This window comes from Oryza glaberrima, chromosome 8 (assembly GCF_000147395.1).
Source record: "Oryza glaberrima chromosome 8, OglaRS2, whole genome shotgun sequence".
In the NCBI taxonomy this organism is placed as follows: domain Eukaryota; kingdom Viridiplantae; phylum Streptophyta; class Magnoliopsida; order Poales; family Poaceae; genus Oryza; species Oryza glaberrima.
The window spans coordinates 2,663,520-2,733,176 of NC_068333.1; the positions used below are offsets into that span (position 1 = coordinate 2,663,520).

The window sequence follows — 69,657 nt, forward strand, 5'->3', positions numbered from 1 at the left end:
ATACTTTCAAGCTACACAAAATAAACTAGATAAATACTTATCTTAGCTAACTTAATATAGAGTAAAAACATGAGGGTGTAGTGGTGGTAGTGTTTGGATAGGGGGGTGTTGGCACCCTTTGGCACCCCCCTTACCTTCGCCACTGCGCCCAAGTCTCCACCACTGCGCAGCCGACCAGGCGGGAAGGCGAGAAGCGAGGCGAGATGGGTGGAGCAGATGACGGGGAGGAGGAAAGGGTGGGGCGACGGAGGCCTGGGGCGGAGATGTTGACGGCTATGGCGAGGCTGGGTGACGACTGTGCTGCCGCGTCGGATGGGGAGATGGCGGCGGTGGCTGCTCGAGGCGAGGGGATTTGCGCGACGCTTGACGCTTCTACTCGCGGGCGGCGTGATGGTGGCGACGCCGCGACGATGGGGAGAGGTGGATGGGAGGTGGTGGTGGCGGTGAGGTAGCTGCTCGGAACTCAGGAGGTGTCGTCACTGGCATTTCTCGGGGCAGTGTTGCTTGATGATGTCTTTGGCCAGCCAAACCAGCTGGCTAGATTTGGCTAGCCCACCTGGTCATTTGGCCAGCGAGATGGCGTAGCCATCCAAATGGAGAGTTTGTTGCACCTCATTTTCTTGCTATGTTTGCTATTTTTTAACTTAGAGAGTGGGATGGCTGACCGGTTGGAGATGCTCTTAGATGCCTAAAATCTTTTTAAAGACATGTTGAGATTTGGCTTGGAAAGTTATATCATAAATTTATTGGAATTTACAAATTTATTCTAATATAAAATTAAAGATCAATATTTCACAAGTTCAATAAAACTTTATCCTAAACATTAAATATCTATGACCAAAGAGCATATATACTCCCTTTAAATGAACTAAACAACATCATACACAAATTAAATGTAAAGAGGGAGCAGTATTTTTCATGGATGCATATGAGCATATCCAAAACGGTCGTTGTATATATCCGGCCCTTATTTAGGATAGAACATGTGTGCTAGGTAGCACACGGTAATCGAATTTTAATTTGTCGTTCTCATAACGTCAGCTGGTAGCAGCAATACTCGTTCGTCCGTTCTTGGTTGTACAAAACTAATTGCGCTACTCCCTCCGTTTTGTAATAGGTAACAACGTTAATGTTTTATCATATATTTAACGATCGTCTTATTAAAAACATTATCTAATTATAATTTATATTTTAAGTCATTTTGTCCTTAAAAGTATTATGAGCATGATTTATATCTTATACATTCACATAAAAATTATAAATAAGACGAATGATAAAATATATGTTCAAAAATTAACAACGTTATCTATTAAAAAAATGAAGGGGGTAAACTTTGCCTTGTACAAGGGACCAAGAAAGAGACGACGCCGTTGACACGCTAGCTAGCTCACTGCATTAATCACACACACAAAACAACAAATCAAATGGGACTAGGAGGAGACCAAACCAATCAGTAACATGGCTATATATATAGAGAGAGAGACACACACACACCCATCCTGATCCAGCTCGTTCTAACCGATCGATTCATCATCAACAATTCACAAGAACTCCATCACTTACAGTGCAAATCAAGCTGATTTCATCAGACAAATTTCACTAATAACTAGCTTAGCTGCCGTAGAGCCGTGTGCGATCAAGATCGTACCATCCATGGCGTTCTACAAGTACGGCTTCGCCTTCTTGGCCGGCACCGGCTTCGGCGCCGCGCTCACCAGCCTCCGCCGCGACGGCGACAGCTGCTGCCCCATGCGCCGCCGCGGCCGCCGCTGTCGCCGCCGCCACCACGACGACGACGACCAGCTGGTCGACGGCGACGGCGAGGCTGCAGGGGAAGAGCGAGACATGAAGGAGAGCAAGAGGGCGACGACGACGACGAATCCGAAGGCCAAGAAAGGCAGCAACAAGGAGAAGAAGGCAGCTGCTAGTGTTGCTAGGGAGGAGGAGGATGACGATGATGAATAGGATTAATTTGAGTTGATTATTAATTAAGTTCAGTTTGAGTTCAGCTATTATATATTTTTAGGTGCTTGATTCCGTTGCTGTGCCAGTTTAATTGTGCTTGTTTAGCTCTGTACTCGTTATCCTGTTGTGTGTATTGACAAAAATAAGAGAATATACATATATACCTCTCTGTTGTTAAAAAATAAGTACCTTTGTTTGACGGTTTTTATTTTTTACCTAGAGCTTTGCGTTGTGAACGGGAGTCGTCAGCCATCTCGATATTGAGGAACTCACAACTAAGATAATAATAAAACTAGCTAGTGGAATAAATTTAGGCTAACTCGGGATAAACTCCCATTTTGTGACCGGAATGGAAAATTTTCTGGATAAATCTACAAACGAATTACGCTTAGCAAAACGATAAAGATTGAACAAACTAAGGCAAGATAGAGATATATAATATGAAAAGATGACACAATTAGCTAATTGTGTGTTGGATTGTTGGTTGTTGTCAATAAAACCTACCATATTTGTTATAAAGATATCGGTCTTATAATATGAGAGTTTCTCCATGTCTATTATAGAGATCAATTAATACTTGATAAATCTCAACACAAGCAACAAAATATGAGAAATATCTCAATTAGGCTCGGAATCAGAGTTTACTGATCAGACTCGCCATCACGGCCTGGTTGGACTGCTAGATTTCAGTTAGACCGGCCCATATAATGGTTAGATCGGCCTCATCTATATAGAAGTATTGGGCTTTTTAAATATAATTTGGTCTTGCTATAACTGCCCAACTATAAAATTTGGTTGTCAACATACAATTCCTTTTCTTCTTTTTTTTCTTTTACAAATTAGGAATTAAAAAGCACCTACACACCGGTATTAAGGGCAATAAACCATTATCAACCATAAAAAACCCTTGTGAGCATCTCAAAAAACCGGATATCTTACTGTAGAAAAATAATTAACCGTAAATAAGAAGACTCGGATCGTACTAAACAGGTAAAAAAAACTAATTAACTGAGCTAAGCCCACCTCACTATATTTCAACACAATTAATTAACTGCGCAAGTCTCCTAGATTGCTAGCGAGAGAGGCACAAGAAAAATAAAAAGGCGACAATTTAATCGACCAGACAAGGACAAGCCTTGCTCGGTGGGTGGTTGGGGGTATTACAAAAGGTATAAATTCCTGAAGTTCAGCTGTTGTAGTCTGACCCTTGGAGAAGAAGTTGATCATGAATCTTTTATCCACCAAAACCGTGTGATAGTGGCCACCCCTTGCAACGTCAGATCATTTCAACTATTATACTACTAGTAGTTAGCAATATCAATTACTACCTCCGTTTCAACGTTGAACCCATTCGTGTTATTTGAAAAATTAGTGTAAATATGAAAAAGAATAAGTCATACTTAAAGCATTTTTGATAATAAAGCAATTCATAAACAAAATAAATAATAATTTTATTTTTTTAAAAAAATAAGACGAATGATTAAAAGTTACCAACAAAGACTCAAAGCGATAAGTATTCTAAGATGGAGGTAGTATTCAACTCTTGCATAGAACATGGCCATCAATTAGTTATTAATCTGTTGTATACTCTGCACTATTATTCCTAGATCTTTACATTTCCTTAGCTTTGCTCCCTTCAATTCCTTTCTTGAACCCTTGTCCAAGAAACACATATTCATCCGATTGATGGGCACACTGATGCTAGCTTCTTCATCCAGCTAATAACACACACATGACACATATAAATAGCAGCACAGATACACACATTATTCTCATCCATTAACACCACTTCTCATCTGAAGTTCAGACACACACACACACTGACACAAACATATATACTTACATATAAATACAGATATATATAGGTGGTTAGCTACCTGTATAGTTTATACATTAGCTAGTGTATGTGTTGTTGTTGATCATCAATCGCCGGCGACGACAGGAGAGATCGATCGACGATGGGTTGCCTGCTGCGGCGGCTGTTCCCGTTCCTGGTCGGCACGGCGGTGGGCGTGTACGCGGCGCAGAATTACAAGGTCCCCAACCTCCGGGGACTCGCCGACCGCGGCGTCGACGCCGCCAAGCACTACGAGGAGGCCTACCGCAAGAAGCCCTCCGCCGCCGGCGGCGGCGGCGGGAGCAGGAAGAAGATGAACAAGACCGTCGAGATCGACGACGACGAGGAGTAAATTAGTTGATACTGCTAGTGCTAGCTCACTAGTTATTACATTTTCTATGAAAACGAGCAGCTAGTGTGTATGATATGTAAATTATTGGAATGTTCTTATGTGTGTACACGTAAAACTTATACGTAAACCTTATTTGTACTGTTTCTAAATTAAAAAGTTAAAAAGAACGGATATATTAATAAAAATAAAGGACGAAAAATTGATCAAATGGCGAAGTAGTGGCCACTTTCACTATTGCAATCAGCCGAACGTGTAGGTGAATCGACCATTTTGACTCCCATAGAATCAGATTCGTAATCTACTACTGGAGAAACTGTCGACGTTTGATGTCGCGATTCCGGTATTTGTATAGTATGGGAATCGTTGGTACTAGGATATATGTGAGACTTAGATAAAAGACACGGGGACAAGGATTTTTATATAGATTCGGGCCCCTGAATTGTCAGGTAATAACCCTACTCCTATTGGCCGAAGTCGGTCGTTGCTCTTTATTCACCATAATCACACCAGTACAATATTTGGGGTAGCCTATCTAACTGTTGTCGACTTGGCGGTCTGTAGTACTGACTCGTAGTCGACAACAGGGTAGCCTTCCTCCTCGAATCCACATCCGGCGAGATCAGAGACAACGCTATATCTCTCCTGACAGTATCCGTAGGCACCGTAGGGGACTAGCCATGCCTATCTCTGAAATCGATATCCGGCGTCTTGTCTTGGCGTATGTTGGCTTGTATGTTGATCTTATGTCTTGATCTATTGTTCTGTGTATGTTGATTGTGTCCTCTCTCCTCCTAGGGGGCCTTATATTTATGGGTAATTTGGAACCATGCCATTATAATTTTGCAAAGTTTGAGATATGCCATCGGTATCTTAATGACATGCAGGACCCACATGAGTCAATGATATGTGGGTCAGGATGGCATATCTCAAATTTTGCAAAATTATAATGGCATGGTTCCAAATTTCCCTATGTTTATACCCATAGGTGTCCCCTTGTCCAAGTAGAACTAGGGAAATCAATATAGATACAATCCGAATAGTCCTTGTCGTTTCCATGTAGAACTCTAATCATCCTTCCTTATGCGGAACTCCTCCTATATCCGAAGGTTGTTTCCGTATAAGACATGGTATGTGGTGGGTCCTGCCAAGATTTAGTCAACTACTATTAGGTATGTGGTATCCATAACCCTGACAGAAACCATTTTTGGTCGATAAGCCAATTTCCACAATAGTCCCGGTTCCAATAAAAACCGGGACTGAAAAGTATCTTTAGTCCCGGTTTAAAAGCTCAAGGGTACTTTTTGATCTTTAGTTCCAGACAGTGTTACCAACCGGGACTAAAGATCATCTTTAGTCCCGGTTGAAGAAGTTGTTAGATCGAGTCAGGCCCCAATTATCTTTAGTCCCGGTTGGTATAAACAACCGGGACTACAAATAGAACTAACAACCGTGTCCAAAATTCACCCCAAGCCGCACACATATCTCGGTCGATCTTTATCTCTTCGCGCGTCTGTCTGTCCCTTCTCCCTCGGTCTTATCCTTCTTCCCCTCCACTCATTCTCCTCTTCTCTCTTCACTCCTTCTCCTCCCCTTCTCCTCTCCCCTGTCTTCCCGGCGGCGGCAAGCGGCGACCGGTGGCCCGGCGCACGCGGCAGCATGGAAATTTTTTTTCTTTTTTCCTTCTTAATGTGATGTGAATGATTGTGATTTGTGATGCGATCTGTGATTTGTGATATGTGAATGATATTGGGAGATATGTGATATGTGAACTATCTATGTGATTTGTTATTTGTTATTTTTTTAATGATTTGGAGATATTGGACGTGAGAAAAGAAAAAAAAAAGGAAAGATTCGTACCCCGGTTGAAAAACCGGGACTACAGGGGTTACCAACAGGGAGTACAAACGGTTTCTCCGGCAGTGATCTTAACCACAAACTGTGCATATTGTCTTCTTTAAGTACACACGTGCAAAAATTACTTTCTTGGCTGTTTTAAGGATGGTTTTAACTAATGTGTTGTCTACGTAGCACGGTTGACTTAGTCTTCATCTGATGCGGCACTATAGCTAGCGGAAAAAAAAGATAAAAGTGGGATCCACATGTAAATTCCCCATCCTATCTTCTTCCTCACTTCTCACCCTTCTCTCCCCTCCTCTCCCTCGCTTTCCAGCGCTAGTAGAGATGCGGGATGGCTGCAGTGGCAAGGTAAATACAACCAGAGGTAGAGAAGGCGTTGGCGGCTTCTATCCTCTTCTCTCCCTCACTCCTCTCTCTCCTGGTGTCGGGTGTGTCAAGTTAGTCAAATGTAGGAAGGGCGGTGGTTCGGACTAGTATACTCCTTCCTTCTTGTTTTCTCCCCCTTCTCGTTTTATATCCGTATTAACGAATGATATATTAGTCACCTCTTGCTTAATCTCTCTTTGACTCATCCTTCCCCAAGCAACATGAAACCTATCAGCCAGGGAATAATCAACAAACCATATATATCTTTCTAGACTGGTCATATTCGGGGTGAGAACTTCCCTACATGAATCATTTTATTTACTAAAAGTAAAAGAAAAAAAAAATTAAAATCATCCATTACATCTTCCCCAGAACAAGGTGAAACAATTAATCAACCAGCCGCCTATATGTTGCTACAAGTTTGAAGAAGATGATGAAGAAACAATCGCTTGCCGTTGGGCATTTGCAACCTTTCACTCCTTCCAATTCATATCATAAGACGCTATGATTATTTTCCTAGTCAAACTTTTTTAAGTTTGAGGTCAAGTTTATAGAAAAATATAGCAATATTTTCAGTACAAGACAAATATATTATTAAAATATATTCAATGCTACATTCAATAAATTTAATTTGTTTTTGTAGATGCTAATTTTTTTTACAAACTTAATCAGATTTAAAAGTTTAATTGGAAACGTCATATTACTTTATAATATGAAGAGAAACAGAGGGAGTAGCTACTAGTCTTTTCTCAAGTCTCAGCCTTGGAGAAGAAGTTGATCGTCAATCAGAGTCCTTTATCCAAACCAAAACCGTGTGATCGAGCACCTGATCTAGTGGAGTGGCCAACCATGACTTAACTGAAGCGTCAACTCATCTCTCAACTACAGTGGCAGCAGTAGCTGGAGTATCAATTATTCAACTCCTACACAGAACATGGCCATCATATACATCACTATCATCAAGCATATAAATCGATCTTTATATCTGCATCATCCATTTCCTCTTTGCTTTTCTCCTTAATCATCTCCCTCCATCATCCATTCCTTTCTTGAACCCTTGTCCAAGAAACAACAATATTCAGAATTTCAGCTGAAAAACTAATGCTAACTATGACACAAGTATAAATAGCAGCATAGACACAGGCATGTTGTTATCATCAAACACCATTACTCATCTCCAGTTCAGACACTAATTAACATACACACATTAATTAGTGTGTTCTTCATAATTGCCGGCGATCGAGCGAAGGCGACGATGTTTTGCTTGCTGCATCGGTGTTAGCAACCTCTTCTTCTCAACTCAATAATCTCAGAAGCAACCAAATCCAGTACAATCTCAGGAAAATACCAAAGGGATTGGATGAGAAGGAGTAAATAATACAAGCTTCTAGGTTCCGGAAGCTTCTAGATGTAGTAGTGAGGAAAAACAAGAGAGAGAGTGTGGGGGGAATAGAGATCGACGAGGTTCAACCGAACCAAGCCGCCGCCGCCGTTCGTCCAGCCGCCAAGGCCAGCCACCGCCGTTGCCTCCTTTCTGTTCGATGCCCAGACTGTGTAGCTCCCATTTCTTCTTATATGCCTCTTTCTCTCTTGAATTGGACCTGGCTTGGCAAGCAACTGAGCCAGCCCATGTGCGGCCCACCCTGGATACTGATAATCCCCCTTCCTTGAGAGCCGGCTTGTCCCTAAGCCGCTGAAATAAAGCCTCCTGGATCCCATGGCCACTCCAATTCTTTGATACTCAACATTAAGCCATCATTGAAATGAGATAGGTCCAGTACCTTCAGTCTCTCGATGAATTCAAAAAATTCAGCAACTTGCAGAACATACTTCCTTTTATTGACAATATCCTTGCCAAAATCAATATATGATTCACTGTTCAGCACAAGAGCAGGATTTTCCTGGATACTTGGATGTATCTGATCTCATTCTATATAATGTTCTTGGTCTTTGAGATCGTCACAAAACCATGAATCACGTTTTCCATACAAACCTTGCCGGTACTGCCAGGTAATATCTCTGTCTTCAATTCTCCTTTGTAACATCATTTTCTTGGGACAAATTTCAAGTGTAGCTCTAAGATATATCAGCCAATCATAACATACACGGCTAGGAAGAGATGACAACACAGGATCAAACCAAGGGTAGTAAACGCTGCGGTCCATCCCATTCATCCAAATGATTTGATTACTAAAGAATCTCTGAGGTTCAGCATGAAACACACCTAAAATATAGATGTGGTCTGGGCCAGCATCTTGCCATTTTGAGATTGGCTTGGGCAGCAGCTCAAGTATTTGGCTAGCACCTTTCTGTAGAAACGTGGAATCCCCTATACTTATGTTTTCCTCAAAATAAAAGGTGATTCTCTTGTCAATGACCAATTGCGTATCAGATACATCATTTTCCCCTTCCAGTTTCCTTTCCATTCTTTCTTTCACAAAGGATGTTATGCTCTCAGCATGGTTCCTGTCGCTAGTTCCAACAAGACCTAGTAAGAACTCAACCATCTTCACATGAGGACTTCCTACAAGCTCACTGAAGCTTATGCCTTGTGCACTCCTATCACTATCCTTGACCAACTCTAAAATGCAGTACTGAAGCTCCTTTTCTTTCCAGCCATCCCCTACACGAGTTAGCTCAATATTACCAAGCGACAAGCAGAGATCCCACTGTTGCATCCAAGAAACCTTGTCTTTGACTTGAGAAGGAGGAGGCCATGGTTTCAACTCGCCCCAGTGTAAGATTATATCCATTAACTCAGCGGAAAGCACTCCAATGTCATGACATGCCAAGGCAAGATAACTTACTTCAGTTGGTGGAGGCCAGGGTGGCAAACAGCATACTCTAGTCCAACAACAGCTGAATACCGGCCCAACTATTGTTCGCAATTGCCATCCTCTTGAGTTTGGTTCCTTGTTGGCATGCCCAACCAGCCCAGGGCATTTCAATGAATGCCTAGTGTGCATCTTCCCTTCCAAGCTAAGGGTGATGCTCGGCCGCAACACCATGACTTGTGATGGCTCCGCAAGCACTGTGATGACCTCCCAGGCACCCATTATGAAAGGAGGCACATCCAAGGCCTGGACAGTGTCGTCATTGGTGTTGAGGACCACTGTCGAACACCTTGTAGGCATAACCTTCGAAGGGTTTGAGGTGCCAATGCAGGTGGTGTGCCCATTATCCTCGATACCTATCAACTCCACAAAGGCTATAACAGTGGTGGCGCACCTCTCCAGTACAACAACAATGAGGTCGGTCATACCGTTGAAGCTAGAGCAATTCGTCGAACAGTTGGTGAGCGTCTTCTTGGGATGTTCAAGATTGTAAATGTAGGCATCGCTGGTTGTGTCTTCAGCAGGCACCATATCCACAGTGAGATCAGGTGCGATGTCGGAACTACAGCATTTCGTCGAACACATGGTAGGCGTCACTTTGCTCCCCAACTGAAATTTGCAACTCTTCAGCATTCTTCTGGACTTCAGGCAACCACGATTCTACCGCCGCCTTGAGAGACTGGAAATCAGCTCTCCTTCTCTGATCTGCCTCCTCCCGCTTTCGCTCGAACTCCTCGAGCATCCTCAAAAGCATGTCAAACTTGTCCTCAATTTTCATGGCAACTTGCTTGGTGAGCTTGGTGGGGATTGGTGAGCTCTGATACCAAATTGTTAGCAACCTCTTCTTCTCAACTCAATAATCTCAGAAGCAACCAAATCCAGTACAATCTCAGGAAAATACCAAAGGGATTGGATGAGAAGGAGTAAAGAATACAAGCTTCTAGGTTCCGGAAGCTTCTAGATGTAGTAGTGAGGAAAAACAAGAGAGAGAGTGTGGGGGGAATAGAGATCGACGAGGTTCAACCGAACCAAGCCGCCGCCGCCGTTCGTCCAGCCGCCAAGGCCAGCCGCCGCCGTTGCCTCCTTTCTGTTCGATGCCCAGACAGTGTATCTCCCGTTTCTTCTTATATGCCTCTTTCTCTCTTGAATTGGACCTGGCTTGGCAAGCAACTGAGCCAGCCCATGTGCGGCCCACCCTGGATACTGACAATCAGCTGTTCCCGTTCCTGGTCGGCACGGCCGTCGGCGTGTACGCGGCGCAGAACTACAAGGTCCCCAACCTCCGGGGACTCGCCGACCGCGGCGTCGACGTCGCCAAGCACTACGAGGAGGCCTACCGCAAGAAGCCCTCCTCCGCTGGCGCCGGTGCCGGCGGCGGGAGCAAGAAGAGGATGAACAAGTCCGTGGAGATCGACGACGATGTACAGTAACTAAGTTACTGGTACATAGGGATGCAAGCGGGTCGACCTACGAACCCACTTATATATCAAATAAGTGGTAACCCGCGGATTTCCGAGTCGTGGCTCGGTTTGTCGCAACTATAGATGCAAGTGAATCGATTCATAGACCCATTTATAGGTTAAATTAGTATGCAACCCACGAGTCAATACGTAGGTTTTCCACTAATTTTACCTACAAACGGTTCGCGGGTTGGTGCACCTGTACCCCTACTGATGCTGGCTCCTACCCCATCCAAGCTGCAAGGAGTATATATTCTCTACGAAAACGTTTACATGTATGTACGGGTAAATCAACTACTAAATTCGTCTCAAAATATAACAAAGTAGAACTGGATGAGACTGACTATCCAAATCGTAGTACTAGAATGTATTCCGTCTACTTCTAGGTTGCTATATTTTGATGAGAGGGGGGATTATGTTTTAATTACCGAATAATAATAATAAATAACAAATGTATTATATTATTAATTAAAAAATATAAAAATTGAAGATGATTCCACGGTCCGTCATCCGTGTTTGAGTCAGTTATAAAAATTGAATATGTTTACGCGGTTCGTCATCCGTGTTTGAGTCCGTTTTAATTTTATGTTTTGGTTTTAATCTATATCTCATCTCTTCTCTATCTCTACGATTATAAAAATTGAAGATGTTTTTGCCGGTATTTTGGTACGTCGTCCATATATGAGTTGGTTTTTAAGTTTGTTTGCTTTTTGGAAATACATATCCGTATTTGAGTCGGTTTTGAAGATCGTTCACTTCTGGTAATACAGAAGGAACCATATAAGAAATATGTTTAAAAAAACTGTAATGCTAACTTGAGACAATTGGGCTCCTAACTGCAGCTTATGATTTTCTAAAAATATATATATCCAAGTGTGAACTCCCACAATGAATTTTGTCTTAACTAAACCATATAACAATAATAAAATTAAAATAGACTTCATTCGTTGCAACGCACGGACATTTTTTCTAGTTATTATTAAAAAAAATAAAGGAAGAGAAACGCTCAAATGGCAAAGTGGCAGGCATCTGAACTAGAGGGCCTTAACTATTGCAATGGGCCGAGCTCGTCGTTGAATCGGCCCGAGTGACTAGTTGGGCCGTGAAGATTTTTGCAATATTTGTGAATTTGTAAATGGCCCTAAGTAGACAGTTTGCCTTTCTTTACTGGGCCAAGCCCATATCAGAAGCTCACGATGGCCCATTTTATATGTTGGGCCCGTGACACAAACTCAAACAGTTCTCTGGTTTGCAGAGGAGCTATCTGGCAATTACTAGTTTTCAAAGCATGGAGAAAACAGAAGAAGAGAATAATAAATGCACAAACAAAAGGAGAAGGAATTATATGTAGGAGAGTTAGAAATTTGAGGAGCGACCGATAAAATTATATATAGCTGGTGAGACTCTGAAGAAGCCGGAGTTTCCTAACTTATCTATGAATTCCACAGCGAATAAGTTCCACAGTCGATATGTGCAAAGAATTTGGAGGACTAGTTTATTTCAAAAGAAAACAAAGGGGCTGGATATCCTTAGAAATTAAAGTCAGATATAGTTGCTATTTGTGGCATGTATCTGGGCGACATCTAGAGACAAAATTTACAGGATGAGAAGAAGATTAATTTGATGGGTTTCGTCGTGAAACCAGGGTTTGGTTTATGTTACCATCAGTAACCGCGCGGTTACTGCAGTAACCGCGCGGTTACTGCAGTTACCGGCCTTACTGCGGGGTACGGTAATAGAAAAACCATGGTAACCTCTCCAAATTCAAATAAATTTAAAAAATAATTTAAATTTTTGATGAATTTTGTACGGTTTCGTACGGTTTTTCACGGTTACCGCGCGGTAACCGTGCTTATCGTCGGAGCGCGGTAACCGTGCTTACCGTCGGAGCGCGGTAACCCCAGCCCCCGGCGGTTTGGGACACCCTGCATGCATGAAACCCAACAAGAAGTCGTCGTTGGATATCATTTATATTTTGGATATGCATGGGCCAAAACGTAAGCACGGACTCATGCATCAAAAACGAACAATATTTGCAAGCAGACATCACATACGTTGTCCAAAATTAAATTAAATTAAAGCTAGGCATGGCTTGCAATTTGCCTATCGATCGATCGATATTGGCATCATTATATCATTATCATATATCACCTTTTCCTTTCTCTTTCGGTTCAGTTTGTTGGTAATTTCGTTGTGTGCCAACCATCCATGCAATGCATATGTTGGCAATTCACGATGCCGGCCGGCCGTTGCAGAGGCGGCGGCGGCGAGCTGGAAGCAGTTTCGGCCGCCGGCCGGTGAATCCGATCCACGGTCGGTCATCGGCGACGAGCAAAGGCGGATACAGGATTTCCCTCTCCGTTAGTACGTTTCGTGCAAAAGCTTTCGATGTAAAAGTTGCTTTAAAATATTAAATAATATGTCAGTTGTTAAAGTTTGTACATCCATCGTGGATATATAGGCCAGATTTTAATCCATTTTCTAAATAAAAACTTAATTAATCATACGCATCCGGCTTTCTTGTACGTGTTGTGTGTGCAATTTGATAGATGCTGCATACTCTGTTTTCACACGCTCTTTCCATCCCATAAAAAATCAATATTCTCTCTGTCCAATAAAAAACCAACCTAATAACGGATGTGACGTATTTTAATACTACGAATCTAAATGGACTCTATCCAGATTTGTAGTATTATGACGCTCTAGGGCCATCTCCTCCACTGTCACCACCGAGAGAAAATAAGGGGAAGGAAGGAGTCACTGGCATATGAGCCTCACATGCTGACTTAGTTGGTTGGACCAGGTTGGCGAGCTATGTCAACAAAAACCACCTTCAAAACCATTCAGAGGTCATTTTATATCGGTTTTAATAGTTGAGGGTTCAAGATATCTTGCATTTCAATTGAGGAAACCAATCAGATTGGAACAATATTTGAGGGAGTCTAAAAGTGAACTTATTCCTTTCAATGGACCTTCAATTAACAGTTGCCCTTGTTTAGTGGACCCAGTCCATTATCAGAAGCTCACATGTGGCCCATTATGTTGGACCCATGACACAAACCCAAACAATGCAGTAGCATGCAGAGGAGCTATCTGGCTAGGCTTGCAAAGCATGTAGTGATGTAGTAGAAGATAGAAGAAGAGAAAAATAAATGCACAAACAAAACTTATATGTAGGAGAGTTTGCGAAAGAGTATGTAACCTAGTGATTGCACTGACCTGAGTAGCACCCTAAGCTCCTGAGTTCAAATCTCTATTGGAGCGAATTTTAGATTGGGTTGTTTGATAGGCTAACTTCCCAACTTATATACGGCGGTTAATTCCTTTCTGAATTTCATAGCTAATATAATAAGTTCGGCAATCTGTACAGAGATTTTGGACATGTCATTTTCAACTAAAAGAAAAAAAAGCCGGAGATCGTTAGAAAAAAAAGTCAGATATAGTTGCCGTTTGTGACATGTATCAGGGCCGCATGTAGAGACAACAATTACAGGTAGAGAGGTACTACATACATTGGAAGATGAGAAGAAGATTCATTAAATTTGATGGGTTAATTTCGTCATGAAACCCAACAAGAAGTCGACGTTGGATACTCTGGATTATGGGCCACAACGTAAGCAGGGACGCATGCATATATCAGCAACGAACAATTTGCAGCTTAGATCGATATTGGCATCATCATATCATATATTCATAATCATATCTGCTTTTCCTAGCTTTTTATCTTTCGGTTGATCAGTTTGGTAATTTCGTTGTGTGCCATGCTTGCATATGCTGGCGATCCGTTACCGGCCGGCCGTTGCAGATGGTTCGTTCATCGGCGGCGAGCTATAGCGTGTTACTTTCTCCGCTCTAAAATAAAATATAAGGTATTTTATATGGCTCAGAATCTTTTATATTTTGGAAAGTAGATAGTACTATGTATAACCTTTATATTTTAATATATGACGTCGTTAACTTTTAAATACGTATTTGATCATTAATGTAATTAAAAAAATTATGTAATTATTATTTATTTTATCGTAAGTCGTTTTATTATTAAAAAAATAATTTAATCATAATTTATATCTTATGTATTGATGTAAAACTTTTAAATAAAACGATTGGTTAAACATGTGTCCAGTAATCAACATCGTCATCTACTTTAGAAAAAACAGAAACAAAGGGAGTGGTTGCCTACCTAGCTATCACCTTTCCATAATTCTCATGGCTCTTCCCCCATCACGGCATAACAATCGAATACATTATGGTAGGTGTTCTGCTTCTCTGTATCCATGCTCCAAAAGAAAAGGAAAGAAAGAAAGATGAACTAGATGCTGCAAAAAAGAGAAGCAGAAAACGATGGGGAAAAAGAAAAACAGAAGAAGAATTGGCCAAGCATTTGTGTCGACAGTAGTAGTAGCTTGGATTACAGGTGTGTGCAAGCATGATCGCGAGTGAGGTTGCTTTGCATGGCTTGTGGTGAGTAGGCTGCGTACATGCTCAGCCTCTGCTTTAATTTAATTTGCACCGATCGATCCAACAGTGACCGCCGGCCGATCGTCGTCGTCGACGGTGTTAGGAAACGATACGCAAACAAACAATAAAAAACAATAGATCAATGATAGAAGACACGAGATTTTAACGTGGAAAACTCTCCTAAAACAGGAGAGAAAAAACCACGAGCGCCAGCCAGCAAAATATCTTCACTATATCTAGGGCGAGGTTACATCGCCGCACGGCGGCTTACAAGAGGTATATATATGATGGAACCCTAAAAGGGATGACGATCCGTTTCGCGGAGGCTCCGCCCCTGCACCCCCGCTACGCTCCGGCCAAAGCCTCCCGGCGACGGGTCTCCACTCCACTACGACAGAAGCTAGCCTTTATTAAGTGTAAATGAATTTAGATCACAGCTCAGCAGACCGCGACGGCAATGGTCGCCGGTGGCGATATGTGATCAATGTCATGGGTTCATGGTCTCCTGGCAGCTGGAATCTCTCTGCTGCCTGCCTGCTTTTGATTTGATTCCTAGATAACTTGGATGCGACGATCCGGCAGCTGCAGGCCAACAAACTCGAATTTTAGCTCCTTTTTGTGATTCTGCTTGCTTTTTGCTGTCATGGAAGTCACGACATCGATCGATCGACCACGAATCTCTGGTAATTTAGTGGCCCTGTTTGAGAAGCTAGGCCACTAAATTTACCAGCTATAGCTAGCAAGAATATAGGAAATCTAAGTTTCTCAGCGTCTAATGTTTACTTTATTTTTTAATTTTATATTTACAAATTTTAACAATTTAGACAGTTACAGCTGGAGATTTTAGAAAAAAAAATGCTCATTTGTTTCAAGATATAAATAAGTTAGGATTGAATTGGACATATCATGAAGTACGAATCTAAACAGACAACTAAGTTTTAAGGTTACAGTGATATTTTTCTATATTTTGATACATTAATACGGCTGTGTTCGATACTCACGTTTTCCAAACTGCCAAACGGTATATTTTTTGCAAAATATTTTTATACGAAAGTTACTTAAAAAATTATATTGATCTATTTTTAAAACAAAATTAACTAATATTAATTAATCATGCGTTAATAGACTACTCCGTTTTCCGTGTAAATACCCACCACCGAACACAGCCGCCCGTAAGCTTCTCACTATCAAGCAGCGATCGAGCACTATGCCTGAATGATTCACCACTCCTTTCTTTTCGCTCTATAAAATGTTCCTTCTTTAATTAATAGAGTACCATGCACGTACAAATGGTTTATTTAGTGGCCTAGCTTGTTACACGCACTACCGATTTTATTCATTTTATTTTTTTCCAATCCAACCCAGTTCGTTCATTCAGCTTTTCTTTATTTTTAATTTTCCAGTTTGCAGTTTGCATCACACCTCATTTTCGAGTACTCGATCATCTCTGGCCAGTATGCATGAGTGCGTGTCTTATCACCCTTAATCAAATTACTGTCATGATTGTGTGTCCAGTCCAGTGGGCAATTAGTATGGCCTGTTTAGAGGAGATTCTAACTACTCAAAATCAGAAGCTTTTCTAAACAATCCAGTTTTTGGTTCAGATTCTGAGAAACTATAATTGTAGAATTCAAAAAATAAACTAGAAGTCAGAAGCTGAGAAACCTAACTTTTCTAGATTCTTAGAAACTGTCTACCAACCAACCGTTTCTCAGAATTTTAAGCTACCAAACAGCCCATTAGTCACCTATACCTTCTTAACAAACCACAGTACACGATTATATGGATTAGAAAACTCCAATGTGAAAGTTATGATGGGATATAATATCGCTGGTGACAACAACGTCACACGACTATTTTAGCTCCAGCTTGCTTCATTTTAATCAGCTACTAAGTCTACATGTAGCTAGTTACGCCTGCTTGGAAAGTAATTATACACGACATGATGATGAGGATTATATTACTCCGTTCGTTTTCTTAATAAATTATGTACGTCATAATATTTAATCATTTATCTTATTTCAAAATTTTATATAAATATACAATATGTAATTCATGCTTAAAATACTTGAAGTGATAAAACAACTCGCAACGACAAAAATAAATTATAATTACATATTTTTCTAAATAAGATGAATAGTCAAACATGTGGCAAAAAAAATTAACGGTGTCGTCTATTTAAGATCGGAGGTATTATATATACTTGCGTGGGCGTAGCTTCTGGATGGGCCACACGATATCTATCATATATATGGTCACACTTTCACTTTCAACCGTGCATCGATCACCGCTGATGTCCGTCTAATTGACCCTGACTAGCTTAGTTAGATACTCCATAGTTGCACTCCACAATACCTCCATTCTAAATTACTTATGATTCTAGCTTTGTTCTAATTCGTCAAACATTTATAGATTTGATCATTAATTTCTAAAAAATATTATATCGTTTAGCATATTAAAATTTATTTTTTATGTTTTTGGATTCACTATAAGAACATTTTCATAATATATATATAATTCACATGTTGTTAGGATACACGAATTTCTAAATATTAGTGATCAAATATAAAAATGTTTTAACTTAGAACAAGGTTGAAATGATAATAATCAATTTGAAACAGGTGGTAAACTTTTTATATTTGCACAAAATGAATTAAGTTATTAAATTTGCAAATTGTTGACATGCATATATGTACAGGTATAGGAGTGATTGCGTGGAAGCCTAGTTCCTTCTTCTCCAGCTAATTAAGGCAGCCTATCATCATGTCTTCATGACTACGTGGAGTGTGAGACTTAAAATTATGTTGGAATTAAGCGGCGTCAGCAACCCGTTTACGCATTATCCGGTTTCCACAGCAGGAGACAATTATTTAACTTTGTGTTTGCGGCCTCAACTCTGCACGCCACCTTAATTACAATCGATGGCCCATCTACCTAGCCACCTAGGCCATGTTTAGTTCCCCAAAACTTTTCATAAAAACATCATATCGAATATTTAAACACATGTATGAAGCATTAAATATAGATAAAAAATTAATTATACAGTTTGCATGTAAATCGCGAGATAAATCTTTTGAGTATAATTAGTCCATGATTAGCCATAAGTGCTACAATAACCCACATGTACTAATGCCAGCTTAATTAGGCTCAAAAGATTTGTCTCGTGGTTTCCAGACGAGTTACGAAATTAGTTTTTTCGTTCTTGTCCGAAAACTCCTTCCGACATCAGGTCAAACGTCCGATATAACACCCAATTTTTTTCATTTCACCAGTCAAACAGCCCCTAGCTCATCTACTGGTACTTCCCCCGATCTTAATTATAAATACATTATCAAAAGTAGGGTTTACCATTCGTTTTCAAAGTAAAAAAGCCTATTCTCACCGGTTTATCGAAAACCGACTTAAAAATCGATAAAAACCGTGTCTATCGATGGGGAAACAGCTGATTAATGTCGATCGGTTATCACAAAAACCAAGACTTAGCAGTTTCATAAAAACCTGTCGATTTTGTGAACTCTGGTCATAAGTTAGTTTTTTTGATACAGGATGCACACGCTAAAATAGATAGTACACCTCCCCATATATTTACAGTAAATTAATATTTTCGAGAGAATAATAGGCAAGATGTTGGATGTGTTTAGTCTGAAAACAAATGTGGTGGAGATCGATTAGAAACATGAACATCTAGCTAGGTTGTTGGTGTACATACGTGTACGTGTAACTAAGTATCTCCATCAGGACTATGATATGGTCTAAAAATTTAGGATAAGATTTGGTTAAACTTTAAAAATTTTAATGAACAATCTCAAATAACTTTTAGTTTAGAAAAAATGTATACGTAAATTTGTCTATCATAACATCATATACATATTTGATCAAACTCTTAAAATTCTAATAATAGATAACTTATCAAATTATTACTCTATCCGTTTTATATTATAAGACTTTCTAACATTACCTACATTCATATATATATATATATATATATATATATATATATATATATATATATATATATATGTTAATGAATCTAGACATATATATATGTCTAGATTCCTTAACATCTATAATTTTTTTATTTTAAACTAATATTTTCTCCGTTTCATATTATAAGACTTTCTAGCATTACTCACATTCATATAGATGTTAAGGAATCTAGACATATATATATATTTTAAACTAATCTGGTGTTCGACAAATATGAATGTGAGATATGTCTAGATTCATTAACATCTATATGAATATGAGTAATGCTAGAAAGTCTTATAATATAAAATGAAGAAAGTATTAGTTTAAAATAAAAAAAATTATAGTTAAATTTTCCAAAAAGAAATTGTCATCGTACCATCATAAACTAGTTATGTTTTACAAGCTTGTTCTAAAACTAAAAAAAGGGTGGTTTGAATTCTAAAAATCTGTATAAATCTCGTTCTAAAACTTAAATATTTATTATAGCTTGAGGAAGTAACCGCTGAGGAAAAAGGAGGACGGGTCGTCCAAAAGAAATACTCCACCTGTGAAGTATTTTTCCAGTACGTAGAACAATTAGTACATTTTTTAAAAAAACCAAACCGACAAATACATTACAGCTGTAAACATTACACTGAAATAAGCACAAGATTAGTGGGGTACTAGTTAATTAAGGGCTTATTGTCAAGTTGAAGTGCTTATTGTCAAGTTGCAAAAAAAATCTTGAGGCTGTGTTCGGATTCCAGTAATGGGAACTAATCCCTCCCGCACGGAAAACGGAGCCGTCCATTAGCACGTGATTAATTAAATATTAGCTTTTTTTTTCAAAAATTGATTAATTTGATTTTTTAAGACAATTTTCGTATAGAAACTTTTTAAAAAAAACGCATCGTTTAGTAATTTGAAAAGAGTCCACGCGGAAAACGAGGGAGATGTGTTGGGAACATTGGATGCAAACACAGCCGCTGACCGGCCGGAATCGGAGAGAATGATCCTGAGAATATACCTTTACGCGCAGAAGATCCAGAGAAGGAGTACCAAGTAGATAGGGAGGGCCCACTTGGTCAGTTTGGGCGGGTGGGACCCACATGCATCAGCAGACACCATATATGCCTGCCTTCTGCTGAATGCTGACGCCAGCGCCGCTGCATTTGTATAATTCTAATCTGGGGAAGAGAAATGGAAGATAAGGACCCAATCGCCTCACGAATTTCTTTTCAAAATATACCTTTAGGAAATTATGCACATAATATTTCTTATAAACTTCTTCTTTTTTTAAAAAAAGTAATTGGTAGAATGTGATCAGGAAACAGGAGTAGCTTAATGAAAAACTTTCAAACGTAACTATAAGTATAACTAAGATCCAATAACATTATTATTACGTATTTTAGTTGTAATTTAACTTATATTATGTTTACCTAGAGCATGTGTCAGAACTGGATAAAAAGAGTTTTTTTACGTGTACAGGAGTAGCTGTACAGGACGACTGTATGGATTGGCGCAAAATCTACTACATGTACATATCGGCAACGAAAGGTAATTAGGAGATTGATTTTCTAAATTAATCTACTAATTTCGTAGATACATCCGGCATGTATCTACAAAGGTACACAATATTTTATATGCAATTTATCGTATCTATTCAGATCATACAATATTGTCATATCTATAATTTATTATGTTTACCTAGAGCATGTTTTCTATACAATATTTATTGTGCGAGTGTCCTCGATGTTAAATCGACTACGATCTAATACTGGGGGCTCGCTCTATTTTCTCCCGTATAAATTATGCTTGTTTACGGTTTACATAATGCCTGATATTTACATCTGCTCGTTCTATCCTGATAATACTAGAAGATTCATGCAGTTTTTTGAGTACATACTCGATATTCTCTGCTATATGTCTTGCCTTCTAGAAAATATTTTTCAGGAACAATTGAGCACTCGAGTAGGATGTGGTCGAGTACACCGCATTATCGAGGACGATCTAGACAAATGCAGAGTTGTCGCGCCCAACCTACCAACGAAGACTGACGACCTATCTCATAGCACCAACCATGGCTGAGCTACTCGAGAAAAGGTTGTTAACGGATAATTCCTCGCGAACGTCGTCGGCTTGATCACCCGACATGATCGCGAATGGACATCTGGATATGCTACAAGTTGGGTGTGATGCTGGCCACATGAGACGCACATATAAACCAACTCTAGCACCTCCATTGGTGTTCGAGAGATAATTCTACATGTTCGCTGGTCCTCGAACCAGTGCGTAGCAATCTCTCGCACCGCAACCTCCATTGGTGTCCGAGAGATAATTCTACACGTTCGCTGGTCCTCGAACCAGTGTAGCAATCTCTCGCACTGCAACCTCCATTGGTGTCTGAGAGATAATTCTACACGCTCGCTGGTCCTCGAACCAGTGCGTAGCAATCTCCCGCATCGCAACTTCCATTGGTGTTCGAGAGATGATTCTACTCGCTCGCTGGTTCTCGAACCAGTACGTAGCAATCTCCCGCACCGCAACTTCCATTGGTGTTTGAGAGATGATTCTACTCGCTCGCTGGTTCTCGAACCAGTACGTAGCAATCTCCCGCACCGCAACTTCCATTGGTGTTTGAGAGATGATTCTACTCGCTCGCTGGTTCTCGAACCAGTATGTAGCAATCTCTCGCACCGCAACTTCCAATGGTCGAGGTACGACTACAACAATAACGCAGCAGTCCTCGCACCACGACTTCAAATGATCGAGAGACACCTACTCACTGGTCCTCAACCAGTCAATTGTAGCGATCTCTCGTACATTTACTTCTAGTGATTGAGTTACGACTACTACCTGGTTCTTGACCAGAGGTGTAGCGATTCTCCCACTACCTCTACTTCAACAAAGTTGATATCAGGTGCACAATATCGCCAAGTGTTTTACCTAGAGATCCCTTACCACAAAAGACACCTAGCGTTGAAACCTATCCTAATGTCCCTTTACGCCGTCTTGACAAGACCTCTGAGGAACCTAAGGAAACTTCGGCTGGGGACGCCCAGAGCGGATAAGGCCTTGTCGGATCCTGTAGAGACAAAAGACCATGTAAGATCTAGTCGTGTAAGAGTTCTTGCCGTGCGTATTAACCAAGCCGTGTAATCGGAAATTGGGTTTTCCAACTTCACGGCTGGGGGCTAGGATCAGTGCTTGTTCAACCGAGGCAGGTCAAAGGTCCAAGAGCCTTATCCTCCTAGAACGATTCTCCGACGACAAGGCTGGGGGCTAGGGAGAGTGTATAACTCAACAAACTGACTGATCGAAGTCGGTAAAAGAGTAGACGCTCATATACAAAACATTGGTCTGTAAATTTGATTTTCAATTTTCCATACATATTATAACATGTCACCCTTTGAGCGTTCGCTCGGGGGCTATTTCTATCTAATATTCTTTTCTGAGTATTGATTTCAGGAAAATTCTATTCGACATTATCGAAGACTCCATGTCTCTATGGTTCTACACCAAGATCGACTAAGGCGAGTGTGACAAATGTTGACAAGGCTCCGTCGCAGACTCTGCGCCTTCTCGATCACTCGAGAACGGTTGGTGGATATCGTCAAGGAATACGGAATGAAGAGATGGTGTACCTGCCGAGATAAAATTTCTTGACTTCAATCCAAATTCTCGATTACAGCAAGACAGGAGACTTAGTCGTATGCTCTGAACTTTCTTGGTTGACGTCAGAGATTGACTCAGACAAACCCTTTAGGTGCCCGCACGAGGCTGATAAAGGAAGTCTAACGTTATCTCTAAACTCACCGAGAACGGTCACATGAGCTCGAGAACAGTTACTCCAAGATCTGCGCACGGTTGAGAATACGAATTCATTCATTTGCATCGAAGTCGGGGGCTACTGTCAGGGTTATGGATACCACATACCTAATAGTAGTTGACTAAATCTCGGCAGGACCCACCACATACCATGTCCTATACGGAAACAACCTGCGAATATAGGAGGAGTTCCGAATAAGGAAAGACAACCAAACTTCTATATGGAAACGACAAGGACTACTCGGATTGTATCCATATTGGTTTACCTAGTTCTACTTCGACAAGGGGACACCTATGGGTATAAATACAAGACCCCCTAGGAGGAGAGGGGGACAATCAATAGACAATCCACACACCCACCATAGATCAACACACAAGATCAACACACAAGCCAACATACGCCAAGACAAGACGCCGGATATTGACTTCAGAGATAGGCACGGCTAGTCCTCTACGGTATCTCCGGATATTGACAGGAGAGACATTGCGCTATCTCTGATCTCGCCGGGCACGGATTCGAGGAGGAAGACTACCCTGTTGTCGATACGAGTCAGACCTTCAGACCACCATGTCGACAACAGTTAGATAGGCTATCCCGAATATTGTACTGGTGTGATTATGGTGAATAAGAGCAATACCGGCTTCGGCCAACAGGATGTAGGGTTATTACCTGACAATTCAGGGGCCCGAACCTGCATAAAAAATCCTTGTCTCCATCTCTTTTACCTCAGTCTCGCGTATACCCTAGTACCAACAATCCTCATACCATGTAAATACCGGAATCGCGACATCAAACGTCGACAGTAACTATTTGTATTTTTTTTGGAAAACATTTGCTTGGTCAGAAGGTTATCATTAGGAGTCAATATCTCGACACATCGTGGGTCACAAATTAAACGTATTTTTAGTTTTATGCTTTACATAAATTTTTAAGTGACAAATTCAAAAATTTTGAGGATAGAATGTTGTATACTTTCTAGTAATTCCGTCAAACATGTTCCCTATAACGGAGTGTATATTTAATAGCTCGTTTTTTAGTTTAGGGTAAAGAGTTATGCAAGCTTATTATGTAAGGCCCCGTTTGGTAGGGCTCCAAACTCCAACTCCTAACTCCAAACTCCTACTCCAGTGGGAGCTAGCTCCAGTTGGAGTTGGACACTCATCAAAAGTGTTTGGCTACGTTTCAGCTCTAGATCTGCAAAAAAAAAAAAGAAAATAAAATAAAAACAAAAATCCCAGCCGCCGGCCGCTCCCATCCCCTGTGCGCGCCGCCCACCTCCCCCCGTTCTCCGCCGGCCGTCCCCATCCCCTGCGCGCGCCGCCCTCCACCGGCCGCGCGCCGCCCACCTCCCACCGCTCTCCACCGGCCACCCGCCTCCCCCTGCCCTCCGCCGGCCGCGCGCCGCCCTCCGCCAGCCGTCCGCCGGCCGCACGCCGTCCTCTGCCCGCCGAGCTTCGTCGCCTCGGTAGTGCACCTCCCGGCGGCCGCGCGCGCCGTCCCCCGTCGGTTGCGCGTCGTCGCCGCGCGCCGCCCATCTTCCTCCCGCGTGCTTGCCGCGCACCACCGCCGTGGCGCCTGCCGTCGCCGCCGCCTGATGCCAACGCCAATGCCCCCGCCTGCATTTGTTAGGGCTCGAGAGGAAGACGGAGAAGGAGAGAGAACGGGAGGAGGAGGTTGGTAGGGGTAGTTCAGTGGCATTTTCATGTAAATACACTAAAATTTTAAAGGGTAGTGGGTCTTTTAGAGTGGAGTGGAGCTGTGGAGCAGCAAAAACCTAGCTCCACACCCTTGTAGTACAAATTTGTGGAGTAGCTCTGCCAACTCCGCTCCAAAAAATGAAGGATCTGAACCGTTTGGCACAGCTCCGGCTCTAGGTAAGTTGGAGTTGGGAGCTGGAGCTGTGCCAAACGGGGCCTAAGTTGCACAAAATCACTCGGATTTTGACACGTGACTTGTAACCATAATATTATTTATCATTTTGACTTTGATATATTGTATTTTTAACTTCTATCATCATGTTTCAATTTATAGGTTTTTATCAATCATATAAATGTTACATCTATGAAAGCACAACTATTTTGAATCTCAATATATGTATATATCCGAATAGTTAATGGTGTGATTTTACAAAACTTTAAAAACATGATACGTTACATCTATATAAGTTTTTTTCTGTGTAACTTAGACCATATAATAAGTGTGGTTTTATGAAATTTACTAATCAACTACTTAATGGTACTCGCGTGCCCCCGGTTTTGGGTGGTGGCCTCACGTTGTGAGCTTGTCTTTTGTGTCCGCTTTGCTAATTGCCAAGTGCTATGGATGATGGCCGCGACAATAATCCAGTAACAAAAGCAGAGCAGATCAGGGCGAGTTCAGGATGCGGCCTCTGTTTTCTTCATCCAACTCAACTAGCTTGTGGTCCAACCATCCTGGTTTCAGCTTCCAAGGAGCGATCTAGTGGTAACACTCAAGTGGTGTACTATCATGATCAGGATGGGGCCAAGGTTTCACTTATCGCACGATAATCACGCGATTATCGTGGTTATCGTGCTTATCGCGGGGATACGACAGGGAAACCGGCGATATGGTTCGGATGAATTTTGACCAAATTCAAAATTCCGGAAAAAAATCGAAAAAAACTGAAAAAATTCATGGATGTAGTTCTTGATTTGTAATTGCCAATGGTGAAGAATTTTTTTAAATAGAGTAAGCTAAATTCAAATTTGAGGGCAAAACAAAAATGGTTTACAAATTGAAAAAGGAAGAGAATATTGGGCCTTAAGTATCCTGCATATTCTTCCAATTATTCTCAATTTATAGTTTTCTACACATATTCAACCGTATTTTTTATTTTTTTACCCTATTTATTTTACATTTACATTATTTCAGCTACACAGACGATAACCGTGCGAATATCGCGGTTATCACGGTAAACCGTGCGATTATCGCGGTGAAACCGCGAAACCGTCGAGTTTTGAATTCAAATTTTTGGGTGTGATTTTTGTGTGATTTTAGACAATTATCGTGCGATTATCGCGGTTATCGCGCTACCGCGGGGTGGCGATAACCCCGACCCAAACGATAAGGTAAACCCTGGATGGAGCTAGAACTAAATTGAATGGAGAAAAATGCTGCTCTCTCGCTTTGCTTTACTTTAGATTAAGTTTAAACTGATAGCCAGATGCGAGTGTCTAAGTTTAGATTAAAGGGTGTTAAAAATATTGGTACTTTGTTTTTCTATAAACTCGATTACATGTACTTACATAAATTTGACTTTTAAAAATTAGAAAGACTAATAATGTACAAAACGTTGACCATCAAGGAAAAGCATCTCTAATGTGTAACACGCATACTCTACATTGCAGGCTCGCGATTCCAGTGGAGTGCACTCTTTATTTTATGTTCTTCTGAAAAATACAGTAGTGTACACTCTTGCACTCCACCATCGATCTTCACATCTCCTTCATGCACACTGTACACTGGCAGCTATCTGACGAATGTGACGAGTCCATTTCTTTGAAGCAACGACCATGCATGCAATGTGTTGTATCCATCCATCCAGAGAATTCACTCGACCGATTGATCGATTCTTTTGTAGCACCCGTACTACACACGCCATGTTAATATTCATCAGCTGCTGTCAACACAATGACAACAAAGTGTTGTCTCTAGTAATAGCGCTGGCTTGAAAAGTACCCATCCATTCTAAAATATAAGATATTTTTAATTTTAAAATATTCTTTTATAAAATTTTACTAATAAACTAACAATATGAAAGTTTAATTACCATATGTATGATGTTATTAGATTATTTTCGATTTGAATGTGCTTTATGATGATGACATTATAGTTATTCACAGTATTGGCTAAAGATTTTGGCTGTGTTTAGATCCAGGGGTAAAATTTTTTGGCATGTCACATCGGATACACATTTAAAGTATTAAACGTAGACTAATAACAAAACAAATTACAGATTTCGCCTATAAACTGCGAGACGAATTTATTAAGCCTAATTATTCCATCATTAGTAAATGTTTACTGCAGCACCACATTATTAAATCATGTAGCAATTAGACTTAAAAGATTCGTCTCGCAATTTACACGTAATTTGTATAATTAGTTTTATCTATATTTAATACTCTATATATGTGTCAAACATTCTATGTAATAGGGTGAAAAAATTTTACGTGTGAACTAAACAGGGCCTTTATGACGGAGTTCATGATACTTTGGGTAGAGAGAGTATTTATATGTTGAAGCATACATGACTGATGCAATAACAATACTTTAGGTAAGACATATCCATTGCTAGTCAAATCCAAGGCATACATGCATGATGAAAAATTCGATAAATCAATTCTTAAAGCCTGAAGAGTGATAATAAGTCGAGCGACCTGTGCCTTATAATTTCTACTACGTAGACTAGGAAACTAAGCAACGGTTAATTAGGATAAACTCCAATGCATGTAGTGATTATTAAAAGAAAATCATCTATTTACTACTCATCAGTCCCAAAATATAAGTATTTAGATTATTATGATAGTCTAGATTCGTAGGAAAAAAAATCACATTCTATTGTATTCCCTCCATAAAAATAAAACAATGTAAGTAAGGATGAGACACTGCGTAGGACAATGAACACCGAGGACAACGAAGGTCATGCCCACCTAGCTTGATTTTTTTTTTAAGGAGGGAATATGTACTTATATTTTAGGACGAAATAAGTAACTTCAATGTAATGGTTATTTGAAAAAAAGTAAATTTATTTTGAAATAGATAGGAGGAGATGAAAAATAAAGACGGAGGAAAACTGGTACATTTGTTTTCGTGATTACTGTCCACGTCGGAGAGACGGGAGCATCAGCATCTTCCCAGGGGATGATTCCCAGAATATCCGCCGTGGAGCTGGAAGTGGGCCCCACCAGATAACGCGGGCAGTAGAGCGGCGCGCCGCTGATCCTCGCCGCCGCCGCCCACTTCTGCTTTCTTCGCTGCTTCCAAATTTTTTTTTTAATACTACCTCCATCCCATAATAAGTGTAGCCGTAGGAATCCGTATCGAAGGTTTGACTATCCGTCTTATTTGAAAATTTTATAAAAATATTTAAAAAAGTTAGTCACACATAAAATACTGTTTATATTTTATCATCTACTAACAACAAAAATACAAATCATAGAAAAAATTCAAATAAGACGAGCGATCAAATGTTGGATATAAACAGTGTAAAACTGCATTTATTTTAGGACGGAGGTAGTAGAATAGAAAAACGGATTCCATGCCATGCCATATCATGTCATGTCGATGACGTTTGTTAACCACGTCGACAGCCAAGTCGAAAACACAAGTCACTCGCTTTTTTTATGTCAAATAAAATGAAACTAAAACTTTTTAAACTTTCGACAAAAAAAATAATTAACAGGGTTTTATTGGGTTTCGGTACTACTAGTAAGCGGATTTTGATCTGGTATTGAGATTGTGAACGCTGTGGCGAACCATAGTGGGCTTCATGTGAGCTCTAGAAGAACAAAATAAATAAATAAATCCGAATGTACCGTATCAATCTGAACAAAGAAAGTCTTGATCGAGATTTACAGGATGTTAGGACGTACCAGAAAATTTGACTCCAAGAGAACGAAACACACGTCTTGACGCAACAAAATACTTATGGTAACGTATGACATCGTTGACTTTTTATCAACGCTTGATCATTTATCTTATTAAAAAGAATTATGTAATTATTATTTATTTTATTTTGATTTGATTTATCATCAAATGTTTTCTAAGCATGACATAAATTTTTATATTTGTAAAATGAATTGAATATAACAAATTGTTAAATATTGTTCAAAAATTAATAGCATCACACAATAAAATATGGAGGGAGTATAGTATAATACTAGTATTTGGTTGGATCGCTCATGTTCAACAATTTCCGATATACTCCACTATGTGGCTGCTGCATATGTGTCCATACACAAGTCCAGAAGGAAACCGGAGACGTGACATTTGTCAACAATGGCTAGCTACCGTGTCTTCACAACCGCTTTTCTTCCCTCCTGCGACCCGGTAACTTCAGCATGGGTTTGATTGTGCTAAATTGGGTTGGGTTGAATTGTTGTTTGGTCTGAAATACTATGGCCATTCTTACTTTATAAAGATTTTTCCTCTATTTCCATTAGCATATGTTTTTCAAACAGTTTAAAACATTGTATTTTATCCGACCTTACTTTAGGTTCCCAACCTCACTCACTTATTTACCACGCGCACGTTTTCCGAACTAATAAATGGTGTATTTTAGAAAAAAAAATATATGGAAAGTTGTTGTAAAAAATCATATCAATCTATTTTTCAAGATTTAAACTAATACTCCCTCCGTTCCAAAATAAGCGTAGTCATGAGTTTCCGTGTCCAACTTTAATTATCCGTCTTATTTAAATTTTTTTAAAAAAAATAAAAAACATAAGTCACGCATAATCATAAAAAAATTTAAATAAGACGGACGATCAAAGTTATACGTGGAAACTTATGGTTGCGCTTATTTTGGGACGGAGTGAGTACTTAATTTACCATGTGTTAATCTGTTGCTCATGTGTTAATCTGTTGCTTCGTTTTACGTGAGGAGGGAGGAGTTCTCAACCAATCCTAAAAGACCACTGCCTGTTCTCTTCATATTCAAGAATTTTCCTTATACACGAAAACAGACGGAACAATCCCAAAACCATTTTTTCTCTCTCTGTCATGTGCATGACAATCTTATTCATTATGCGCAAAATATTGCTATCTAGAATATAAATATTTTTTTTATTTTAGAACAATGAATCTAAATCCCATTCTTCCTAGCAACATTTTAAAACAGATAAACAGATAAAACCATTCCATCCAAATCAGATCAAGAGGAAAGTCCAAGTCATTCCACCTCGTCGTTTTAAAGATAGCGCATCCATATCCGTGTGGCCACTCCTGTGGCCGGGGCTGGGGGCCCACTGGGAGCCGGACACGTGTGACGCGGCGGGAAGGAAGGAACGAACGAACGTGCACACGGCACGCGAGGTATAATTCCCATGGCGGGAACCGAATATTCCTTGGGATACCCTCCTCCTTCCTTCTTGGCCGACTGGTTTTCATTTGATTTTTGGCCGCAAACAGGACGCTACTCTCTCGCTTCCCGATTCTGCCCCTGACTTGACTGGCGTATTTACGGCCCTGCCACTTGTCTGTCTCCACCCAGTATACCTTAAGACTTACTCCCTCGGTAAAAAAAAAAAAAATCTAAAGGGGATGTGATCCCTTTTCTAGACATAGAGTTATCCAAAAAGTAACCTAGGTTGCTTTTTTTTGAAGGGAGTAACAATTTGCTACACAACACTATACAAGAATATTTGGCATGGTAGCAAAACAAACAGCACCCATTTACTTCTACACTACTAGGTGAATGTAGTTTAACTGGTTAGAATTTTTTCTTTGGAACCATCCTATCCGGATTCAAGTTGTAGACTTAAAAATAGGTGCTCGCATTTACGACTAATTATTTTCTCAGTGATCGATAGCGAGACGATCGTACGGTGACTTCATCAATCTCAAAATATGCCGGATCAATGTTTCAATTCGAATGTGCTTAGGCGAGTGCCTGCGTGCTATGAGCATCTGTCTCTCTAACGTGTTTCTTAAAAAAAAGTTTTGGCATTATTGAACTTTGCTAAAATTTAGTGTTGCTAAAATTTGGGTGGGTTAATTTTGGTATGAAAGGGAACAAACTCTAGTACAACATGTACTAGAAAGCAACGGCCAACGGTGCACCTGCTACACAAGTTGGCAGTGTAATTTTCAGCGTGTGCATCACATGGTCCGTATCTTTAATACTAGTCAATTCATTTTTAATGTAAATATAAGTACTATGCATATGGACTAGTAGTACTTTATTTAAGGTCAAAGATACCATGGAAGCAAATAAAAGACGCATGAAAAATTGAAATACCAACTTATGCAATAATATGCCAATGCATGTTGTTCTCTCCCTATCTATCTCTCAGCGTCTCTATGTCTTAGGTTAACTAATTAATGTAAAGCATGTGTAGTAATCATGGTGATATACCGTTGTCCAGATTTACTTTGAATGTGTCACATCCACCTGAAATTTCTTATATTATGGGACAGAAAAAATATTATACTACTAACTTATAAAAACTATCACTTTATAAAAAATTATGGTCGGCATTTTTCTTAAAAAAAATGCGACAAAGCAAACTTTTCCATCAGAAAATAATACCATATATGATAAGTTAATCCTTGTTAAACTTTGGTTTCAAAACAATTTCCCACTTATTTCACCAAAAAATATATTTCTCATTTGTTTTTACAAAGGGACAAATATACCATTATCCACATGCTAATTTGTGGTGTCAGATACCTGAATACTCCAAAGTAAACAAAAATCCAAAGCCTTTGTTGATGTCAAGATCAATTTAGTAGTTTACCTTTGCAAAGAGAGAGAAGCAAAGAAGGGGCAATATGGTCCAAGGGCAGGGTCGTAAATACCTACAAAAAAAGGCCAACATGGCGTCTAAATAAATTGCCCTCCTTCCCCCCTCTCGAAGCCTTCGAACCACCCAAACACCCAAAAAAAAGAAGGCAAAAAAAGAAAAAAACTCACCACGAGCAGCACAAGAACTCCTCTCCTCTCTTCTCTTCTCCCCTACTCCTTGATTGAAAACCCACGCATCCTCCTTCCCATTGCGCATTCCGGCTAGTCGCCTCGCCGATCCCTCTCCCGCCCGGCGCGGATCGTCGTCCCCTTCGCGGAGGAGGTGCCAATCCCTGTTCTTGATTTTTTTTTTAAAAAAGGAAAATTGTTCTTTGTACTGTGTGGAGCGGATTTTGGGGGTAATCTGGTGCTTTGTGGTGTTCGTTGTTAGGGAAAGTTTGGTTATTTTTGGGTGGATTTTTGTATGTCGTGCTAAATGGGTTTAGCTTTAGGGGGAGTTTATGGATTTGGTCAATGTTTTGAGACAGGAGAGTCCAGAGTTCAGAGTTCAGAGACGAGATGTTCTTATTATGCGTTTTGTTCGTTGATTTGGGAAGTTTATTAGGTGGATTCAACGACAATATTCAGTAGTAACGATTATATTGGGTTGAAACTGGAATTGTTTGGGAGTTAAAGGTTTGCGTTTGTGGAGCTTGTGAAAAAAATAATTAATTGGTCATGAGATTGAGGTCAATTCGCCTTTTTACTTGTCCTGGTTAATAGTTAAAAAGATGGTGTTAGAGTCAAGGAAAAGTCGGTTGCCTGCTAAGTGACGCATTTGCACCAAGATGGAAGCTGGAAAGGCAGCTTTTACCTACTTTTTGAGAAAAAAAAAAGAGGGCAATCTTGTAGTGGTTTGTGCATCAGCAAGGTCTCAGATAGCACGCATGATCTTGGTTTGCTCTAGAGAAGTAAGAGTACAGAATATTTCCTTTTTTTTTCCCACTCTGGCCCACTGGTTGTATTGCCAAGTAAATAGATGGGCCAATTTGGTTGTTTCCTGAAATACTAAATTTGAGATGTTCTTAGATCATCAAATTTGCCCATGTTTACATGATAACTTTTTAGACAGTGATTTATAAATGATGGATAACTTGATTGGTGGTACTGTGTAAGGCTGAATTTTGGATTAGTAGCTTCTTGTCTTTTGAACAGCATGATCGCTTTCTTGATGCAGTAGTGGTTCATAAATGTGTAGCTAAGATCGTCTATCTAAACACAAATTAATGCACTCAATGTCTCAATTAGTCCATTGTCTTACTTACATCCTCCTCTGATGGTTTCAGGTGTTAATCATTCTTGGACCAAGAAGTCTGTCTCTGCTTTGTCAGTAACTAGCAACCTTGGTGTTCTCATGGCTCATTCTCATGAAATGACGAGTAGGAAACCTCCTGGTATTCGATTATTCGGAGGCATTACGGCGCTACGGACGTACCAGACACTTGTTTTGGTGCTTACGTTTGTCGCGTATACTTGCTTTCATATGACTAGGAAGATACCGAGTATTGTTAAGAGCGTGCTTGATCCACAGACAAAGTTGGGGTCCTCTCCATGGGGACGACTGCACACAAAAAACACTCTTAACATCGGTTGGTTGCCGTTTAACACCATTGATGGCTCAGCATTGCTTGGTGAGATAGATGTGGCGTTTCTTGCGGTTTATTCTGTTGGGATGTTCTTTGCTGGACATCTTGGTGACCGCATGGATTTAAGGATCTTCCTGACAATTGGCATGTTTGGAACTGCTGTGTTCACTGCCCTCTTTGGTGCTGGATATTGGCTAAATATCCACAATTTCTACTATTTCCTGGTCATTCAGATGATTGCCGGTTTATTCCAAGCAATTGGATGGCCTTCAGTTGTCGCGATTGTTGGAAACTGGTTTGGAAAAAGCAAGAGGGGATTGATTATGGGCATTTGGAATGCACACACTTCTGTCGGCAACATATCTGGTTCACTGCTGGCTGCATTTCTGCTGAAGTTTGGGTGGGGCTGGTCATTTGCCATCCCCAGCTTAATCATGGTTGCTGTCGGGTTGTTGGTGTTTGTCTTCTTACCGGTTAGCCCAGAGGTGATGGAGATAGACATTGATGATGGGGAGATAAGCTCTGTTAAGGATACTACCAAGGAGCCCCTCTTGGAACCAGGACAAGAAGTGAAACACAATGCAGTAGGTTTCTTAGAGGCTTGGAAGATACCTGGAGTTGCGCCCTTTGCTCTGTGCCTCTTCTTCTCCAAATTGGTTGCTTACACCTTCTTGTATTGGCTACCGTTCTACATCAGTCATACACGTAAGCGCTCTTTTTCCAACTTCCTTCAACTTGTGTGCAAAACTGTTTTTAGTGTGCTTTTCTAACAGAACTTCACTTGTTTCAGCTATTGGCGGTGAGTACCTCTCAGATGCTTTGGCTGGCAGCCTATCAACGATCTTTGATGTTGGAGGCGTGTTGGGTGGAGTCCTTGCTGGTCACATCTCGGATCGCTTAAATGCACGAGCGGTTACAGCTGCCAGCTTCATGTACTGCGCGATACCTGCCCTCTTCCTATACCGCACATACGGCAGCATGTCGATAATGTGGAACATTTGCCTCATGTTCATCACCGGGATGTTCGTCAATGGTCCTTATGCCCTAATCACAACTGCAGTGTCAGCTGACCTTGGCACTCACAGCTCATTGAATGGAAATTCCCGGGCATTGGCTACTGTGACAGCCATCATTGACGGGACCGGGTCTGTTGGCGCCGCCATTGGGCCATTGCTGACAGGCTACATCTCGTCGAGTAGTTGGAGCGCTGTGTTCACGATGCTTATGGCAGCAGCTCTCCTTGCTGGGCTCCTCTTGACACAACTTGTGTGCAGTGAACTAAAAGGAAAGGCGACCTCCAATGCGAGCAAGGATGTCGCCGATGCTCAAGGTACCTACTCAGATGAGGTGTAAGACTGTAAGTAAGATCTAGTCGCACCCCAAGACACGATACATGGATTAGATTCTCGTAGCTCCAAAGCACTGCTTGGCAAGAAGTTGCATTTTATTGCTTCCTGCACATGTCTTGATCACCTCTGGTTTGAGGCTGAAATAACCAAAGAGATGTGGTTACCAAGTGGTTTGCTTAATGCAACTCCAGAAAGAGGTGCATGAAATAGATAGATTAGTTTAGTTTCAGGTTCAGAGAATACAGGGGTGAAAACGCCTCAACCAAAGTTTCTGAGCCCAAATATAGGCTCAGGCCGCCTTGTACATATACTGGGCAATAAGGTTATCATTGTGTTGTGTGTAGCAAGTATAAATTCAAGCTTGTATCCTATTGTTGTAGTTTAGGGCAGACAAAGGGAACCTCTCTTGTTCAAAGGTTACCCAAAGTCTCTGTTTGCTGGCCATCTTGGCCTCGTTTTGTATATGTAAAGTTGAGAAGATTGAGAAAATTTTGAATTGAGGTTTCAAGAAAGTGAATTGTTCTCATTCAAGAAACATTGTTAATTGTTGCATGTCTAGCTTCACATTTTTGGCCTTTTTGGTTGAAAGATAATAAATTATCTTCGTTTATGGGACTTATTATGCACCAAAACGAGATGTATTACTGCAAATTTAACGTTGGGGTTGATGTGGGGGACTGATGCAAGAAAGAACTGCAACAATTCTTCTGGTTTTGCCTGTATTTACCATCTGATGCCTCCAGAATTGTGTTACAAATTGCAATGCACGGCATCAGGAACATTTTCACTCCTTCCCCTGATTATATAACACGGTATGTTTTCGAGACCAGAGCAGTAACACCGGCAGGAAGAATTGACACCGTGTTTAGTTTTAAACTTCTTTTTTTCAAACTTCCAACTTTTCTATCACATCAAAACTTTTCTACACACGTAAACTTCCAACTTTCCCGTCACATCGTTCCAATTTCAATCAAACTACCAATTTTAGCGTGAACTAAACACACTCTCAGAATCAATTGTACGAAACCGATAGCCAGAAAGTTGGTACTAATATATTTTGCTTCAATTAATCCCACCGAAATTCAGCAATACCAGTCATCATACGGCAGCACAGGGATGGAAAATTTCAGATGGGCAAGATAAACTGTCAACAGAAGCGATTAATGCATTTCCAAGTTACAGTGTCAGAAGTGCACAACTCACCCAATACAACAAACAACAAACTGCAAAAGAAAACAAGCTTAATCTGGTTGAAGATTTTCCCACGTACGCAACACTCCTATATTGACAAAACAGAAAGGAGAACTTCATGACGGTCTCTTTGCCTCCCAAGAATAACTTGGCATGAATGTGGGGTCCAGTTCCCTTCGATGTCGACTCAAAGAATTATGACTTCATCATATAGCCCAAGAAGATCCCGATCAAGGCGACAATTATGACGATTATGAAGGAGAACCCTCCGCGCTTCTTGCTTATCTCCCGTCTCATCATATCCTGCGATATGGAGAAATGGCAACAGTGAATCATAATTTCTCGATAAAAACATGAAAGTTAACTATACGGATTGTTCTTTTACACAGTTCGGAAATTATTTATAAGCCTAAATCTAGAATAACACATCAAGTGTTCTTTGAGACAGGTGAGGATATACAGCATCAGCGCAGGAGCTTATGCGAGTTTTAAGGAGACTTGGTATATTATCATCAGTTTGTCAATTAGCTTCATCCAAACCACCATCTCTTAAGTTATCATGGTGATTTTCTTAAAACAAATGTTCCAATTAGCATGAAGGCATCCAAGAAATTATTAATAGACAACTAGTTCAATGGAATGTTCCTTAGCTGAAGCTAAAAGACTTGTTCTGCAACAGAGAGAATACAAACCATGGGATCAGAATGTCGTTTTATTCAGAAGAGCCTTGGAAGGTCGAAACTCTTACATCTCTATCTTTCTTAGGTATGTATGTTCATATGTATGTTTCATTTAGCTCACTTAAGCTTTTCCAAGAAGGGTCTCAGCAGTTCATGACATAAAGTCATATAGAATGGATTTTATACATTGAGAGCAAGATATGACTTATGAGAAGAACTAGTGAGACATTCTTGAGGCTCCAGAAGTGTGCAACTCGGACAAGTTGTTCTAGGGGTGGTTCAGTGTAAGTTTTTCATACAATAATTATTTCAATCAAAATACCAAATATGAAATCTGTATTAAGGTTGAAATGGGAAACCAGTTGATTACTCAAAGATAGAGAAAGAATCCAAACACATCAATTGAGTTACAAATTGAGATTGTCCAAGAAATTTGTTTAATTGAATACTGCTATGATATTGAAAATACATCAATTGAAGAGAGTAGTGATCTGAGAACAGTATATATTGGAGGACTTGAATGCTAGTCAGGATAACTTGTATAGAGCTGAGGTAGCAAAAGTAAAACAGGATAAAAACTGTTATCTAGATTGCTCAATGAGTGTAAAACTATTTGTTTTGCATCTTTTCAAAGATGATCTCATGTTAGCAGATGGTAAAAGCCCTGCAATATACATAGGAAAGCCGAGTTTAAAAGGTTTTGTGTTGAATAGGCCTTGTCAGTCTGTCTCAGAGATGGGCAGATTGCCACAGCTAACCTGTCAGAACTTAAGGTCTGTGCCCATATGATGTACTGCAGTACTTGAGCACATTTTGATTTTTGTTTCATTTTGTTCACGGTGAAGATATTTTGTAGCCATCTATTTGAATCATAATGCTACATATGTTTCTTAACGCTGAAGCCTGAAAGCATATGTGGTGTGCTTTGTGAGGCTTCAACTTTTTAATGATGTTGCCAACATATGTAGTGTGCTTTGTGAGGCTTCAACCTTTTAGGCTCTGGGTGTGTTTAGTTCACGCCAAAATTGGAAGTTTGGTTGAAATTGGAACGATGTGACGGAAAAGTTAGAAGTTTGTGTGTGTAGGTAAGTTTTGATGGGATGGAAAAGTTGAAAGTTTGAAGAAAAAGTTTGGAACTAAACTCGGCCTCTGTTCGTAAGTCGTAGTTCCCAACTCCCTCCGCCTCGTTTTCTGCACGCACGCTTCCCAAATTGCTAAACGGTGTGTTTTTTGTAAAAAGTTTCTATACGAAAGTTGCTTAAAAAAATCATATTGATCCATTTTTGAAAAAAAAAACTAATACTTAATTAATCACGTGTTAATGGACCGCTCCATTTTCCGTGCGCAGGAGATGGGTTCCCAACTCATTCCAGCGAACACAGCCTTAATGATGTTGCCAAGTTGTAAGTTTGTTATAATAACTACGTTAGTTCAACCTCAAATCAAGATGAATAAGGATACAATTTTAAACTGAATAGGTTACAACGAAACTTGGGGGGGGGGGGGGGGTGAATTTCTGCAACAGCAAAAAAATTTTATATGATGGTAGTTTACTTTGGTTTCCTGTAGATTATTTTTCTAATCTTTTCATGTATTAGTTGGATGTCCCAAAAGTAAGTATATCCCTTTCCTTCTTTTTCTATATGGTGTATTTTGAACTAACCAATGCCATATAAAAAAGAATGGAGGGAGCACCTAGTGGTAGTGGTTTGTGTTAGATCTAAATATGTAATACCTATTTTTAAACATATAATCCGGAAGCCAAAATAGAGTCCACTCGAAAGTTAAAATGCAATAGTGTACTCACCAGTTCCTGTCTAATTTTATGGTTCTGTTGAATTGCAGAGTTCTTCTCTTCATTCAATTTGTTAATCAAAGCTCCAGCCTGCCATACAAATACTCAGAACATAAGGTATTTTATAGCGCAAGGCACCAGACCATAGTGTAATTATGACAATTATTCGATAAGTCGATGCTACCAGAATGTAATTGAGACAATATCAAAATTTGCAAAATGGACACGGTCCAGTCTTAATTAGAGAAATAACAGACCTCTAATGAATTTTCTTGAGGCTCAATGCGTTCTCTCAGTGCCTGCAATGATTTCAAAAACATGTAAATTCTCCTCTTTGCGAAAAATGATAAATGGATGGCATAAGTTCAACAGTCATGGTAACTCACTCTAGTGAAACCCCCACCAAGACTGTCTCCATTTTCTGACTCAGAAACCCTTGATGGGGAACCTTCTTCTGATTCCTCAGGAACAGGAGATGGTGGCTGTGGAGGAGCAATATAGGTCACTCGCAATTTTACCTCTTCAACCTTATTTCCGGACTCCTTCGTAAACTGTCAAACCACAAACATGAGACTACTAATCAAACACCGGACTTATAAGCAAAATTTTCACTTCATAGGGGTTGCCAATATACTACAGAGACAACAGAGTTTTAGAACTCCAAAACGACCCACCCACCCCCCTATATATGCTCTTATTTGGTTATTAAGAAGCATAATTGAGAAGCATTACCATTTCTCCCGTGATATCCTTCACAGTTACACCGGAAGGTGCAATGACGCTCTGGACTAGGAACTTATCTTTGCACTGCATGTCAGGCGGGGCTTCCCGCTGTGCTTGCATTGTCACTGCACAGTACAGATGCACAAAAAAGTCATAAAACGGAGCATTGGTTGACTGCATAAAAATCACCAGGGAAAATTTGCAGAAATCACATACCAACAACATCGCAGGTAGACCGTGGCAAGACAACCCCTGTGTTAGGCCGCACCGAATACTTCTTTGGGCTTGTAGTTTTCACCTGAAACAGAGAAGAAAACAGGAAATATGAACAAACAAAACAAAGCCTCATTGAATCAATGTTTGCTACAAGATTGTCACTTCATTAAAATAGTTTAAACAATTCCAATGACCTTAGTAGATAAACACTAGAAGGTTTCATCACAGACTTATCAAGGCAAGGAAAACGAAGAAATCCCATTATAAAATGCAATCAAGAGACATATATTAGCCCCACAAGACACAAGAAAGGTTTTATGTATACGCTGATTTAATAATCTATAAAACCAACATACGAATAGGAGGTAACAGTTGATACCATTTGCGAATAATAATAATATAATCCCTCCAAGGTTCAAAACTTCAATTCTAGAGTTTACACGAGCAAAATATTAGAAAAGGGGAACTTGTACAGCAGGTAAGCCTTCAATTGTATATTTTATGGCACGAAACTTGAAGAACAGACCAAATGAGATGCAAAACAAATAAAAACTTAAATCAACTTTCAAGTGTTTATTCAATGCAAGCAGCCAGCAGCAACAAATTTCAATCTCCAAAATACATATAGAACATTAAAAACTGTAGGCCCCTATCACACAACAACCTAAAAGACCAACACTTTTCAATCATTATGGGGGTCAAATCCAATGAAGCCATTCATCCAAAAATACAAACTTAAAGGAACGCCTCCTCCAAATCAACAACATAACACACCAACCATACCAACAGGGCGTTCGATTAATCTAGTATTACTGCAGCTCTAGGGTTCCAAGATAATTATCATTAGGGGAAAAAAAAGAATCCCCCAAAGATTTCTGAGAAAAGAGCGATGCGGGACCTTGAAGGCGATGTAGTCGTCGCTGAGATTCGATAGCTGCATCGAGCACGAGATCTGCTTCTTCAACTCGACTGCCCACCACAAACACGAAACGAAATCACCAACCAATCGATCCAATCCGGCAAAACAAAAGAAAGAACACAAAAAAACATCCTTTCTTGAACGGAAAAGATGGGGGGGGAGGGGGGGGGGGAACCCGTACAGGGGAAGCGGAGCTCGACGGGGTCGATGCGGAGGAGCTCGCCGGCGGTGGCCGGTCCGGGGGAAGCCATTGCCGGATCGAGGCGGGGGCGGAGGGGGTGGAAAGGTGAGATCTTGGGAGAGGAGGTGGGTGCAACGACGAGAGGAGAGGAGAGGCCAGGAGAGAAGCCAAAGAGGGGAAGGAAAGAAGAAAAGGGAAAATGAGGAATGAAAAAAAAAAGAGAGGCCAAAGTTATTAAAAAGAAAAAAAATACAAATTACCCCGTGAACTATTACGGTCGACTGAATTACACCCCTAAACTACAAAACCATACATTTTTCACCCTTAACTATGCAATCCGGACAAATAACCCCCTTAGCTCAATACGCGGTGGTTTTGTCCTACGTGGCAGTCTAGTCAGCATTTTTTAAAAAAAAAATCAGTGGGCCCACTTTCTACCCCCTCTCTCCATATCCTCTCTCTATACCTCTTGCCGCCGCCGGCCATCGCATTAGCAGGAGAGGGCGATGCCCATGGCCCCTGCTGCCACGCCGCCTCACTGTCCTCCCTGCTTGTGCGGCCTTCCTCGCCAGAGTCGTCATCGCTGGTGCCGGAATTTGCGCCGCGGTTGCTTGTATATCGGCGAGGAGGCAAACGACGCGGACACGTGGATGTGCAGCGCCTCGAGCGCCGGCGCCGCCTCAAGGAGGAGGCGCAGCCACGAGACGTCCCTGGTGGGTGGCACGTAGGCGACGAGGAGCTCTTTCAGGCCGAGTATCGTGGCGCAAGAGGATTCACCTCTTCGGTGCGGTGAAGCGGACGGCCAGCCTCATCGACGCCGGTGCGCCTTCGACGAGGGAGTCGAGGACGCGGTGGGGCATCACCGGGGATGGTGCCGAAGCCGAGCTCCACCACCGGCGCATGGTCGTTGCCGAGGCACGTGAAGTGGCGGAGCTCGGGGAGGCCATGCAGTTCAATGGCCCTGAACGAGCTCCTCCACGCCGGAGCATGGCGCGTCGATTTGCAGGACATCGCTTGCGCTGCGGTAGCATAGGAGGTGCACCACCCGCAGCGGTGCGCCGCAACAGCCGTCGAACACCGCGTCGTACGCGGACATCGGAGTGGACGTTGGCGTCGCCTCTTCGCCACGCCCGGCTCGCTGACGCTTCCGCCTCTCCGCGCATGGCCACCGCCGTGCTCGCCGACCTTCCCTTCCACCTTCATTTCCTCCCCTTTCCCATCCCCTCCACCTTCCCATGCGTCGTCGTGCGCGGTGACCGCCAGCCCGCCTCCTCGCGCCGCTGCCAAGCCTTCGCCTCTGCTGACTCCGCCTCCGTTGCCGGCCGCACGAGCGTGCCACCGGCGCTCGAGCGAGCCCTGCCTCCCCCGCTAGCCGCTCGCGCTACCTCCTCCTCCGCTCTGCGCGACGGCGTCTGTGCTGGTGAGCTGGTGAGGGGAGGGAGAAGAGATAGAGGGTGAGAGATTGGGATAGAGGGGTGGGGAATTGATAGGTGGGACCCACCGATTTTTTTAATTAAAAGAATTCCTGACTGGACTGCCACGTAAGACCAAAACCACCGCGAATTGAGTCGGAGGTTAGTTGTCCGATTTACATAGTTTGGGTGAAGAATGTCCGGTTTTGTGGTTCAGGGGGGTAATTCGGTCGACCGCGATAGTTTGGGGGGGGGGTAATTTGTACTTTTTCCTTATTTTGTTTTGGTTTTCTCCTTCCAACTTTGGTCTTTGGTAATGGTAGTTACAGGTTGCCAACCCAGCTCTCTAAGCATTCTTCCATGGTTTATTTTAAGTAAATCTGATATATATATATATATATATATATATATATATATATATATATATATATATATATTACTACACATGTTCAAAGGTTTTGTTACGAACGGGTAAAAGATTATAGGAACAGTTGTGTGTGTGATTTATGTTAAAAGTGCACGGTATTGTTTTCCTTTCGAAAATGTTGTTAATATAAAAATTCCTATATCCAAATAAATCTTTTTTTAATTAATCATGGTACCCTGTTCGATCGGAAATATCTTACGTTATTTAAGACGTGTGTGAGAGCGGAAGGTTAGTTGATGGTAAGTTAGAAAAAAAAATCAAATAAGAGGTAGTAATCCTATATACTTATATAGTTTTTTTACACGTATATACTTATATAGTTCATCCCCACTAAGTGTAGTTAATGTTATTTTTCTCTTTTCTCATTAAGCCACATCACCCTAATTATTTTTAAACCTTGGGTGATAGATGTATGGTTCAAATTGTTGACTCAAAATTCATAAGTATAAATTTGTTTTAGTTTTAATAATCATGTTGCATATTATTTGTATCTATTATACAATTTAATTTCCGGTAGCAACGCCGACGGGGTGTTCATTTAGTTGCTAAGACGAGTAGTTCTTTAGGATTCCTTACATTTTTTACTAATAAATTTTCAAGCGTGCCGAATGTTTATTTTGTGGCTAGAGGATTGGCTTCATACATATACTGCTACACAAGAAATACTTCATATACAAATCAATTATTTTTCATGCATATTATACACGCAGTTAAAGAGGGGGGGATTTATGTGAAAATCGAATAGATTCTTATGAAAATTCTATTTAAAATATTCATGCGTTCCAAGTTCCAATCGAGCCCTTCATAGCTCAAGGATCTAATTAACAATATATGCTTTTCTATATAAAAACTATTTTTCAAAACATAATATATTATCACTTTATACTAAGGTACCTACATATGGAAGAATTTAAGACGAGAGCATACAAAGCCAAATCATTTTACTCGTTTTCTTAAAAAGTATAGAAATATAGTTGGACAAAAGAAGGCAAAATAACTCCTAAAAAATCCTAAAATAAAAAAAATGAATTTTGTGCGGGAAACTTTAAATCGATTTCAGCCTCAAACTAGTTGAATTCAGGCAAAACTAAGCACCACTAATATGAAAATTTATAACATTCTTATTTGTATGACTATATAAACATTGCTGCATATATACTTTTTTAATAAGAAATTCACTAGTCAGCTATAAAAACATTGTGATTCAACACATAGCTATCAAACATAATATCTCTGGAGAGAAAAATATCAAACATTATCTAATAACATTCAATCCTCACGTCAAAACATACATATACACATGGTACATAGATTTTATTTTTTTTACGAATTTCACTATTTTACTAAGAAAACATTGCAATTCAAACATGCCTATCAAACATATTTTTTTTTGAAGAGAAGAATATATCAAATCAAACATAATCTAATTTCATTTTATCCTAAGGTCAAAACACACATTAACCCCACCAATCCGACCGTAGGCGGTAGCCAAAGCGTCCTCCACCGTCGGATCTAGGTCACCCCCCACCCCCACCTCCCTATATAACCTCCCCTCCATCGCGAACCCTAGCTTCCCCTTCGCCGCCGCCGCCGCCTCCTCGAGAGAGAGAGAGATTGAGAGAGAGCTCCGCGGGAGAGCGCGTCGAAGATGGTGCAGCGGCTGACCTACCGGAAGCGGCACAGCTACGCCACGAAATCCAACCAGACCCGCGTCGTCAAGACCCCCGGTGAGCGAGAAATTCGCCTCTTAGTTTCTTGTTCTTGGTGGTTAATCTTTTGTTTTCTTGTAAAATGTTTGATTGATGCTTAGCGACTGCGTTGAAATGTTGGAGAGTAGTTTTAGCTGTACTGGGTGATGGTGGTGTTAGTGTGTTTTCACTTTCACCAGAAATCGTTACCTTCTGGTTTTTTGTTTTTGTTTGAGTATGTATATTGGGGTTTTTTTGTTCACCTGGATCTTGACTTATGGCGATTGTTCTTGATTTTTTTTTGTGTTTGATGGATTAGGTGGGAGGCTTGTGTACCAGTACACCAAGAAGCGGGCGAGCGGGCCGAAATGCCCAGTCACCGGGAAGAAGATCCAAGGAGTATGTGCTGCCAACCCTACTGTTTCTTTTCACCAATTCTCGCCTTAGTTTCGCTATAGTTCATGAGCATGTGTAGGTTTTATGCATCGTAAACAGCACTACCTGATTGATGCAATTAATCTGCTGTTCGATGACAATTTAGGATGCCAACTGTTTGCTCTGGAAATCGTTGTGAACAGGTTGCATTTAGTAGTATCATGTGGTATTTTTTTGTTCATGTGAAATGGTTGCAAAAGAGGGAGTGATGCTGATTGTCCCTGATTCGTGCTCATTGTGCTGTTTTTACTTAATTTTTCTGTTGTGAATCTCGTCGCATTTCCCCTTTCTAGTTTAGCTCAAATCACTTGTCTTCGAACTGCAATTTCCCCCTTTTTTATGGCCAAAGGTATATGCATGTTGATGATTTGGTTATACACTTTGTTTTTCTATGTTAGCACAGACAGTTTGCATGCAATGTTATATGCTTGTCCATGCTTCTGCATACGTTTTTTTTTTCTGATAGTGGCATGTGGTGTCATGCATAGTTTCCTTGTGTCATGAAAACTGAAATAACTGGACTATGGGATCCTTACCCAATGATTATAGAGAAACATGACAATACCTGATTTCTATGTGGACACTTAACCTTCTCTGTGAGGCCTACTTTGTAGCACATTCTTCTCTTTTTGTCTTTATTTACAAGAATTTTGTAAACAGTTCCTTTTTTTGTTCTTTTGTGTGGAGTTTTTTTGCCATCCCTTCACTGTCTTGCATTGGCTCCAGAGCAATGCTGCACCAGAATTTCTAATCACATTAAGGGGTGTGTATCGACTACTTTTTGCCGAGTCATATAGTGACATTGCTTGATTTGTCACCTGTTTGGTTCATTCAGAATGTTGTATCATCTTGGTTTTTCCTGTATACTTTAATTTTCTTATCTGAGAAGTTACTTGGGCCAATGATTATATAGAAACATGACAAGCATATGTCTGAACTTTCCATGTGGATTAAGCCTAATCTTCTCTATGAGGCCCTTTCTAAGTTAATCATATATTTTTGTGATAATGGAAAATTAATCTGTCAAGCTATCACATTTATTTGCCCATATGTATTAGTTTTATGTGGAATGCTTGTTTGTTCCGTGTTATGTGCATTAACTCACCTTCATAAAGTGCGCCCCCAGATAGTGAGCTCAGATGATGAGCAATTGCATAGTTCAAATGATTACATTTGTAACTACTATGATTACATCTAGAGTCTTTCGCTCCTAACTGACGACTTTATGTGTTCACTGTCTATCTGGAAAATCTGAAGGGCTCTTTTTTTGCAAAAAAAAACTGATTTGCATTTTCTTTTGGCTTCTGATTGCCATTTACTTTTAATTGGCAGCATCTGTTTACAACCTTGATTTGCTTCAGTCTCCTTCATGGGTAATATTTGATTATGTTAAGCTTGCCGATCATCCGCATGCGAGTCATACTAATTAGAATTGGCAATATTGTTGTGCCATTCAGCATAAGAACTATGAAATTATACTCAAAGTACATCTGCGCTGATGTTGGATGGATTTTTATTTTTATTTTCCGTATAGCAGTAGGATATGTAGGAGTAGGTGTTTTCTAGTATTAGCGGAAATTGGTTGAAATAAGTTTTCTTTGAACCGGTATCTTAAGCTTCATTGTTAACATTGCAATATCCTTGGTTCTTACAAAGTTGCTTGTGCTAAACTGCAGATTCCACATCTGAGACCTGCTGAGTACAAGAGGTCCAGATTGTCAAGGAATCGCAGGACCGTGAACCGTCCTTACGGTGGTGTCCTGTCTGGTACTGCAGTCAGAGAGAGGTAAACCATCCAAACACATTACATGCTCCTTTCTTGCGATCTGTTGGTGAACCAATCTATCTGCACCTTGCAGGATCATTCGGGCTTTTTTGGTCGAGGAGCAGAAGATTGTGAAGAAGGTGTTGAAGATCCAGAAGACCAAGGACAAGTCAGCTAAATGATTGCAAGATAGAGACATTGCCGCGATGTTTAAGCCTCTCCAAATTTGTTTTTAAGCAATCAAGAGAATTTTTCTTCTGGATTTGGGGGAAATCCCGTTTCCTAGTGCTGCTAGTATGTGAGATCAAATCGACATGATTGTTTAAATTTTGAGCGCTAGTTCTCTAGAGTACTACAACCTTGTGGATCCTTTGATGCAAGTTTTGAAACTCCCAAGTCCCAAGTTTGCGCAAATGTTGTTTTGGCAGAAACTCCGTGTTGATGCTTTATCTTACTAGGTTCCTGCGATTAGCATGAACTGCGAATGGTTCTATTTTGGATATTTCACCAGTTGTGTACCGATCAGAAAACCATGGAAACCAGTAGAAGTGATGTTCTCAAACAAGAACTACCTAATCACTGAATTTAAGAGCTAGTATTAATCATTCTTCCATGGACAAGGATATGACGAAATCATGGTGATAGTTGCAGTCGTACTCAAAAAAAAAAAAATCAATGGATACTATCATCTCCAAACCAGGAGCAGTGATGTTCAAAAGAAAATGTATCTAATCGGTGAATTATGCAATAAGGTGAAAGCATAATTAAACAACCTTTAGACCTAGATTTTATCGGATGTCGAATGGGCTTTTAAGATACGAATAAAATAAACTAAAGTGTCCTCCAAGTTTTAGCTGAGACTCAGTTTAATACTTAATGTTTCAATCTGTCCATACTAGTCCTTTAAGTTTACATTTTAGTTTAAACTTATCCTGGAACTCACTTGAAAACCACATGGCTAAACATAACCAACAAATGTCTTGATAAATGACAGTTATACCCCCCTCATTCACATATATAAGAGAAAAAATTACGTACACTGAATTTTTTTTTATAGATAATGCATAGTTATTTATGTAAAACGAAAATAAATGATGTACTTGCAAGTTTGTACCATAGCTATTAGGCTTAAAATTTATGTGCACATATTGAAATAATGGAAAGTATATATGCAATAATGTTATTTATTCATCTTGGTTTTATCTTTTCTAGTGTAGAGTTATATACAAATTAAGGATAAAAGAGACATTTTCTAGCATAAATGTTGACTAGAAATAGCCATATGGTATATTAAGTGGGCCTAAGAATGATTTCAAGCAAAAACAAATATTTAGAGGATCTATATGGACAAAATAAAACATAAAAGGCCAAATTGAGCCTTTGGTGAAACTTGATGGGCTAAATTAGCTGTTCACTAAAAAAACTAATTTCATAAATTGCTTGGAAACTGCGAGACGAATTTATTAAGCATAATTAATCAGTCATTAGTCCATATGAGTTACTGTAGCACTTTTGGCTAATCATAGATTAATTAGGCTCAAAAGATTCGTCTCGCGATTTCCATGCAAACTGTGTAATTAGTTTTTTTTATCTATATTTAATGCTCTATGCATGTGTCCAAAGATTCGATGTAATGTTTTTGGGAAAAAAATTTTGGGGACTAAACAAGGCCTAAACTAACACCACTGGTAAGTGTTGATTAAGATATAAGATGAAGATGAAGTTAGGACACGTAAACGAGAATGTCATTAGCACATGATTAATTCATTTTTAATTATTATAAACTTTAAAAAATAAGTTTATTTCATATAAAGCAACTTTATACAGAAATATGAAAATCGTTTATCAGTTTGAAAAGACGTGGTAACAAAATCGAGGAAAAATCTGTCTGACGAAAAGAAAAAAACACCAAGATGCCCTGATTAATTTCTCCAGGCATTGGCTTGCATAGGGTGGCGTTGAACCTAGACGCCTCCAGGCTCCAGCTTCCTTTTTTTGGATATGGTATAGTTCGATCACTGGACATTCTCAAGCTTATATTCTTGGCGTTGACATCTCTTGAGTACTTTCTCGGTTTTTCCTCTTTATTAATATACATTGAACCTGGACATGTTTTCAGCCATAAGTAAACCTATGGCTATGGGTTTAATTTCAAAAGGAACACGTGAAAAAACTGAATTTAAATTTCACGAGGAACACACGAAATGATAAAAACAAGTTGCTGCTCAAGTTTTAGCACAGCATGGACTGTATGCTCCGTTTTCTAGGACTCCCTTTGTCCTAAATTATAAGATACTTAGGTATTTTAAAATTAAGCTCTTATAGTTTGATGAACTATTACTCTAATATGAATTATATTTTATTATGTGAAATAATATAATTAGATTGATATTTAAATGTACACTTTCCTATTGTCATGATTTTGTTGCTACTAGCATAATAGTATGTGAGAAAACAAAAGGTTAAATGATAATTTTGGAGACCGTGTTAGTTTTGATCACACCTTATATCTTATGACGGATGGAGTAGACTTGGCAATCGTTCCTATTCTGTAAATAATCTTATAAATACTAAAAAATACATATCAAGTACGTTAGTGGTAGATGTGAACATATAAATCTCGTTTATCATAGTCAGACGATTTAAATTAATGATATCAGTGGTCAAACTCAAGCAAGTCCTTTTCAAAATTGCCAAATACTCGCTTTGTATTTTTAATAGATGATGCCGTTGACTTTTGGACATATTTGATCATTCGTCTTATTCAAAAAAAAAATTTGTGCAAATACATAAGATATAAATCTGCGAAAGGACCTGTAGCCTAGTGATTACAAGAGCCTCAGTAGCACTTGAGATCCTGGGTTCAACTCCCTATGAGAACGAATTTTCCAGGATTTAACGGCGTTGTGCTTTCAGTGGTAGATGACGTACCCGTCGACAGCGAAACGCCTGTGGTGACTTCGTCAATCTCGAGGATTTGCCAGTCCAGTCTTCGAAGATGCTCATAGGGGTAGGTGGTGACTTCGTCAATCTCGAGGATTTGTCGGCCCAATCTTCGAAGATGCTCATATGGATAGGGTTTGCGTGCGTGCGTTCATAGGGGTGAGTGCGCGTGCGTAAATTTTTTGAATAAGACGAATGATCAAACGTGTGTCCAAAATATAACAATATCATCTATGAAAAAACGGAGGTAGTATTATGAAACGAATGGAGTATTAAATATATATTTTTGGTAGCTATATGTTTTCCATGATGTGTATGCACTCCCTTTTGTGGATCACTCCATTTTGTTCACAATTTTTGAAACAACATTTAAGTTTGTTAGGCAGTATTTTCTCCCTAGCACATGTGCATACAGCATACTGAGACTGGGATGCTTTGGCACCATGTAATCATCTAGATCCCATTGCATTTTGGTATGAAAGGAATGTGCATGGCTGCAACATGAGCAGGTCATCCTCTTCAAGTTTCCTCCATGAATAATTGAACGAAGCATTCACCTTTCTTCGATTCCATGGACCTCACTACCCCCGGTAGAGATAGATTCCCGATTATCCGGCCGCAATCACGGCCAGGTTCATTCAGCTAGAGAAATCTCTTGTGCATGTCTGCAAGAGAGAAGACTAGAAGAGTACGAGGAGGAAGAAGGGAGCTGAGCTGAGAATTAGCTACTCCTAGTGTCTAGCTACCTTATAAATAACAGCCAGCACTAGCTACCTCGGTGTTCATCAGCAAAGACGACAAAGGAAGAACTAGTAGTAGTGTACAAGTAAGGTGGTTACTGGTTAGTGTCTAAAGGTCTTGGTTGGTTGTTACCTGGAGTTTCCTCAACACACTTCACATCTGCTAGGCCCTATTACAATTGCGCAATGTGGGGTCTGCAATTGGTAGTGAAGTGTTTGGGGGAACTCTAGGTGGCACCTAGCATTCGTTCTCTTGGAGAAAAGGGGTTATAGAAGTCGTAATCGGGAGAATCATACTTTGGTTTTACCGGGAGTTCCCTTCAAGCACTTCATGTAGAGCTTTCTATTGACATGGAGCTTTAGAACAATGTGAAGTGTATGGGGGAACTCTTGGTACCAAGGTGTTATCGTGCTAGCAATGGTACTCCTACACGCATAACTATCGTTGCGGATCTCGCTTGGTGTTCCCAAGAGTTCCTTGCAAGCACTTCACATAGAACTTCGGTTACTCTCATGTAACATTGGGAACTTGAGAAGCTACTGTGAAGTGTTTGGGGGAACTCTAGGTGGCACCTAGCATTCATTCTCTTGGTGAAAGGGGCGATGGAAGTCGTAATCAGGAGAATCACACTTGGTTTTATCGGGAGTTTCCTTCAAGCACTTCACGTAGAGCTTTCTATTGATATGGAGCTTTGGAACAATGTGAAGTGTTTGGGGGAACTCTTGATACCAAGGTGTTATCGTGCTAGCAACGGTATTCCCACAAGCATCACTATCATTACAGATCTCTCGGTTGGTGGCCCCAGGAGTTCCTTGCAAACACTTCACATAGAACTTCAGTTACTCTCATACAACATTGTGATTTTGAGAAGCTATTGTGAAGTGTTTGGGGGAACTCTCGGTGCCAACAAGCATTTACAAGGCATCAACAATGATTGCGGATACAATGGTCATCATATGCCACGTTTGATGTCCCTAAGCGTTCCTTCCAAGCACTTCACACAGAGCTTTTATTTCTCTCACCTCGATTGAGAACTTAATTAGAAGCTTTTGTGAAGTGTTTGGGGGAACTCTTGGTGCCACCAAACATTTCAACAGCAGTAGTATATCTGTATTCTACCCTGATTTATATTTTTTTATCACATTTTGTGTCTAAAATTTTCCTTCTAAAATTCAGCCTCACAGCGCAGAGTAGATTACATGAAATATACTTCATTGAAGATGATAAAAGTTTAAGTTTCCTTGTTTATATTAAATTAAGTAGAAGTTAAAGTTTATGGCATACAAAAGAGAAGTGAAACATACTCTTACAATGAAATATAGTAGTCTAAAACATATAGAACTGTAAGATCATAGAATGAACACTAAAGCATATAGATATTGTGCGACAACAAAGCATGTGACAATGACATTTTGATATTCATACTTAGATATTTTGTATGCTCTAATGCACATACATCTTCTTTGTAATAATAATGGTGATTTACCCCTCTTTTTTTTTCATGATCCTTTTAGCACCACAAGCATGGCCATTCCTTTTTAACTCATTAGGCCATTATTTTCACATATAACTAACTCTTATCGTTCCAAGCATGGTAATAGTAATGCTCTTACTTAATTAGTACTCCAGCTTCTAATTCTAGCATCGCTCAAAAATAGCTCATGTTTGGTTTTTTTTTTGTAACATGTTAGCAAAGGGATACATGTTGGGTATTGTACAGTTATTGCACTAACTAATTAAAGGAGCAACATATACCTTATTGTATACCAGGAACAAGAAGTACTTAAGGGCCTATTTGGTTAGCATACTCACATTGCTAAAGCTTGCCGTACTTTTTATTAGCTAACATGCCTAACACGTGGCTAACAAAATTGAAGCCATGCTTTAGCCATAAGAGAGGAGCCTTGCCACACTTTTAAATTCTAATGACATGTGAGACCCACGTGATGATGAAGGAATCTTGACAAAAGTGGCGCATGAACCAAACGGAAGCCTTACTTGATCAAACTTGCCTAATGTATTGTGGAAGTGAATCAAACAGCACCTTAGAACTGCAGTAAATCCGACAATATTCCATGTGTTAACACACTAAAGACCGTTTGATCTTTGTTTAATAAAGGAGGTAAAAAGGAGGAGATATATGCAACTGCTAGACTACAATTTACATCCAGTAGTCCACAGCTGAGCAGTTTACTACTGACATTCTGGGGATGTATAGCAGTATCCTTTTGTGTATGTCAAGATTCAGATTTCTCCTTCACCTTCAGATGGTGTAATAATTTCAAGTATTCTGCATACAGCATACTCACGCAGGGGACGTGCAGTAACAACAGCAACATTCTTCAAAGATACAAGTCATTTTTGAAGAAAACTGGACAGGGCCAGGGCTCATGGAATCAGCTCAAAATTTCAGTTTTCAGTAAAACCAGAGAAACCATGAGGCAGGCAGCAATGCACTGTCAAATGTAATCACCCTGTACAATCTTCCTTGCAACATATTTCCCCAGGAAATCAAACCCATGTGAGTAGAGAGCTTCGATCTCGGCACGCTTGCCTGTCTCCAACATCAGTGTCAGCTCAGCTCTGTGCTTGTCCTGCAGCCAACACAACATCATCATTATAATATTGCATGTTTCCAATTCAGAAGGCAACATGATCAGAAACTAAGGACTCCCATCGTTCCTGTAATGACAAGAACAGTACATTTTTTCACCCACTGGGGTAAACACTGCCTATAAGAAGGCCAGACAGTATTGGCATGTAACAAGATCTCAGAATGGCTAGATAATTCCATTGCAGCAGTCCTCAAGGACATTTTGCTGAAACATGATCTCAATTTCTCATGTGACCAAACCTTTTGATGCATATTGAAACTTGACCAAAGAAGTTTGGTGCTACTTGATGCATGGACAGAACATATATACTAGGTATCAGGTTGCATTGTGATTGAACCATTTTGCACAGTTGTATCCATGTTTTAATTCTATGTTCCAGATACTTCTACATAGTCCAAAAGTTGAGGGTTAGCAGACTCACCTGCAGAAACTTAGATGACAGCAAGCTTTTGGCAATCTGCAGATCACGTGGCTTCAGTTCTTGATATGCGCTCTGAGGTATAAGCTGCAGATCATCTCCTCTTAGGCCAAGCCATTTTACATTGCAAGCTGTAAAAAGCAACATTAATTTTTGTCAAAAATTTGGCATGATCAAACATCGATCACTCAAAGGAAGTACCATATCTGTATGATTCCAAACCCATTGAAATGCTTCCATACTTGTAAGTGCATAGTATAGCAAGCCCTGCTGGGTTCCTGAAAAATGATCAAAAAAAGAAAACTAACTTCACCTGAAATATAAAGAGAAAGTCAGCTATACATCAGCACTTGGAAGGACCTAACCAGTCTACTAATGCGAAAATCGGCATGTTCGGATAAGTCTGGCTCAGTCGATGCAAGATAAACCTGTTCCAGAACATTGAATAGCAAATAGTATAAGTATACAAGATAACCTAATAATGTTGACAATATCATGGTCACATTGAGTTTATTCTCTATCACATAAGCTGGACAAATTTAGATAAGAAAAGAGTAATGCACATTTAAGGCACAGAACCTTGTGGCAAGATCAGGATATCCTTTTGCAGTAATCAGGATGCATGGAAGTTGACTATATATGCGATCTTCAGCCAGCCTCTGAAATATGGCATCCTATATCAAACCAGCGAGCGATCAGCTGGAAGTAACTAAGAGGGGGCAATACAGTACCACTAGATTGCACAAGCAAAGAGAGTACCTTCTCCACTACAATGATATACCGCGCATCTGAAGAAAAGATTAATTTGCTCAATACATTGAGATCTCCAGTGATCGCATGCCCAGAAGGTCCAAGAATGGAGCAGTCAACATGTTCTTCCTCCGGCCCCTAGGACAATTTAAACACAGGTTCAGGCTGCTGCTGCAAGATAAACAAGAGATGCAATCAATATGCAACACATGTTCCACTCATCATAGCATGGGATGAGGCACACCTGCAACACAAGCCGCCCAATCAGTGCCCCTCTACTCGACGCCATGATCCCCAGGCTCTGCCTCGTACACCGGAGCAACGAGACGACATCTGCGCAAGAACACGGCACAAACATTATGAGACACCAAGTTAGAGCAACTGACAAAAAAAAATGGAGTCAGAATTCAGAAATGCGTGGACCTTGAACAGTCTGGTTGACATGCCGCTGGCAGGTGAAGTAGGTGGGCGATTCAGAGAGGAGCGTGTAGAACAGCTCCCTCAGGGTGACCAGCTTCCCCTCCCCCAAAATCTTGTAGCACATCTCCATCACCTTCCACACTGTCTCAAGAGCAAATGAGAACGAATCAAACACACTTTTTTTGGCTGAAGTTGAAGATGGAAAATATCATCGTTTCAAAAAACAGAGTAAATTTCACAAAACCACACCTATTATAGTCCAAGTTGTACAAAACCACAGAGATTTTGACACGTTGCAAATAACCCCGGGTATTATGCTCTTAAAAGCTTCACAAAACCACGTCGTTAACCAATTTAACACTCCCACGTCAAAATTTACATGGATGTCACATTCATATGAACTCATAAATTTGAGATTTAATTGCACAGAACTTAAAAGTACGGTAGATTAAAGTCAAAATGATCGATAGCGTGGTTTTGTCAAAATCCTCGTGGATTTGTGTAACTGAGACTATGGTTATATGAAATTTACTTTTTAAAAATAAGATGGAAGAGATCATCAAGAGGCAACCTCTAACGAATGCCTTGGCGTCGTTGGCCCTCGTGAGGGATCTCTTGCAGGAGGCGTAGGAGAGGTACACCGACGAGACGTCGTCGCGCAGCAGCGCGCGCCGCAGGCCGCGGTTGGCGGCGCCCCGGCTGATCAGCGGGAGGGCGGAGATGGCCGGTGCGGCCGGGTCGGTGAGCGCCGCGAGGAAGTTGAGCACCGCCACCTCGATCCTCGCCCGCACCTGCCGGGATTCGACCGCGTGACGTCAGCTTTGCCGCGGCTCGGTCGAAGCGGAGGGGAGGGGGGGAGAAGAGGAGGAGGAGCGGCTGACCTCGGCGGGAGGGAGGATATCGGCGGAGCAGAGGCGGCGGTCGGCGCCGAAGAGCGAGGCGGCCGCCACTCCCGCCTCCGCCATCCCGTACTGCCGCGGCGGCCGTGCGCGAGCTCGCCGGCGGCGGCGCCAACGGACAACTCGCCCAGGTTTCCGCTTTCCCGTTGGGGAGGCGGAAAAGAGGAGAGACGCCACCTCGTTGTAGACTTGTAGCGGGCGGGGCCTAGAAATGATGGGCCGTAATATACATGGGCTTTGTAGGTAGATGGTGGGCCGGACCAGTATAAAGAAGGATAAAGACAAAATGGTTTAGCTTTGGTCCTCATATTTTGTAATCGGCTATTTTACCCCCAGCAGATTTGGTTATTTTTAACCCTCAACTTTAATGACTTGTACCAGTGTGTACTCATTGTGCAGTGCAAACTAGAGGATCCAAACAAGTCCCCATATGAAATTATGGTGATTTCCTCTTATAAGAAAAAGGAAATTGTGGTGACCTTTTAAAAGGAACTAATAATGTAAGCTTCTGGGAAGGACTGAAGGTTTAGTTATAAGTATTTGTATAAAAAGTGTAATAGCATTAATATTTTAATAGTAATATTTCATCCATTGAAAATATTTATAGAAGCATAGTGCAACAACCATAATCTAACCAAAAGAATGGAAGTTAGTGATCAAGGCCGAGGGTAGCGAGTAAAGGACTTGCCATACATAGTTTTTTTTCCCCTCCGTTTTTAAATAATGCCAACACTGGCTATAACTATTTTTAAATAATTGCTAAAAAGTTATATTACAAATAACGGGGATTTTATGGTTATATTTCAGACGCCATACACTTTAACAAATATGCCATCTATTTTAGTGTTTACAATTTGTTTTGAAAGAATGAGTAGTTAAAGTTTGAAAATGAATAATATTCTGTGTGAATTATTCGAAAGGGTAGCTGAGTATAAGAATTACCACTCAAAAGTTGTACTTTAAATAAATTCGAAACATATTATTGGGAAGTGATTTTTGATGTCATTGAGCTGACGAGGTCATTAAGGTTGTATTCTTCCCCCTTCTTCCCCAACTCACTCCTCTCATTTTCCGCACACACACTTTCTAAACTATTAAGCAGTGTGTTTTTTTTTGCAAAAAAAGATTATGTGAAAGTTACTTTAAAAATTCATATTAATTCATTTAAAAAACATTAGCTAATACTTAGTTAATCATACACTAATAAATCGCTCGTTTTGCTGGTCGGAGGGATTAGCTCCCTACCCAAGGTTGTGCTGGCCCGTTTCCTTGTGTCAGAAACTAATTACCTCCACACAGAAAACAATATCTTATTAGCATATAATTAATTATGGATTAGCTAAAAATCTTTAGAAAATGATTAATATGATTTCTTTCAAAAACAACTTTTCTATAAAAACCTTTGTTACAAAATTACAAATTATTTAATGATTTGGGAAGCGTGTATGAAGCTACAGGAAGAGGAGGAAGGAAAGAATATATTACTAGGAAAATGAAAAAGAAAATTCACATTGGAAAAAAAAATGAAGCAGAGGGTTGGAAATGGAATGGTCTAGATCGAGTGTTTGGCAAAAAAATAAAAAATAAAAAAGGTGGGAGAGAGAGAAGGGTAGTGAAGAGCAAACCGCAACCAACTAACTCTCCCGGGAGATCACGGGCATTTTCCCTCCAAAACCCCCTTTTCATCTTCTTCCCCCCTTTCCCCTTCTTCTCCCCCCCTCGCCTTATCTCCTCCCAACGCCATTGAATTCAATCCAATCCTCTAGGCTTTACCTCCTCCTTCTCCCTCCTTGAGGCGACCGGGTTCGTTTCTTGGCTGGTTTTCTTGGGCGGCGATCGATCGATGCGCATGGAGGGCGGCGGCGGCGGCGGCCATGGCCATCACGGCGGCGGCGGCGGTGGCCATGGCCATCACGGTGGCATCGGAGGAGGGGAGGCGCAGATCAAGGGGACGCTGACGCACGGCGGGAGGTACGTGCAGTACAACGTGTATGGTAACCTGTTCGAGGTTTCGTCCAAGTACGTCCCTCCCATCCGCCCCGTCGGCCGCGGCGCCTGCGGCATCATCTGGTCAGTTTCAGACTTTCACTTCAGTTCATCTCCATCTAATTCTGATTCTTCCTCCTCTGGATTGTTAATTGCTTTGTCAACCTCGTGTGATCGTGAATTCGTGATGAACTGATCGATGATCATCATGTTCTGAATTTGTTGATTTTGTGGCTGGTTGATCATCATCATCTTGTTTCTTGTTTCATCTGCAGTGCGGCTGTGAATGCGCAGACTCGTCAGGAGGTGGCAATCAAGAAGATCGGCAACGCGTTCGACAACCAGATCGACGCCAAGCGCACCCTGCGAGAGATCAAGCTGCTTCGGCACATGGATCATGATAATGTGAGTAGCTGTTGCAATCTCTGCTTGCTTTTTTTACTGCAGGCTCTTGTTGTAAGTTCATGTGGTTGGCTCATTGGCTGGCATACCCCGTTCTTTTCGCGTATGAATTTTGTTTTGCCACTCTATGTTTTTTTTTGCCACTCTATGTTGATTGACCATGGTTAAACTCTGTAGTTTCATTGCAAAAGGTAAGCCGTCCTGAGGGGATCTTCACAAAATTTCTGGTGATTTTTTCTCTCGAGCAGGGCCAAATTCTTTTATTTCATCCCAGCAAAGAATTGCCATAGATATTTTTAGCTTCAGATGATCTTTTTAATGTGTTTTAGATTTTCTCTTTTGACTCATTGTCCAACTTGAGTGTGAATTCAGTTTGTGTTATTAATATTCACTGATGATATGGAACATATATATGTAGTGTCTTTATCTTGGCAATACTAGGGATTGTTAGATGATTAGATAGTAACAAGAAACAATTTTTTTTGTGACTTGTGACAAAATCTAGCCATTTTTCACAGGTCATCTCAATAAAGGACATCATACGGCCACCAAGGAGGGAGAACTTCAATGATGTCTACATTGTCTATGAGCTCATGGACACTGATCTTCACCACCTTCTTCGATCAAACCAGCCACTAACAGATGATCACTGTCAGGTCTCACTCTATTCTTGTTTGTTTCTGTATTAAACCATCTCTTCGTTATTCATCAATTCAATTCAAGCACTAAATAATTGTAAGTTTTCTCTCCATTCTAACACCTCCCTTTTTTTTTGCAGTATTTTCTCTATCAGGTACTACGAGGATTGAAGTATGTGCATTCAGCAAATGTCTTGCACAGAGACCTCAGGCCAAGTAATTTGCTGCTGAATGCGAAATGCGATCTTAAGATCGGAGACTTTGGATTAGCAAGGACCACAAATGAAACTGACTTCATGATGGAGTATGTTGTTACTCGATGGTACAGGGCACCTGAACTCCTGCTAAACTGCTCAGAGTACACTGCAGCTATTGATATCTGGTCGGTAGGCTGCATCCTTGGTGAGATCGTTACAAGGGAGCCTTTGTTTCCTGGAAAGGATTATGTCCATCAGCTGAGGCTAATAACTGAGGTATGATCACTAATTCATAATTCAAGATACTGTCTTCTTTGCTATCAGTCAATCATCTGTTCATGGGAATGTTGTTTTTTTGTTTGTTCTTTTGTTAGCAACTTCAATAAGCTATTTATGATAATATGTTGAATATCCAATCACAATTCATAGGTTGAAGCTTTGGATTATGTTTTTCTTTAGTATCACATGGTATTATTCAGATCAGCATTTGGTGATACTTCTTGGTTTCTGAAACTGACTTGCACTCCTTTTCTACTGAATGGGTTATCTCCTACAGTTTTGATCTATTCTGTCTATAACTTTATTTTTCACTCTTTGATCCAAAAAGTTAATAGGCTCACCTGATGACTCGAGCCTTGGGTTTCTTCGAAGCGACAACGCCCGCAGATATGTGAGGTCGCTTCCTCAATACCCCAAGCAACAATTCCGTGCACGGTTCCCCACTATGTCTAGTGGTGCCATGGATTTGCTTGAGAGGATGCTTGTGTTTGATCCCAGCAAAAGGATTACTGGTAATTTTGCAGCCTTGCATAATCTTGCTAGATTGCAAAATGACATATTCTGCTACCTGATACATAAGCTGAAATGCTTCTTGTCATTATAACTAAGTTTAAATGACATTCATGTACACACTAATTAATCTCAGATCCTGACAATAACATGAGATACTAACCATGACTTCTGTGACATTGCAGTTGATGAAGCTCTGTGCCATCCATACTTGGCATCCCTTCATGAGATATATGATGAACCAGTCTGCCCAGCGCCTTTCAGCTTCGATTTCGAGCAGCCGTCGCTCACCGAAGAAGATATCAAGGAGATCATATGGAGGGAGGCACTTAAGTTCAACCCTGAACCAATTCACTAGATGAATTCCCAATGAAGAACGGAAGCACATCACACTGGCAGATGATCATCCATCCACTCCTTGGGGAAGACATGAGCCAACAGCATGATGTATAGTTGATCACCCTCTCAGCATCTCATCTTGTGGCTTGTCGGCGACACCCTGACATCGCAAATTCGGACATTTATGAAAACAAGAAAAGCTTGATCAAATAATTTGTAGTACGAAAAAAATCAGGAGCTTAACTGTATCTTCTTGTTAGATTTGTATCTATCCCATTTGGTTGTACGCTTAAGAAACCTGGGAGCTTGTCACTAGTTATGAAGGTACAGCAATCTCCAGATACTCTTCAGTCATCAGTTCAGTTCACCAGCTGCAAAGATGCTCTAGACTCTAAGTGAACTTAAAATTATTTCGATATAATGTGCACTTACTCATTGGACTCGTCATCCTTGTGATTGCCAAATGCCATCTGCATCATCTTGAAGTCCATAGGGTGAACAGTCTGAATATTGATTCTTCTGAACATCACCCTCCTGGAGTTCCTCTGGAACACACAAATGAATGATCAAGTCTCCAAAAGAAGTATGAATTTACTTCTGTGCAATTGAGCAACCGCAATCATCAGCCATTCTACACCCATTGTAAGCTTAACAACACAACAATCCACAATTACCGCACATGTTAAAAGCTACAGCGGTACAAATTAGCCTTTTTAACATAATCAGTAATGTGCCCACATAGAAACGAGTCAATGACCTTGCAAGCACAGAATTCTGAAGTCATTACATCATGCTTTTTAATATTTTGTGGGCACCAGTAATCATTCAATATGGAATAAACGAGACACGGTAATAGCAGGGCCTTCTATGTCCAGTCTTTTCCTGACAGAGCTAACAAGAATAATTTTTCAAACTTGATGTCCTATGGTCAAAAACTCTTATCATGGCATCGAAATTTGCATGTCCACATTGCAGGTTTGCAGCTCACAATGTCCCCCAGAACTCCCCACAATGAGCGTAAACCATGGACCATTTTGACGCAATGAGCTGCACAAATGGGAAAACAAGAAGATGGAGCAAAGTCATAATACTTGCAGAAATCATTGAATTTCATGCTACATAGTACACATTGAGGACAACATCGTTTGTATACACTTTACACATGATTTCTTGGGGGAACATAACAAATTAAACAACAAAACGGCCCGATTCTTTTTGAATCCTTGAAATACTACTGCTATTTATCCTTGGTTAAACCCCTGAACATTATCACACAGAGGTCTGATGCTGAAACAATGCACTGTATTATACATAATCCTATGATTCCTATCACAGATGCAACACGGTTTTCTTGAATAACAATGAGATGCTGATGCTCATGGGTTCCTGCACCCCCATGAAGGGAGGAAATTCCATGATGCATTGTTCCAAATATGTTGTAGTCAAAGTTATGTAAACTGGCAACATTTTTATCAAATTGCTGTGAAGTGCCAAAAAGAATAAAGAGTTTATCATGCACTAAAGCATATACACTAGCAGCATAGTGTCCATTATCTTTGGATTATTAAATTTTGTGCTTGAAAATTCCGTGTACCACATACAAGAATATTTTTTTTTAACAATTAACCCACATGCCCTTTTTTAGTAACTGTAGATGGGGAATGGAAACCCCTGGGAACCAACAAATATCCCTTTTACCGTAAGGCAAGATGACAATTTTATGCAGAACATTAAACTTTAAATGGAATACAAGCATTCAAGTTGTACCAACATACAACGATATATCAGTTAGTATCCAATCAATTTAATCATGTCAGTGCTAAAAAAATGCTAAAAAAAAGAAGCATCTACAATGTGCATGTCATCTCAAACTGAACTTACTGCGATTACCTAAGAAACTGGTAATCCTAAGATGATTTTTGAAACTGTTGAACCTAAGGTTTGGACTGATGCAAAGTATTTTTGAATCTACAATTTTACAAACCATTCAAGTTTAAACTAAGAGGCAGTGTACAGAGAATTAACAAGATGCCACCTATCTTTTAACAGAATGTGTAGCAGATAGATTGGAAGATCAGGCAATTAAAAATTATAGAAGATATCTTGAAGAAATTCTTGTATTACTAATTACTCAAGACAAATTTACGGCATAAGATTGCACTACAATTTTGGATTGGCAGTTTCAGATCAAATCACCAAATAATGAATTTGCCTTGCCAACATCAAACAATAACAACAGATACAAGATGTTTTAGAATTAAAGGACAACAGTGTGTGAAAAATCCACAGTACCTCATTATATTCGGAGAGAACCCCAATAGATATACATCAAATTCTGTCTGAACAACAGAAATATGTCAGATTACAATATTACAAAAGCTGTATGATAATACTAGATGATAAATGAGATAATACCTGTTTATTACCATGTGGCTGAGATTGCATCAGCATATACACAAGTTGATGATGAACAAGAAACTGTTCTGGGAACAGCATCACCTGAGGTACTGCTGTTATCACTATAAGTAACACATTTCAACAGCTAAGAACATAGTCACAAAAATAATTGACATTTTGTTATGAAGTATTTGGCACTAAACACAACTGTGGCTTCAACCTTCCTTAAATCAGTAAGATGTCTCTCTCAGTTATGTACATTTCTGTTGTTTTAGGTAAGCACTTCCATCTACCTCATAATGCTTTCATAATTTTAGGCTAAAAAGGAATATTACAACTAAAACCATTGCATATTGGAAAATAATGCCTTACATCATACAAGGTCATTGCAGTCAGTTCTCTTTCTTTTTCTTTTTTACTTCAATGAAAAAAGATACACCAAAATAAATTTGACAATTGACACAGTGACACCACAATTTCCATTTGCAAAACCACAATTTACTCTGCCTGTAACACTGCTCTTGATCTTCAACAGATGCTCATTAGCACTCCTAGTACATAAATACATCGCCCTCCAACGAGGATCATCCTGTCGACTGGAGGAGAAATGTCTAGCAAAAACAAGCTGCCCAGTGTCCTAACTTTAATAAATTGTTGTACTTACACAATCAAATTGAGAGAAACGAAAAACACATGCAAAATGGTGGTCTATATCATCAAAACAAATAGTTGAGAATGACCCCAAGACTTCTTTACAATGATGGTGAGATCTCCACCGTCACTACTGAGACCAAAGTCTTTAGGTCCAGTTACACTGCCTTGTTTTGCATACTCTGCACTTCAAAATTTAGTTCTTGCCCAGAAGCACCAAGGCATGTTTTCTCGTCCACCCTGCACCCTATAACCACTTATAAAGGCACCACAGCACATAAATATGAGATCTTTGAGATTCATGTGTGCTGATTAAATTTGTTGGTGCAGGATGATGGTCATCTATATCTATTGATCAGTCAGAATATTCGTCTCCACTATACTGATCCATATCTTCTACTCGAGAATGCTTAGGATGGTCATAGAGATCATCATCAACCGAAGATCTTTGTCTCTTCAAATTCTCCTGCAAGGAAGAAAATATTAATATCTTGAACTTTAGTTAGAAGGTAGCAAATTTTGCACAAAAATGTGAACATACTAAGAGCAGCAGTGTTATTTCATAGCTACAATATGAACCAATTGCAGAAAATACTTATAAGATTATTTTGAGTTGGCATGTGGATTAAGGTGGATAAGAAACCTATAAAGAGAATACATATGACAGTGAAATCTTAATTGAATACCTTAGAAACTGGGAAGAGAATATTAATTAAGGCATTACTTATAATAGAGAGAATACGATAGGTGAGCACAAACAGGAAAATTTCACGTCTTATGTTTTTTAACTAGTCTGAGAAAATCCTGTGTTACAAAAAAAGGCAGTAATAAAACAAAGATTGTAGAATAAACAAGTTAGCTAGCAGCAGTATGTTGTCTAGTATAGAACTAGTGAACAACTAAATAATTTGCTGAATACCGAGATGTCAAGCCAACAATCATAAAGGGAGAACAAGTCGTACATGCATGCTAGAAGATTCTCCATGTTCCATCATACCACCATGAGCTGTTCTGCTCACAGTAATCCTGGAGGGCACTGGGAAATGCTCAATTTCATCCCCAGATCTGCCTTCTTTTGCTTTTTTCTTCTGCAATACTAGCTTAGTAGGAAGAGGCTGCAAAAAGAACATAAAAATGCCATATGTTCACAAACGTGCAATAAATCATTCTCACATATCAAAATTAATATAATATGCATAGAGCAAGTTACCAAATATTTTGCACCATCGTCATCAAATGTGACAAGATATGTCGTGGGATCATCTTTGTCATCCCCCCTTACCTGGACCATGAAACAAGAAAAGATAAGTAAAACGGAAGAGCACTTCTACACCAGCTAACATTTTTTTTCTTTTTTTAAAGAAGATAGCAGAAACAGTAGAAAATATCCACATACTTCCCAGTGGTACTCCCTAAGCCAGGAATACTGAATATCTTCAGTTTCATCATCCAAGTCCTTGCTAAGCTGAAGGAAACCACGATAATCACCATGAGATTGATGCACCATTGGTAAAAACTAAAACTAAACATGCTACATGATATTTCAAATACATATGTATTAGAAAAGGATGGATACCTCATGGGGGGATGGAACCATGTATGCTAAAAATTTCTCTTGTTTTGCAGGGTCCGAACCATTGACAAGAAAACTTTTCATCACAGCCTGTCATGGAAGCATCAAAATGTCTCGATGATACTCAAGGGTATTACTAGGTGGAGTATTAGGCATATCCAAAAATATATGGATCTAAAATTCATATTGCTTTCTGAGAAACATCACTACGCCTCTAAAAAGTAGATGCACCCATATCAGCTCAAACATATTAAATACATGTTGCAATGGAACTAGAGTTATGAGAACACCAGAAAAAAAAATAGCCAAAAAGAAAAAAACAACTCACCCGGGATTCGCATTCATCACGCTCAGATCTCTCTAGCTTGTTGTACTGCTCTGAATCGGCAGTAGGATCTCCATCAAAATTCACCATAACAAACTGATCATCATACCTAAAGATCAACAAAATTGTGAACCCAATATCAATTAAAATGTAACACTTTTATCGATCCAAGGCAAACATTTTGTTCAGTGATACCTTAGAAACGAAAACCAAAAGAAATAACAAAAACTACTATCATATAACTTTTTACAGCAACAATAGATTTTGCAGTAGACTATCTTGACATTACAGTAGGTGGGAAATCAAATAGCTTTTTTCTCTATTTAGATATGAAGAACACGCTGAAAAAACAAAGTATCAAGCCCAACCTATCAAAATCAGGAAGCAAAGGCAGAACCCATTCTGCTTCCATCCCACGTTTAGTCTGGTGAACAGGGCGTGATTTAGCTGCTCTGAAGGAGTCCTCAATGGCTTTAATTTGCTTCTCTCTGGTATACAAATGCATAGAGAAGTAGTGTCACCGGCTAGACCAGGTTTGCAAAACAGGGTGAGTGAGCTAGGTAAAAGGAAGCCATACCTGTCATTAATATTTTCCAAGAAAGTATTTCGGCCCTCCCTTGATTCTCGCCTTTCCTTCGCTTGCTTTTCAGTAATGGACTGGAATAGCCAACCAAGCTTATATAATATGTATAAAGTAATCCAGCAGAACCTCTGTAACTAAATCTACAGAAGGATGGTTGGCATTACCATTTTTGCTGCATCGGTGCTAAGTGGCGAAATATATTGTGTTTTGACCAGCCAAGACATACCCTTGTCGGTGGGCCTCTCTTTTTTCCTTATACCATCTTTTTTAACAGGGGTGAGAACCTCATCATCACGCAATAGCTCTTCATCTTCTGGAGCCATGGGTGGCTGAACAGGAGGAGTACTAAAAATAGTTTGTGCATAAGTTAGGTATCCTAAAAAGAATCTTCATATAAGGATAGCAGCTAAGAATACATATATCTGGCTCAATTCATACTTATATACGCTCATATCAAGTAGGTCAAGAGGTATTCCGAGATCCTCGGGGACAATCATTTTGGGTATGTAGTTCTTCTCCAATGAAGTGATTCTGTATTTGGTATATCTGCAAAGAGGTAGCGGATAGCAAAACAAAGAGTGAACACAGACATCCTAAAATAATATTAAGAGCACCATGCACGGCGAAGAACAGTAGAGAGAAACAGAAAAGTTCAACACAGACTAATGTTCTGGATAGCGGAATAAAAGTGAAAAGCAGAGGAGGCTATGCAAATTGAAAAAAAAAATCAAAAGCAAATGGCACAGGACCTCTGTGTAGGTGTAACAAAGGTGCACTGGCAAGCTCTCATACACAATGAAGTAGCTAGTGATAATGACTGTTTTTCTAAGAAACAGTGTGCTTCAGGAACCATACATAAACCAGAATGTGGCAATCATTTCCTGTCAAGAGAATTACACAACAACCAGAAATATTCTAACTTAAGTTATCCTTCAAGCCATGAAAAACATGGCTGCTGCATAACGCTCCAATACCACCACTTGACCTACTTCATCAAGAATCATGAAGTGATTTTTTGTGAAGATAAATTCTTCACAAAGATCTAATCGTCAGCACTCACAAAATGACATGGTAAATTAAAGGAACATGGAATAATTCAATTTTCTGCTCGGTCTACTACACCTAAATTCAAGCTGCCCAAATGACCGAAAATTTGGGAGAGTACTCTCTAACAACAAATGAGGGGCACTTAGTGGCAACACACAAAGAAAGGACTTACGCTCTATGATCAGTAAATGACCAACCTCAGTTGTCTTGACACAAAGTTATCTTCAAATCGGAAGATGATAAAGCTAGATAAACAACATTGAAATGGCTTGTACTGTAACAGGTGCATTGCTAATCACCAGTACAACAAGCAACAATAGAAATCAATCCGAGAAAAAGGAGAGTAGACAAGTAGTTCTTTATACCGGTCCTTATCCTTGTTCAGTGGCAACCATTTTAGCTGAGAGCTTGGATCTGGCAGCTCATTCCTAAACCTGCACCAATCCATAACAAAAGATTCATCAAAGAGTTCCATTCTGAAATAGAGACATAATCGCAATATTACATTCCATGCACATCAGTTGCTCTGGAAAGTATCTAAATTTGGGAAAATGCCAATCACATCACTACAGCAATACTTTCACCTATATTTTTTTCACAGCGCAAAAGGGCTCATCTTTTAATTTTATAAAAAGAAATAACTAAGGACAAGCATAACCCATCAACCTCTTAAGAACTATGAACTGTATTCTAAGTGACTATCTCGAATTAAGCATAAAGAACTAAAAGTAAAAAATAAAAATACAATAAAATGGTTGATTTGCATCTTAATGCCACTACACCATATGTTGCCTTGGAACATCTAATAGGCAGCTGCGGCTTGTCACTAGTCCAGCATCACAGCATTTAGCAACCGCGCAGGTTGCTCTTAAGGCATAAACCAACCAAAATACTACCAAACTGTATCTAAGAATAACTTTAAGTTTGATCAAAACACACACTTCACTTGTAAGACCAAAAGTGTTAGCTAAGAATTACTACAGTTTTGCCGAAAACATAAACTTCTACGACCTAATACACTCTCTTTTCTCCAATAGTTACTCTGATAATCACAGAATACAAAACTTTGTGCCACTCACTTGTGTTTGCAGAGGAAGGTCGTCGGCTTCTTTAGGCGATTCTCAAATCTCTCGGCATTGGGAGCTGCGGCGGGGCGAGTCGCGGTCACCGCTGGCCGGGACCCGCCCGATGGCTGCTGATGGTGGCGGCTCTGCGGCTGCTGGGCGGCGCGCACCTGCTGCGTCTTCTGCAGAACCGTGGCCTGTGACTGCCGCATCATCTGCTGGTTCTTCCGATCCTCGGCCCGCTGCTTCTCGTACTCTCGCTTCTTCCGAGCACGCCGCTCCTCCTCCGTCTCCGCCCTTGGCAGCGCCGACTTGCTCTGCTGCTCCCTCGGTGGAGGCGGAGCAAGCTGGGCCTCCCTAGGAGGCGGCTGCGTGGGAGGAGGTGGAGGCGGGGGTGGCGCCGAAGGTGGAGGAGACGGCGGCGGCGGGGGCGGAGGAGGCGGCTGGCTGCTGTTCACGCCGTACGGCGGCGGCGGCGGCGGCGGCTGGTAGTACATCTGCGGCGGCGGAGGCGGCTGCTGTTGCTGCGGGGGACCAGGGCCGAAGTTGAACTGCGGCTGGTGCGGCGGTGGCGGGCCCGGTGGCGGCGGCGGCGGCGGGGCCAGGAACGGCGGCGGCGCCCCCTGCGGCGGAGGCATGTGGCCGTACCCCGGCTGCTGCGGCGGCGGCGGCCCGTACGGGTTCATCGGCGGCGGCTGCGGCGGGAACCCACCCTGCGGCGGCGGCGGGTGCGGCGCGTACGGCCGGTACGACGCCATCCTAGGGTTTCCCCAAACCCTAACCCCAGCGCCGCAGCAGCAGCAACCCCGCGCCCGCGGCGGCTACCTCTCCCACCACCTCGTCGTCGTCGGAAGCTTCTAGAAGGGTCCAGAAGCAGCAGGGACCCACCAGATCTACGCGAGGGGGGATCGCGATGCAGAGGAGGAGAGGAAGCTCGCGAGGTGTTCGATGAATCGACGACGCGAAAGGGGGGCGGAGAAATTCGGCGCAGGTGCGCGACGCGAGAGCAAGCCACGCCACGGGGGGATTTCGAACACGGGGTGTTTTCCCTTTTTTTCGGTTTGAATTCGGCGCAATTTTGGTTGGATTTGGAATTTGACTTGCATTTAAACTTTAGTTTTGCACTTCAGCCCCTTTCACCGTTAGATGAAGAGACTATTAAAGGGATGTAAATAATGTTAGTGGCACACGCGCGGTATATTCTCAGTTGCGATTGGTTAATGGTTATACCACGTGTTACTTCTAAATATAAACATGATAATAAACAATATGGTCACTTTTTCTTTAATGGAATCTAATTAATCGGAATTAATACTCTCACCTTCAATGAATGCTTGTCGGTTTTAACCGGAAGTGGATGGGTTTTGACTTTCGACAATCAATTTTTAAGTAACATCAAAGCAAATTGATCCGATTAAAACACTAGAAATATGCCTTTGATTATAGTTCTTATTGCACAACTTTGGCACTAGATAACTATCTTATCAAAAATATGTTTGGTGAAGAAAAGCGTATTTGGTTGTCGTGTGTCTATTTAATCAACGCGTAGCCATACAGGTATATGTGGGCTCCTACTATCATCTAGGAGTTCTGAGGTATGTATACGTTGATTATCACCTATTCTCTCTATACCGTGAACTTTATATAACAACAAGCAATACAAATTGATTTGGTGCATACCAAGAATCACAAAATATTAACGAGCTTAAGGCGCCACTGATGCACATACTCGAGCAAGTAGCGAACAAAATAGGCGAGGGGAGCTATGATTTTTGTAATTGTTTTCTTTCATCATGCGATACATTTTTTTTGTTGCTTACCCTTATTTTTTTAGTATGTGTGCACCTATTACGGTAAACACATGTATTTCTTCCAATCTTAGCATATCATCTTGGACAACATTTTTTCTTTATTAGTATCTGCAAACAAACCATGTATTGTACCTCTTGGGTATGAGTTAATTGTGAGAGAAGTCACCTACAAGGTGGGGCAATAACAATGACGACATATATGACCCGTCATTTAGATAATGCAGGTTATCAAGTTGTTGTTGAAGCTTGCCTTTCTACTCCTACACCAAGTTCAGACGTAGCAGTTGTGAGTGCGACATCCGTTATCAGTAATGCATTACTTGGCGAACAAGAAGATGCAATAGGTAGGTTAGTCAAGATGCTTAGGGTCGTGAGGAATCAACTCGTTCCTAGAAAAGAAGTAAAAAAACACTTAATAAAGTGAGATTTCGAACATGGGGTGTTTTCCCTTTTTCGGTTTGAATTCGGCGGAATTTTGGTTGGATTTGGAACTGATTTGCATTTAAACTTCAGTTTTGCACTTCAGTCTCTTTCATCGTTTGATGATGAGACTACTGAAAGGATGTAAATAATGTTAGTGGCACACGCGTGGTATATTCAGTAGCGATTGGTTAATAGTTATGCCACGTGTTACTTCTAGATATAAACATGATAATAAAAGGTCACCTTTTCTTAATAGAATCTAATTAATCGGATTAATGTTTTCTCTTTCAATGAATTTTTGTCGGTTTTAACCGGAAGTGGATGGATTTTGACTTTGGACAATCAACTTTTAAGCAACACATCAAAGCAAATTGATCAGATTAAGACATTACAAATATGCCTTTGATTATAAATCTTATTGCACAACTTTGGCACTAAATAGTTATCTTATCAAAAGATATTGTTAGCGAATGCTTGACAACTCAAAAATCAAAACCGATAATTATTTTGAAAGGAAAGAGTATTTGATTGTCGTGTGTTTATTGAATCAACACGTAGCTATAAACAGGTATATGTGGGCTCCTACTGTTATATAGGAGTCTGAGGTATGTACACGCCGATTATCACCTATTCTTTGTATACTATGAACTCTACATAATCACAAGCAATACAAATTGATTTGGTGCATACCGAGAATCACAAAGTATTTTTTTTAACTAGCTTAAGGCGCAACTCATGCACACACTAGAGAGTAAGTGACAAATAAGATAAGTGAGGGGAGCTATCCTAGCATAGAGAATGTGGATGATGCAAACATGAGCTCTCATGATCGTCATAAATTTTTTAGTT

The 69,657-nt window shown here is 40.4% G+C and overlaps 8 protein-coding genes, 1 long non-coding RNA gene and 1 other non-coding gene across 12 annotated transcripts; 6 read left to right on the plus strand and 4 right to left on the minus strand.

Annotated features, from left to right (window-relative positions):
* Window positions 1–3,729: 3,729 nt before the first annotated feature.
* LOC127782960 (uncharacterized) lies at window positions 3,730–4,362 on the plus strand. Its single transcript, XM_052310254.1, has one exon. It carries the CDS (start codon window positions 3,924–3,926, stop codon window positions 4,152–4,154), a length of 231 nt encoding a protein of 76 aa, XP_052166214.1. The 5' UTR covers window positions 3,730–3,923; the 3' UTR covers window positions 4,155–4,362.
* Window positions 4,363–10,287: 5,925 nt separating this feature from the next.
* Window positions 10,288–11,074, plus strand: LOC127781423 (uncharacterized). Its single transcript, XM_052308374.1, has one exon. The coding sequence runs from the start codon at window positions 10,306–10,308 to the stop codon at window positions 10,639–10,641; it is 336 nt and encodes a 111-aa protein (XP_052164334.1). The 5' UTR covers window positions 10,288–10,305; the 3' UTR covers window positions 10,642–11,074.
* Window positions 11,075–31,512: 20,438 nt separating this feature from the next.
* LOC127781928 (putative glycerol-3-phosphate transporter 1) lies at window positions 31,513–34,844 on the plus strand. The gene is made up of 3 exons (XM_052309000.1): window positions 31,513–31,713; window positions 32,717–33,721; window positions 33,807–34,844. Exons 2-3 carry the CDS (start codon window positions 32,785–32,787, stop codon window positions 34,367–34,369), a joined length of 1,500 nt encoding a protein of 499 aa, XP_052164960.1. The 5' UTR covers window positions 31,513–31,713; window positions 32,717–32,784; the 3' UTR covers window positions 34,370–34,844.
* Window positions 34,845–35,498: 654 nt separating this feature from the next.
* LOC127781929 (vesicle-associated protein 1-2-like) lies at window positions 35,499–40,253 on the minus strand. The gene is made up of 8 exons (XM_052309001.1): window positions 40,071–40,253; window positions 39,869–39,939; window positions 38,971–39,052; window positions 38,764–38,879; window positions 38,418–38,582; window positions 38,289–38,330; window positions 38,044–38,121; window positions 35,499–35,859 (listed from the first exon to the last, which is right to left on the minus strand). Exons 1-8 carry the CDS (start codon window positions 40,138–40,140, stop codon window positions 35,752–35,754), a joined length of 732 nt encoding a protein of 243 aa, XP_052164961.1. The 5' UTR covers window positions 40,141–40,253; the 3' UTR covers window positions 35,499–35,751.
* A 3,227-nt stretch (window positions 40,254–43,480) lies between these two features.
* Window positions 43,481–46,224, plus strand: LOC127782549 (60S ribosomal protein L34-like). The gene is made up of 4 exons (XM_052309809.1): window positions 43,481–43,636; window positions 43,917–43,996; window positions 45,709–45,818; window positions 45,892–46,224. The coding sequence occupies exons 1-4, from the start codon at window positions 43,558–43,560 to the stop codon at window positions 45,977–45,979; spliced, it is 357 nt and encodes a 118-aa protein (XP_052165769.1). The 5' UTR covers window positions 43,481–43,557; the 3' UTR covers window positions 45,980–46,224.
* Window positions 45,163–45,258, plus strand: LOC127783433 (small nucleolar RNA snR60/Z15/Z230/Z193/J17). The gene has a single exon (XR_008019335.1). It is a non-coding gene; the product is annotated as a small nucleolar RNA snR60/Z15/Z230/Z193/J17 (small nucleolar RNA).
* A 5,063-nt stretch (window positions 46,225–51,287) lies between the features above and the next one.
* LOC127782547 (meiotic recombination protein SPO11-2) lies at window positions 51,288–54,715 on the minus strand. Of its 3 annotated transcripts, none has more exons than XM_052309807.1 (10): window positions 54,566–54,715; window positions 54,256–54,475; window positions 53,688–53,825; window positions 53,509–53,597; window positions 53,274–53,402; window positions 53,094–53,173; window positions 52,880–52,942; window positions 52,716–52,792; window positions 52,518–52,645; window positions 51,288–52,075 (listed from the first exon to the last, which is right to left on the minus strand). In XM_052309807.1, exons 1-10 carry the CDS (start codon window positions 54,647–54,649, stop codon window positions 51,941–51,943), a joined length of 1,143 nt encoding a protein of 380 aa, XP_052165767.1. In that variant the 5' UTR covers window positions 54,650–54,715; the 3' UTR covers window positions 51,288–51,940. The 3 variants fall into 3 exon arrangements, with proteins under 3 accessions (XP_052165767.1, XP_052165768.1, XP_052165766.1); XM_052309808.1 differs by having other exon boundaries at window positions 52,737–52,792; window positions 53,094–53,188; XM_052309806.1 differs by having other exon boundaries at window positions 51,290–52,075; window positions 53,094–53,188.
* A 1,538-nt stretch (window positions 54,716–56,253) lies between these two features.
* Window positions 56,254–59,402, plus strand: LOC127782546 (mitogen-activated protein kinase 2). The gene is made up of 6 exons (XM_052309805.1): window positions 56,254–56,653; window positions 56,845–56,974; window positions 57,490–57,627; window positions 57,750–58,082; window positions 58,414–58,597; window positions 58,781–59,402. Exons 1-6 carry the CDS (start codon window positions 56,427–56,429, stop codon window positions 58,951–58,953), a joined length of 1,185 nt encoding a protein of 394 aa, XP_052165765.1. The 5' UTR covers window positions 56,254–56,426; the 3' UTR covers window positions 58,954–59,402.
* On the minus strand, window positions 58,426–58,880 carry LOC127782550 (uncharacterized). Its single transcript, XR_008019192.1, has 2 exons — window positions 58,759–58,880; window positions 58,426–58,665 (listed from the first exon to the last, which is right to left on the minus strand). It is a non-coding gene; the product is annotated as an uncharacterized LOC127782550 (long non-coding RNA).
* Window positions 59,403–61,807: 2,405 nt separating the features above from the next.
* Window positions 61,808–67,622, minus strand: LOC127782545 (protein PAF1 homolog). Its single transcript, XM_052309804.1, has 12 exons — window positions 66,590–67,622; window positions 65,876–65,944; window positions 64,902–65,009; window positions 64,628–64,808; window positions 64,458–64,537; window positions 64,249–64,368; window positions 63,884–63,989; window positions 63,559–63,645; window positions 63,379–63,447; window positions 63,193–63,264; window positions 62,945–63,097; window positions 61,808–62,448 (listed from the first exon to the last, which is right to left on the minus strand). Exons 1-12 carry the CDS (start codon window positions 67,330–67,332, stop codon window positions 62,338–62,340), a joined length of 1,899 nt encoding a protein of 632 aa, XP_052165764.1. The 5' UTR covers window positions 67,333–67,622; the 3' UTR covers window positions 61,808–62,337.
* Between the last annotated feature and the right edge of the window lie 2,035 nt (window positions 67,623–69,657).

What these genes read in the sequence shown, in the direction of transcription:
- LOC127782960 (XM_052310254.1), top strand. Translation starts at nt 3,924, where the DNA reads ATGGGTTGCCTGCTGCGGCGGCTGTTCCCGTTCCTGGTCGGCACGGCG.
- LOC127781423 (XM_052308374.1), top strand. Translation starts at nt 10,306, where the DNA reads ATGCCCAGACAGTGTATCTCCCGTTTCTTCTTATATGCCTCTTTCTCT.
- LOC127781928 (XM_052309000.1), top strand. Translation starts at nt 32,785, where the DNA reads ATGGCTCATTCTCATGAAATGACGAGTAGGAAACCTCCTGGTATTCGA. An exon ending in GTTCTACATCAGTCATACAC is followed by an intron (nt 33,722 to 33,806) that starts GTAAGCGCTCTT and finishes CACTTGTTTCAG; the next exon opens with CTATTGGCGGTGAGTACCTC.
- LOC127781929 (XM_052309001.1), bottom strand. Translation starts at nt 40,140, where the DNA reads ATGGCTTCCCCCGGACCGGCCACCGCCGGCGAGCTCCTCCGCATCGAC. An exon ending in ACGACTACATCGCCTTCAAG is followed by an intron (nt 39,053 to 39,868) that starts GTCCCGCATCGC and finishes TCTCTGTTTCAG; the next exon opens with GTGAAAACTACAAGCCCAAA. An exon ending in TTGGTGGGGGTTTCACTAGA is followed by an intron (nt 38,331 to 38,417) that starts GTGAGTTACCAT and finishes AAATCATTGCAG; the next exon opens with GCACTGAGAGAACGCATTGA.
- LOC127782549 (XM_052309809.1), top strand. Translation starts at nt 43,558, where the DNA reads ATGGTGCAGCGGCTGACCTACCGGAAGCGGCACAGCTACGCCACGAAA. An exon ending in CCGGGAAGAAGATCCAAGGA is followed by an intron (nt 43,997 to 45,708) that starts GTATGTGCTGCC and finishes GCTAAACTGCAG; the next exon opens with ATTCCACATCTGAGACCTGC. An exon ending in GGTACTGCAGTCAGAGAGAG is followed by an intron (nt 45,819 to 45,891) that starts GTAAACCATCCA and finishes TGCACCTTGCAG; the next exon opens with GATCATTCGGGCTTTTTTGG.
- LOC127782547 (XM_052309806.1), bottom strand. Translation starts at nt 54,649, where the DNA reads ATGGCGGAGGCGGGAGTGGCGGCCGCCTCGCTCTTCGGCGCCGACCGC. An exon ending in CGCCAAGGCATTCGTTAGAG is followed by an intron (nt 53,826 to 54,255) that starts GTTGCCTCTTGA and finishes CTCTTGAGACAG; the next exon opens with TGTGGAAGGTGATGGAGATG. An exon ending in ATTTTCGCATTAGTAGACTG is followed by an intron (nt 52,793 to 52,879) that starts GTTAGGTCCTTC and finishes ATCATTTTTCAG; the next exon opens with GAACCCAGCAGGGCTTGCTA.
- LOC127782546 (XM_052309805.1), top strand. Translation starts at nt 56,427, where the DNA reads ATGCGCATGGAGGGCGGCGGCGGCGGCGGCCATGGCCATCACGGCGGC. An exon ending in GGCGCCTGCGGCATCATCTG is followed by an intron (nt 56,654 to 56,844) that starts GTCAGTTTCAGA and finishes TTTCATCTGCAG; the next exon opens with TGCGGCTGTGAATGCGCAGA. An exon ending in GGCACATGGATCATGATAAT is followed by an intron (nt 56,975 to 57,489) that starts GTGAGTAGCTGT and finishes CATTTTTCACAG; the next exon opens with GTCATCTCAATAAAGGACAT.
- LOC127782545 (XM_052309804.1), bottom strand. Translation starts at nt 67,332, where the DNA reads ATGGCGTCGTACCGGCCGTACGCGCCGCACCCGCCGCCGCCGCAGGGT. An exon ending in ACCTTCCTCTGCAAACACAA is followed by an intron (nt 65,945 to 66,589) that starts GTGAGTGGCACA and finishes GGATTGGTGCAG; the next exon opens with GTTTAGGAATGAGCTGCCAG. An exon ending in GAGAATCTTCTAGCATGCAT is followed by an intron (nt 62,449 to 62,944) that starts GTACGACTTGTT and finishes TCTTCCTTGCAG; the next exon opens with GAGAATTTGAAGAGACAAAG.